Here is a 71,374-nt window from a genome sequence, read left to right on the forward strand (position 1 = left end):
AATTGTTCAAATCTACTCTTCAATTGCCCAAGAGCAATATCGACCACTAAGATAAAATAATATATTCGAAAAGATTCTTCTAGTGATTGATTTTCTCTTCCAGTGTTAGCAATTTCATCAAAATGTCTCTTTCTACAAATTTTAGGTTTTATAGGAAATATAAGCTCAATTTTCATATCAAATGCTATTTTTTTGCATCAACCATAGTAGAAGCAAAACCATTTTCTCTATATTTTTCAAAAAAGGAAACAAGACTAGACAATTATTTTATAGCAACATCAAGACACATATCCTCAGACTGCAATTTTTTGCTAACTAAGTTAATTTTATGCAGAATATCATGCCAAATAACAAGGCTTAATATAAATTCAAAACTTGAAAGTTCACCAGATGCTAAAGTTTCAGCGTCTCTACTTATTTTACCATCTTCATTTATTTCTGCTAATTTGAACAAAGCTTCTCTGATTTGGGAAGCTTGAGATAGTATTGTTTTGACTGCTTCAATATGACTTTCTCATCTTGTAGTTGACAATGATTTTAAAGTTAATCCATCAATATATTCAAGAAAAATATTCCATCTTTTTGTTGAATTAGAGAACACGATGTACGTATACATTGACATGCTCCAAAAAATGATTTTGCTTTAGCACAAGAATTTGTCATGTCACAAACAACTAAGTTAAGAGAATGAGAACCACATGACATGTAAAATGCTCTAGGATTAATGTCAAGCAATCTTCTTTGCACACCTTGATTTTTGCCTTTCATATTAGATCCATTATCATAACCTTGCCCTCTCACTTTATCAATATCAAGTTCTAAAGATTGTAAAACAACTTGCAATTCATTGAAAAGACCTAAACTAGTTGTATCTTCTACATTTATAAATTCTAAAAAGTACTCTTCTATTTTAATTGTTGTATCTGAAACATCTACACATCTTAATATGAGAGTCATTTGTTTTTTGTGACTTGCATCCAATGTATAATCAAGAATTACTGAAAAATATTTTGCCGCTTTTACTTTTTTAATTATTCCATTCTTGACTTTAAAAGCTAGAAGAGATATTAACTCGTTTTGAATTTTATGACTAAGATAATGATAATGAATCTTTTTATCTTGAATGAGTCGAAAATGCTCTTGCATTATTGGATCAAAATATGCAATCATTTCAAGTAGACCTAAAAAATTACCATTACCATCTTCATAAATTTTATCATGTGTACCACGAAATGCCAAATTATGTATAGCAAGACATTTGACAACAACAACTATTCTTAGTATAACATGTTTCCAATGTTTTGTGTCATTTTTAATTTGTTCTTGTATTTCCTTATCAATTGTCAATGTTTTCTTTAATCTCATTTGTAGTTCAACAAAGGCTCTCAGATTAGTGAGGTGTTTAACACTATTTTCATGTTGTTTAAGTTTGTCAAATAAATGTTTCTAATCATTAACGCCTTCTTTTGCTAAATTACTTTTGATGTGCATTACTTTAAACAACTTACAACAAATACAAAATACTTTGTCCAACTCCTTCGAATATACTAACCATTTTCGATCATGAATCTCACCATTTGGTAACATTTGAACATAGTAAGTATGAGAAAAGTGTCGAGATTCTTTATCTAAAAGAAACTTAAGAATATCTTCTCTTTTAGGACCTCTTTCCACAAGTAAATCTCTCATTTTTGTATCAAAGTTATCCCAAACTCTTGGATCAAATATGTTTATATCATATCTAGGTGTCGAACATTGATATTCATTTGTACGCTCATCCTCACAACAATTATCAATATCTTTAGTTTTGCCAATTTTAGTTTCATTCAAATCATTAAGATCTGTATTATCTTCGTTCTCATTTTCTACAAATTTCTCATTCTCATCACTTTCGTTTCTAATAAATTCTTCATATTCATCATTATTATTTCCAATAAAATCTTCGTTTGCATTTGATTCATTACTTAAAATCTGATCTAAATTTTCTGTTGTGTTATATGATTCTTTACTAAAATATTTATTCAATGAACCTCTTAAGCTTTGGGCTATCTCCTTCCCCCCCCCCCTTTTTTTTTTTGTCTTTTTTGATATCCAGATAGTTGTTTCATGATGATAGATAATTATGAACAATAAGCAATAAACAAAGAACAATAAAACCTGATATGGAGAATTTTTCTTTGATTCGAAATCCACTTATATAAGACCTAACACGAATATCCTGCAGGTTTATAAAAAAAAACACAACAATTTAATTGTTTAGAAGTTGGGACCTTATTCATGCAATTAAAGATACAAGCACATTAATTTAACTAGCTAAATGACATGAAAACTTAGTTAATCTACTTATCATTTACTAGCTAAAAGAATCCATCTGAAGAGAATAAAGAACTAGAAGCCAAGGCTTTTTAAAGTAAACCAATAAGAAAGTTCTTGCATCTCACACACACACACACAAATCCATTTGTTGATATCTGTTTATTTTTCTTAATCAGGAGCCTACTAAGTGTGACCAACTACTAGGGACGGATCCAGGAATTAAAACTGAGTTGGGCTAATCGATCCGATCTCGAGTTAGTTGAGTCTACTGTAGAAGAGGTCCAAATTCACTTCGCTTGAGCGCATTACCATCTCGTCGTTTCTTATATTTTACCTAATTTAAAATTTTTATTGAATGCATTTTTTATTATTTATGAATTGTTAAATTAATTTAGTAGTAATGATATTTAATTCGTAGATATTTGATGGAAGGCTAGCCCTTGACGCTAGTTTTAGAGAGTTGTTGCCGATGATGAGGTAGAGGTAGTCAATCTACAAGCGCAACGTGAGGTCATTCTTGAGCATCTTACGTAAGATCTCAATCCATAGATGATCGTCTTCAGCATCGATCTAAGAGTACACCAGGTGGAGGATATATCAATCCAATTGGTGAAGCCACGAGCCAGGGCAACCATGTAGACAACTATACCTACGTGAGCAAGGGCCTAGCTATGGAGGAGTGGTCATGGTTGTCAGCGGTGAAAGAGAAAGGGGATGAGTAAGCAAGGTAGAGGTGGAAGGTGATATTATAGGAGGATGACAACAAGAGGAGTAAGGGTCGCTGTCCATGGTCAGAGCTAGTCGATAGCTGAGGAAATAATAAGTAGAAAATATGATAGCATATTGCAAGTTGTATCTAAATGGATAAGAGAAAAAAAAATAGGGTGGAAGAGACATCTTGATTATGGACGGAAAATGGAAGTATAATATTAGTATGTAAATTTTAAAATTTTGAATTAATAAAAAACAATCTAACACGTTTTTTGCTTTTTTCTTTTTTTTCTTGACTTGTATTTACTTAGGTGATTTTTTTTCTTCCTTTGATTTGATAAGGGGGCAATACTAAGCTGATGGAATGACAGTGATTCTCTCATTGAGGGCCTCACGGACGGTAAGGGGAGCAGCTTCTTGGAATTGGTCTTCCCTTGCTTCTTTTCAATGAAGAAGACGGCCTTTTTGCCTCCCTCCTCAATTGACGGAAAAAGCTCTAATCTTACTATTCACCTCCTCCCTCTTCTCTCTATCAATTATGCCTCTCGCCTTATCATTTTTTTCCTCTGCTTGTGATGTGCCCATAGGGCTGTGATTGCGCCACCATAACAACCACAAGAGCATCCTTCCTCATATTGCTCTTCTTACTAATCTTGAGTGATTGTGAAAGAGGGAGTAAGGAGGTTTGATAAGGGGGGTGTACTGAACAATTTCGATGTAAAATTGCAAATTGAAAAGTAAAAGTTGAAATTTTGATAAAATCTAGATATACAAACCCTAATCGATTGTCTAATCAAACAACAAATTAAAACCCTAATTAACTAGGCGAAGAATCGAGATCTGGTCACGGACCGTGGTTGCCCAAATCGATAAAAATGATTACTGACCGGAGGACTGGAGGAGCAGCCGTTGAGGTTATCGACACTGGTGATATCCTCTCGATGGTAAGGTTAAAGGCACTGGAGACGTTGGGGTCGGTGAGGATGGCAGCCGAGGAGAATCGTCACGAAAGTGAGAGTCGAGAGAGCTAGGGCTTCATCGCTTCGGTCTTCGGAGATGGCTTCGGCAACATGCGACGAGAAACGCGAGGGTGAGAAAGAATAAAAATTTTATTAAAAAATATATATTTATTTATATTTTTTGGCCCTTAGTATTTTTGGGCCTGGACAAGGGCCCTAGTAGCCCTGGCCTAGGGCCGACTCTGAGATTGAGTGACTCTATCAACATAGAAGATAGTTCATCGATGACTTATCTTTTGATGATTTTAAGCATAAGCATCTACAATGCCACTAAAGTTGGGAGAAATATCTTTCCACATGATAATTTACTTAATTTTTTTATTTGTTTTTCTATATAGATAACTATGAGACTGCTTGTGTGGGACGTCTGGAGTCAACCCTTTGTCAAAAGAACATTTACAATACTAATAAAGACACATGGAACTTTGGGTTCTTTAATTTTGACAGGTAACTCTACTTCGTATTACAATGTGTAGATTATTTTATATTTAGGATATAAGTGATACCATTAAATCTCCCCCAATGTCACATTAGGTGTTAGAATATTTTTTCATTTAGAAACAAAAGTGATAATATTAAACTCTTCCTATTATCAAATTGGATGCGATACTATTTTCTTTTGGGTTATAAAACACGTATAAAGAGAGAAAAAAATAAGAGAAAAAAAAATGGAAAAGGAGAAGCAGGACGAGTTGGTGCCACATCCAGCGAAGGAATAGTTTCCCGATGTCCCTTCTGCATCATTAGTCACCCTTCAATTGGAGTTAGTTATTTCATTACTGTTCTTCCTTCCACTCATTTGTCATTCACCTTTAGTTCTATTTCTCGGGAATCATTGTTCCAACTCCTCTAAGTAGGTTGGTTCTCTTTGGTTTATCAAAGTTTTCACAGAAATTGCTCCTAAACCTTTGGTTTCCCTTTTTCTTTCAATCGTGACTCAAAAGATAGAACAGGGTTCTTGAATTTGTTCATGCAGTGATGTTGTTTTGCTATTTGCTAATGTTCTTCCCGTTTCTTTCCCTGACCAACTTGACGCGATGAAACAATCTTAAGCTAACCTAAACCTGGTGATGCTAGCTAGCTAGGAGCCACAGTTATCATCCCCACTGCACTTGTTCCTCATTATCACATACAAATCTTCTGCTCAACCGAAACAGTTTTGCTTGGTTAAGTATCAAGCCAATGATCATTTTTCACTTTATATTCTATACATTTGAGTTGTACCTTTCTTTTAGGATGACAAAGCTAGAGTAGTCCAGACATTGCTGTTTCATTTCAGACAAAGTTTCCTTTGACTTTTAGGGAATCACAAGCACTGATTTTTCTATTCTAGGGAATTTGTATCTTATTGGATGCATGTATTACATATTGGTTCATCAGTATTAGTGTATGATTTTGCTCATGCAGTGACTCCCCTTCAGCTTTTCCATGAGAGTCAAGAATTGTCTTATCATTGGATTTAAGACATCATTAATGTCTTTGTAGCGAAAATGCTGATTTGCTAGCTTTGACACTTGTTGGCAGCCGGAGAGTTGTGCAAATTTCTGCAGGATTCATGATCTTCTTTTCCTTCCTTAGTAATCTATTTAAATTATATAGTTTAAAATCATTTATGTTTTGAATGAATGTGCTAGTTATTGTAGTAGGCATACAAAAGAGATAGACATAAACCACGGGAGGAGAGAAACATGCTTCTAATGTTAATTTGGCTTGAGTAAACATGCCTTTAATGTTGAGTTACCAAATAGTGTCTTCATCCCTGGAGCTGAATGGTTGTTCTTCTTCTTTTCGACAGGTAAATTTGGAGCTGATAAGGCGAGCAGTGGAGCTGCCACGAGGGCAAGGGAAAAAAAAAATTCAAAACGGTTAAGTTGGATTAAAGTCAAGAGAAATCATCATCTTTTCCTGAGTGAGCTGATTGATCTAGTCTTTAGCTAACCAGTCTTCTTGACAAAGTTGAGCATCCGATCCATCAGTCTTTTAAGTCGGGTCTAGTCAGTCAGTCTTCCTGACAGAGCAAAGTACTTGACCCGTCAGTCTTCCAGACCGGGTCAAGTCAACCAGTCTTCCTGGCAAACAGATCATCTGACCCGCCAGTCTTTTAGGCCGGATCTAACCAATTAGTCTTCCTGGTAGAGCAGAGCACCCGACCCGCTGATAACCATGATTTTACTACAATATTTTGATTCATAAATGTATGCTTTTACGATGTTCTCATATGTTAAACTCATATTTACATGACATTTCATGAATTACATTTATTCTTGGACTTAATTACAAACTATCTCATTATCGCGACACTTAATGTTAGTATTCGAATATGATCTTATAGGCATCAAAGGGCAAAGACTTGAGTTTGATCAACCTGGATTGAGCTTGAATATAGACTTAGATGAGGAGATCAAGCTCTGAAGCCATCTGAACCGTTTATCCAAAAATATGTTGAGATCTGAGTCATTTATCATGATTTGATCCATCCAAGCTTAAGGAAGAGTAGATCATTACCATATATCAAGATCTGAAGATTTTGATCTAGATCGGAAATGATCCAACTGTTGATCTAGATCTGGAGAATCTCCACCATCCGTTCAGATTTGAGATGTGTTCAAATGAGAAGCTACAATACTATTTTCGTGGCTTCATATATTTTTACCGTAATCGCGTCAGAACAGAGGAGGTGGGTGTGATCCTGCTCTGGTGATTCCGATCCACCTTCCACCGTCAGCGGTGAACGGAGGTCAAGGTCGCTTCCCTTCCTCCGATCATCATCCACCTATCACTAGATGGCGACGCCACTTCAACCTTTTGATTCATCACTGATCACCAACTTTGTCGTGACTTCATGCGAAGAAGAAGAAGCAGAGAAGAAGAGAAGCAAGCGGATTTGATCTGGTTTCTTCATCTTTTAGCCGATGATCTTCTTCCTTGAAGCTCTGCACCCATCTGAACGATTAGAAGTGTTTGCTTCTAATCCCTTTGATTTCTGCATCGATTTCTAGCTTCAGTTGTGTCATTGGATTAGATCATCTAATTTGATCAATTTTTCATCATCTGTAAGGTCCGAACATCTTCGTCCAATTCTGTGAGTGCTTGGGGTTTCCTCCAGCTCACCTTGCTTCATCACTTCTCCCAAATTTCATTTCTACATTTTTGCTTTTCTAATTTTCAGCTTAGTTTCTGTTTTTTTGCCTATTCGGTTACATAGACTCGAATTGATAGTGTTAGATGAAGTTTATATCTGTTTTTCCTTGTCATCAATTTATCTGAATATTTGCTAATTCCTTGGGTAGAGATCTGAATCTGATGTTTGTGCTTGGTTCTTGAGCTATTTTCTAGTGTTTGTTTATCTGGATTCGAATTTATTGTTTTAGTAATTGATTAAATCTGATTAGATTTTGTTCTTGTTTAGTATTACTAGTTTTTATGGCATTCATCTTCACGGACCTGGATAGATCTCCTTCCATATGAAGAATGGTTGGATTTTATTACACGTTCTTGGTATTAAGAGGAGTTAAGTCTGTTTTGCTCTGGTTTTGTTCTTTTTTTTTATTCTATTATGTTTAGCTCTGTTCAATTCAATATGTATTAGTTAGGTTAGTTTAATTTCATACTTGTCTTGCTATTGCATTCCTGTGGATAATGATTTTTATAGCGTAAGGTGACATTACATTATGGATTCATTATTGATGATTAGTTAAGATTTCCTTCTATTGCATTAGGTTTAGTTTAATTATTTACTTTACTTTTCATTTGTCAGTTTAAGAACTCAACAAAATCCAAAAATTCTATTTTTCATATAAAAAAAATCCAAAAGCAATAACAAATCAATCCTGAGATACATCATTGCAACATTCGTTGGGAGACGACTCGAGTTATCTCTATGCTACATTAGTGCAAAATGAATTTGGTCACTTACTTTTTTTGATACTCATTTCATGAAAAAATTGGGTCTATCACCTAAAAGTCTTCCAGGCTGGGTTGAGCTAGTCAGTCTTCTTTGCAGAATAGAGTATCCGACCAACTAGTCTTCCAGGCTAGGTATAGCCAGCCAGTCTTCCTGGCAGAGCAGAGTGTTGGATCAAGACGCACGTAGGGGGGGGGGGGAGGTGAATCACGTGATTTCCAAAAATTTATTTTTTTTCGATTTTGAAAACAAAGTGCGCAGCTGAAAACTAAGAAAGTGAAATAGAAAAGCAAGCAAAAGAGCACGTGTTCGGTTTACTTGGTTTGAAGCCTTCGGAGACTCCTACTCCAAGACCTAATTCCCACGGATCTATCGTCGGGTAATCCGCTAAATATCTCTTTTGGAAGTGCCAAAAGAAGAGATCGAGTACAATAAAAGAATATGAAATAGTGTAATATGCTACACTTTTCTTTATGCAACAATTAAGTACAGTATTAAAATTTCATTACCCAACACCCTCGAAAATGATTGGATCAGGCTCGGTGTCGGAAGACTCCTCAGCAGTAGTCGGGTGTAGCAGCGTCGTAGCAAAGCGGCAGCAGGAAGCTGGGGCAGTTGGAACTCTAAACGGGCACATAGAAGCTTGTACAAGAGTTGTATCTTGAATGCTACTCAAACAGAGCTTATATAGGCTGTGGAAGGGGCCTTCAACCTCCTCCAAGGTGCATCCACAAGTAAATTTTATCCCCTATCTTCGATGATGATAAAATCTGCAAACTTTGGGTTTTATCCTCTGGAAGGCACCTTTAAAGCTCTTCAAGGTGCCTTCCAGTAAGCTCAAGGCACCTCCAACTGTTGGTTTGACACAACAATCTTTTGGAGGCTATAACTTTTGACTCCGAACTCAAAATCAAGCTCTGTCAATTGTCATATATGCAAAATTCAAAGGTCTACATTTGTCTCTACAATATAGAGTTACAAAAATATATGTATGAACAATTTATATAAATTTATGAGTTAGATCTTGTCTTTTTGATACTAGAATTTAGTCAGGGCCTCAATTTAGGTTTATAAAATGGACCTAAATTAGACCAACGCCTACTATCCCCTCAAATGGGATGAGTCCTCCCTAAGTCATTTTTCAATGACTTACCTCCACTTACCAAATGTCAAGTTACCTTCTTGATGTCCAATCTGACCCACCAGGTCTTCTTGCCAGAATTGTACATTTAGACTTCGTACATCGGGAATCAAACATCTTGACATTCTGCTGGAATGGTACATTTAGACTTTAACCCATCGGGAATTGAACATCCCGACCTCTTGCCAAAATTTCACATCTAGACTTCGTCAATCGAGAATAAAATATCCTGATTGGACTTCTTGCCTGGTGTCTAGTCCTCTTGACCTGTCAAGTTAGTCAATCCTACGCATTCGATACTAAGGTTAGATCAATAACATATCTAACTTTAATACACTTGTCATTCATCAAAACTCAGGTTTGATCATTAGTGCCAAATGCATTAACACATAGCATCCGACCCGCCAGCCTTTCAGGTGTGGTCTAGCCAGCGAGTCTTCCTGGTAGAGCAGGGCACCTGATCCGCAGTCTTCCAGGCCGGGTCTAGTCTGCCGGTCTTCTTGGCAGAGCAGAGCATCTGACCCGCCAGTCTTCCAGACTGGGTCAAGCCAGCTAGTCTTCCTAGCAGAGTAGAGCATTCGATCCGCCAGTCTTCTAGGCTGGGTCGAACTAACCAGTCTTCCTAGTAGAGCAGAGTATTCGACCCGCCAGTCTTCCAAGGCTGGTCTAGCCAACCAATTTTCTTGGCAAAGTACAACATCCAACCTGTCAATCTTCTAGGCAAGGTCAAGCCAGCCAGTCTTCCTGGTAAAGTAAAGTATCCGACATGTTAGTCTTCATGGCTTGGTCGAGCCAACCAGTCTCCCTGGCCGAGTCGAGCCGACTAGTCTTCCTGACCGAACCGACCAGTCTTCCTGACCGAACCGACCAGTCTACCTGGTAGAGTATGGCAGAGCTGATCACTGGGTCCATCAACCCTTTTATCTTATTTATTGATACTTAGATAAGAGTCACATGACCTCTGATATTTTTGTCGGGACAACACCCTTTGACACATAGGCAAAGATATTATGATCCTCTAACATCTTTTGTCTTGGCATGACCTTCCTACAAAAAGCCTTGCCTCGTAGGGCTAGAGGGGAGAGAGGGGAGGGAGGAGACTCTTAACTATATTCACTTATCTTCTGAACTGTTCATCTTCTTTATTCTTGGCATCATCTAACTTGAGCGTTGGAGTGGATGACCGGGGCAACCCGGTCTTCATTCTAACCCCTCCTCCACTCTTTCACTCTACGCAAGCTCTTCCGGTGATGAGGACATCTCACCTACCTCCTCCTGATTTCCAGCTTGAAGTTCTTCCGCCATCAGCATCCCTGCCTTTCATTGGCTCGTCTATTTACTAGGTTCCCTTGGCTCCGTGCTTTCCTCTGGCTCTGCGTCGTCCTCTAGATCCATGCCATTACCTCAAGCTCCACGCCATCACCTCTAGTTCCGTGCCATTTTTGGTCTACTCATGCAGGTCTGGTAGGCTTTGTTGGTGCAATTGACTTAGGTTTGATCAGTATGATCATGATTTTGATGTGTGTGTCAAAGAATTTAAGTTAAGCTTTCATATTGGTTTGATATGTGTGTTTGAGTCATGCAGGACTTGGTGAAACACACATGAGGAGCTTGGTGCGGCCAAGTTTGGGAAGCTCATCCTAAGGCTCGGATCCTTGAGTCGGTGAAGGATAGTAGAAGATATTCGAGGGGCCGCCAAACGAGGAGCAACGGAGTGAAGCTGAGGGAAGTAGACTTCAAGGCAACGCGAAGGGTGCATGGAAAGGAGCCGCGGGCTCGGGTGCATCTGAGGGACGAAGGTTGAGGAAGAGGGCTTCAAAGGCGACTCCGGAAAGGATGAGTGTGTGTGAATGTAATGGACCAGTCGACTGGTACTTGACCAGCTGACTTATCCAATTTCACAGAAGGCACAGAATGCTTTTGTGCTCGTTGGCTACGGGGACCAGTCGACTGGTCCCAGGACTAGTAAGTGGCCGTTAGCAGAATCCCAGATTCTGCGGAGTGCCGTTGGCTGTGTCCAACGGTCACACCAGTCGACTGATGCATGGATCAGTCGACTAGTGTCGGGTTGAGTTGATATGATGATCAACTCTCTCCTCTTATTTAAGGAAAGCTTTGGGGAACGAAGAAGGTTACTCATGCTTGTTGAATAACTCCTAAGTCTTTGCCCAAAGCTTCCAAGTCTTCTCTTCCTCTCCAAACCTAAGTTTCATCTTGTAAAGAGGAAGAGACCTTTGTGAGAGGTTTACTCCACCGAGAAGGAGAAACTTCTAGCCGGAGATTGTCAGGGACTAATCCATCGAGGGGGGGGGGGCTGGGGGGAGGACCTGCCTATTCAATCCTCCTTTTACCCGGCCACCGATCCCCTATAGACTTTACATCCGGTCTTTATGTTCTTCATTACAATACTATTTATTTTCTATCACCAGAAACTGACTTGAGCGTTGGAGGACCGAGATAGTCCTTGGTCTGTTTCTAACAACCTTGTAGGCACCATGGACCGAAGACTTTCGAACACCTTCAGCCCTCTTTTTTTGGGGGTTCAGTGACAGTCAACATAGAAGACATCTCATCACCTTCCTCTCCTTCTAGGTCATGGTAACTCAGTCAACATTCCAACCACACTACCGACCTTCCATCTATCTCAGCTTCCGAACAGGATCAGCAGCAATTCACTTTGTCATGGTATGTATAGGTGTTGTTGGTCTTATCTTACGATTCTCCATTTTCATGGGTTTGTCTGTTTTACAATACTTCAATGAATATACTTGAATAATCAGTTATCATAGTCTTGATACTTGGATGATAAATTATCATATAAATAACCGGTTATGATCCAATCCACACCAAGACAAGATGGACATATGAAAAATCACATCCATCTCTCTCGTCCTCTATTATTATTATTATTACAAGATGTTGCTCAATTAATCTCTAATTTATTTATGGAATAAATTTAAAATATAATTTATGCACTTGATGTTGAAAATATTCATTCTATTTGGAATTCAAGTTCTACTTCATTTTTTGTAAAAACAAAATTGTTGGCTAACATATTGACTGTGTTTCTATTCTCTAGCTCAAATCATTCGTCCGGTTTTATGGCATTTTTCTTAAAGAGACACGACAAAACAGTAAGGAAAGACAGGTTCTCAACAACGGCAGAAGTCGCGCAACGAGATCTCGATCCTTCGAGGGTGATTCGAGAAAAGAAGGGGGCGTTTGGTACGCGCATTTTCCATTTTCATTTCTGGAAAACGCGCGTTTTCTGGAAAATGATGTTTGGTTTGCGTTTTCCGCGCGCGTTTTCTAAAAATTTGGCTATCGTTTTCTAGAAAAACAGAGAATGACAAAAAGTCGTTTTCTGTTTTCTAGAAAACACGCGTTTTCCAGAAAATGAAAATGAAAACGGTGCAAACCAAACGCACCTGAAGAGTTTCATCTTTAATGGCCCGTCTTATACTTAGAACTATTAGATGGATCAATTCATAACAGGATAGACTAACTCATGATGGATCGACTATTTACCTGATTTTTCATTTTGATGGATTAGAAAATCTTCAGTCTGATTCAAAACAGATCACAAATTATACGGATCAATCCACGAGTCTAAAAAAAATACATAAAAAATAAAAAATTCTCCAAAAAAATCAAGGAGATGATATGAACCAATTTTATCATGATGTAGAATGTTTTTATTGTTGAGTTATAGAAACTCATACTAGTTCTTAAAGTTTGAAATCTACTCTTCTGGATTGAGTTCCTAACATGTTTATCAAAAATTTAAACAATATTACGCTTCTATAAAATAAATATTCAATTAGCTTCCACCTCTAATAATCTTTTGTTCGGTCATAAATAGACAAATGTATCATTGAATCAACAAGATGATGGATCATTTAAATATTCCACATATTCCTTTGTTTCAATTTGTAATGTGCCCATGTATCTGCTTGCAAAATCAACCTAGCTTGGCCTAGTCAAGACGTGCAAAAACACCACTATCGATCGAAAATTAGGATTTGAATGAGATTGAGTTATGTGAGAAAAGAGGGTCGAACAATCGTTAGTCAATAAAAAGGAAGGGTAATGACACATAGACAACTCTGGTATGCTATGAATGGGTGACGCTCGCCCAGCAAAACACATGCAAGAATTGCTGACCACATAACAAAACCCCAAACCCCTAAACTCCAACAAAGAGGACGTAATACAATAAAATAGGATGATAATACATGTACACTGACTTAAAACCTAGTGACTACTCCAGTATATCAAAAAACAATATTCCACTTTAGTTTTAAGTATAAGGAATTTTTTTTTCTCAACCCATGAGTCAATCTAAGTCCACCGTGAGTCAACCCGTGCAGATCACGAGCCTAGGTGAGTTGACTCATCTAGACCCACGATTATTAAAATTTTAACCTAATCTATTTAAATTATTTGATGGGATGAATTAATTCAATAGACCTAATCTAAATTGACGGCTTGTTTACCATCCCAACGAGTTCTTTCAATCAGTGTAAGCCCACGTACTGATTATCGTTGTGACACATGAGAACGATGCTTTGTTCTGCAGCCCAACAATTTCTTGGTTATGCTACGGATGTGCCTTAATGGATATTTCTGTTAAAGATTTCCCTTCAATCAACAAGCAATATCTAGTTATTCCTTGAATCAAGAAATAATTATTTTCCATATATTTATTCTTAAAGACAATTTTCAATAAACTTTAAAATCATGTATCACAGCGAGCAAATTAGGCTGGAGTTGAAGTCAATAGGCTAAGTTGATTGGTGAGTTGGGAGGTCAGATGAGTTAAATGAATCAATCAACTTAAATTTAACATGACATTAGATTAAAAAAAGGAGATTATAGTTGAATCTGTATCATACTCATAAGTATGTGGTGTCAATAAACATATCAACATATATATTAAAAAAAATAATGGATCCTTTTCAAATGACTTAAAATCCTAATTTTAATTGCACTATTCTCGGTTAAGAATCAAATGATGTTTGGTTAAATGATAGGAATGACTATGAATATGTATTTAATAGTAAGGTGGAATGAGAATGAGAATAAAACTCATATAGTTATATAGATTTAATTGATTCCCATAAATTTAAAAATTATTCCTAAATTGTCTTTCTCAAATTCATAATCCAAACACTATCTTTTATTATCATTTCATTCCCTCATTTCCAAACCCATCAACCAAAAACGAATTCTTAAACACATTAATTATAGATAGGGGCAGGGGGATGAATTTACTTGGCTAAAGACTTAGAACCAATTTTTCCCCCCTTTATTAAGATCAAAACGAAATATTCCTACTGAATAACTCAGCCATGCGGATGCTCTTTTGCATAAAGAAATCTAACTTTTGCACTTGAAATCTCAAATTTCCATGGTGGCAACTGGCAAATGCAAGCCTGCAATAATGGTGCTTCCAAGTGCACAAAAGCTAACAGTAGCTGAAATGAATGATGCATCATGGAGCCCCGAAATCATGAGCCCTCTCTTAATCAATTGTTTTCAAAATCGAGACCGGGTGACTTCAACCAGTTAATCTAAGAACCAGAAGCCAATCGAGTTGGTCTGATCAGATTTAGGGACCAGCACACTGCCTCCCAGGCTGGTTCAAGTTTAAGAAAACTGATCTTGTTCAAACGACCTACTAAAGCTGTGATTTGCAGACAGGCATCACAATTGTTGCAGGACATGAAGGAAACCGAAGCCATGTCTGTGGACTGACACGGTTGGTAGTACTTGTGTTGCATTTGTCCTAAGGAGCTGATGATTTTACCTGCTTTAGGTTTGCTTTCTTCCATCCAAACAAACGACCGGAGAGACAATTCTACTTCTTTATGTATTTATTTATTTTTTATTCTTTTTCTATGAATTATTTCCTTTCAAAATTGGGGCTCAGACAAAAGCAAATATTCCTCAGGCCAAAATGAACTAGGAAATTGTTATGATCAACACAATTCCAGAATAATCCGTCATCCAATCGACAGTTTTATGCTGTGTTTACTCTTTGGTAAAGGAAAAAAAAAGAATTTAGTACATTCATCACTTGACTCATGGGCATTTTATTTAAATGAGATGTGGAATATTCTGAACCAGTCAGAATGGCCCCTCACCCTGATTAAATGGCGTCCTCACATGCTCTGGAGGATAATGAGGAACAAGATGACAATTGGCACTCGACTGTATTCTCACAACAGACAATTAGGACAAAAGAGGAGCAACAACTTGCTCGTAGTTGAACAAAGCAAGTATTATATGCTTAGGGTGTCTTAATCTCGATTGTTAGATAAATCCAATGAACAGTGATAACTCCAACATTTCAAATGACCTCTTAATGGCGTTTAGTCCGTTTATGAACTAAATGAAGGGGTATTGACACTGGACTGAAGAGTAGTGCTTTGAAGAAAAAATAATCCTTGAGGGGCTATCATACAAGCTAGCATTTGAAGGTTTGAAGGCATCATACCTTCAACTCTCAGGTGGTGGTTATCTACATGCAACAAGCCATTCTGTCTGCCGTGCAGTCCCCTTTTTCCTACAGAATACAAACAAGAAAATTAAAATACTGGGAGCACTCAATGCCCAAGCACAACCAACAACCATTTTATAATAAGATAGTGGAGGTTGATATGACTGATTCGAGCCTTGCTAATACAGTAATACCTTATTTATTTAAAGTTTGCCGTCCCTAGTAATTTTTCTTTGCTGATGAACATGATCAAATTCTGGTGCTGACATGTAAGCATGCTACGGACATTTATCTTTCGAATGTGTGCATTAAACTAATCAAACTGGTGCATTAGTTAATTAATAAACCCTACTTTGGGACATCGACCATAATCACCGATTTCATGCCACAACATAGGGCAATCATGGACTGGAGAAAGGGGTGGGTCAAGTTGGACCATTTGGTTACTGCAGCTGAACTCATGTGCCCCTAGTCAGATTAAATGGAGAGAAAACCACTTCGTGAAGCAATATATTACTACTGTTAATGCAACACAAGCAGAAACAAACTATTGATAACTGTTACCTGAGGCTCACGGCACCAATTTAATTAGCGCCACAGATCAAGATAAGGTTTGTTCAAGTGTGGGCAAGCGACCATCACAGAAAGGTAGTTGCAGCCTTTGCCCTCCATATCCCATTCCATAAGCTGGCTGTAGCGAAGAAACCAACAATGTTATATCACTATCAGTGACAACAGTCTACTTACCTTCTCTTGGTATAACGTGGCCACTCCCACTGACATTCACACTCCCATGGCATGAAGAATCTCACGCCCCCTGCATGCAGGAGATGTTATGATTCCTCTCCTTCATGGCCTGCAACGTATAACACGCGCGCTTACCTGCTCTTATACTATAATGGCCCACTAGTGACATCATGCCACGTGGAAGGTTCTTAAAGGTAGACGGAAGTTTTCATTCTCCCTGTTTGTTTTAAGAAAAAACAGATTGAAATGCAGTATATGTACAAGAGGATATTCTATAATATGGAGTATTGAGCCACTTTTACCTCGTTCTATCTCATTAAATAAGACAACTCAAACAAGGCAGCTGCAGTTGAATGCTCCTTTCTCTATTCCTTTCTTCCCTGCCACGCTTCTCCATTCAATCCTGTGTGCTAAATTACCACTCAACTGCAGGGAAAGGCAATATAGAGAAGGATGGGGAATTGCCAGGCAGTGGATACGACGGCCGTGGTGATCCAGCACCCTGGTGGGAAGGTGGAGAGGCTACTCTGGCCGACGAGCGCTGCCAACGTCATGAAGAGCAACCCGGGCTACCACGTGGCTCTGGTCACCCTCCACATCCAGCCAGATGAGAGGCAGGATGGCAGCGGCATCCGGATTACTAGGGTGAAGCTGCTAAAGCCCAAGGAAATGCTTCTGCTCGGCCAAGTATACCGGCTGATCAGCTCTCGAGGTTCTTATTTCTCGTGCCTTTATTCTTCTGCCGTGCTAATTACCGTTTTCTAGTCTTCCGGGGCGAACTAACGGGCGATCGTATGTGGGGATTTTCTTGGTCAGAAGTCGCCAGAGCTCTGAGCCAAAGGCAGCACGAGAAGCTGAGCAAAAGCCAGACTGAATTGATTAGGAAACATCAACAGCAGAAGCAGAACGGAGATGAAAAACAGGAGCATTCACAAATAAGACATGAGGTATGAGCTACAACTGTTGCTACTTGCTATAAAATTATCCTTGCGTATTTCATGATATACCAACTGCTAGTGTAGAGATTTCCACTGTGACCAAATCAATCAGTAGATTGAAAAAGCAAATAAAAAACAATGAAAAAATTATCCCAGATCTATACATGAAACAGAAAATGGTCAACCAATCATGAAGAACACAACTAATGAACTGCTCAACGCAACCGATGCTAATTTGTCAACAAATCAGCAGTTTGAAGATAACAAAAAAGAAACAAACATGAAATTTGAAATACGAATATAAGTCTCCCTTACTGATGTATAGAATACGTTTAGGTTGAATTTAGGAATAATACTGTCAATTCGTTTTAACACTATTTTGTTTGAATTAAACAGGCAACAAGGCAAGTAAAGGATCTACTAAAGAATACACAGATGACAATGAAAGGCAGACAATGGCGTCCTTCGCTGAAGAGCATTTCAGAAATGCCAAGCTAGTTGAGCAACAGTTTAGAAAACATATAATGAAATCTTGAAAGAATTCACAGATAGATCTCAACCATTAGCTAATCTTGTGTGGCTGGTGTGTTCATGAATAGTTTAATGCATACTATAAAAATTTGAGTTATCGGGTAATGTTGTCAGAGATGACCTGTCTGTGAAGATAGACTTCCAATAACAGTTGATGCATGATTCTTCAGAGTTCAGTAAGGAAAATATATGTAACCATGAACTAGAATTGATAGAGAATGTATTTGCATTTCTAGTGATACTAGAAGTCAAATTTACCTGATTCAGAAATCTTAGTGAATATGAGGTGAATAATCACAAACCAATGGATAGATTGGAAGAATGTAGACTGGGAAATGCAAAAGATGACTGGCTTTTATTCTTTAAGTCAGAATCAAGTTACATTTTACGATTACAGCATTCTTGTTCATTTATCAAGAATGCCTAAAAAAAATATGTAAATGCAACGATCAGTGGGATTGTTGGAAGTTCCATATTTCCCAATCCTGGTCGAGGCAGTTTTGTGCCCACAAGAAAGCCGCCCTTGCTGCGACAGCAGCTCCAGAAAGTTTATTCACCTTTAATCCAAGTAACATGTCAGTGAAAGGTTCTACCAACAGTGTCCCAGGGCCTCCATACTCTGTTTCTAAGAAGTCCTTGAATATCTGGAAAGAGTAAACCAAATAAATGCTGGTAAAAATTTTATCTACAAGTTGATTCTCTACCAATAAACAATTATTTGAAACACACTACCAATAAAATCATATGCTGAATTTTTCTTTGAGCTTCCTCTACCTCTTTTACCTTGCTTTTTATTGGTGCAATTCTTCCAACTATAGAATCTATTGGTTGTCTTTGAACGTAATAATAGCATCTTAGCCTATTTTCTCATATTTTACCATGTATTGTAGCTACATCCAAATGCTTCTCTCCATTTCTTCTTAGTCTAAAAGACTATGATGATCACACAACAATCTAGATGCTTCTTTCATTTTAACCACCCCCTTCTTTATCATATTATGATAGCTAAAACTCTAACTTTCCTTTTCAGTTCAACTCCTCTACCTTTACAAGCTTGCTATATTTTTTTCTCTTATTTTCCATCCAAGTCCGCATAACATCAATTTCATCAAAACTTTATTCCAAGCTTCTTTCTTCATTGTATCTTTAAAAAGTCATAATATTGACAGTAAAATTTAGTCATTTACTTTGTCTAAAAAATAGAAATAAGTTTTTTTTCTTCTTACGTTTTTTAAGTCCTATATCTAAGACCGTTTAGTCAGTGTTTATTAGCTCAACACTTTACAATTATACAAATAGTTCAATTTACCATCCTAGTAAAGAAAATATATATTTATCCGTAATAATTGTCCCTCTTAAAATTTCTGAAATGCTTCTTCTTCTTAAAATTACTAACAATTTTAAAATGATAAGATGTAAAATTCAAAATTTTGCAGCCCACTTGCTTCTTCATCACTTTCCCCAAATTCAAAACCTACATTTATAATTGTGCATTTCCCATAGACTTCCTTTGCGAGTCCACTTAAATCTCCTCCAAATACAAATTATTTCAGTGCATCGTTACTAATTAGCCACTAAGAATCTCTTCTTTTGTTTTGACTATATAACCATGCTTGAGAGACATCAGCACATATGACAATTAGAATCTTATTTTAATCCTAGAATGAAATTTCGCACAATAAATCTATTTCCAATTTCCTTCACTTCGATAACATTTTAATTTTCATAATCTTGACCACGAGGGTATATTCTCCATTTGGAACTGGCCGACAAGGTAAAAATGCATAGTCAGATTACACCTATAATTTCAGCTGACAATCAATTCACCCAATCACAATTCGCTGAGTTCCAGAGTAATGCTATTTGCACTCTTAACAGACATAAGTAATGAAGTTCTAATTTGTTAGGAAAAAACTATCACCTCCGCGCAAATCTTCACGACTTCGTCCACGTCGTCTCTGAAGACCTCTTTGCTCTTCACAAGCTTTTTCCGGAGCTCGTCCTCGAACTTCCGCGTCTCCTATATTACTATTTCTTTTTCAGACCCAAAAAAATGAGAAAGGAACAAGCTATGGAAAAACAATATCAACCACAAAAAGCTTACAATTTTGGCGAATTCAGGGATGGGATCAGGGTAGAGGTAGACGGGCTGCTGCCATGCCGCTCGCCAAGTACTTCCAGCGGATGTACCGATCGCCACATTCATCGAAGGAGAAGGGGTGGAGAGGCCGATCGGCCACTGAGGGAAGCGAGCGAGACGTCGGATCGCGAAGCGAAACCGAGAAGGTTCGGATAATGCGAACGGCAGAAATGACGAAGAAATTGGCCGAAGCCCAACACAACAAAGCCTCGTCATCGAAGCTACTCTCCCAAAATGGACCGCCTCGTTTTAAGTACTCACAAAATCGAGTCGGTGGGTCGGATTAGGAGTGAACCCGGCCCAATCAGACGATATGGGCCGTTGGCCAGGCACAATTTGAATTGATGCTTAAAATATACTTGCAAATTTGGTTTGCCCACCACATGCATGATACAATGCCGAGTACACTTCAAAAGAACACTTTTAGTCTTTTAGATCAGAAAAAAAATACTAGTTTTTGTTACAGATAATGATAATCTTTGTTAATGTCTATTTGTTTATGTGGAAATCTTAATCCAAGCTACTTTACGCAGCCTTCGCCATCATTTGGAACACAAAGTACACATGATCTAATTACTTTCTTCCAAAGCTTCTTTCATCACCAACAATGGGCATGTCTTTGTCACCTATCACTTCTCCAAACTTGCGTTTCCCCACAGCCATCATAGCGTCTTCTTCAACTGCGCACCATCATGCCAGAAATAAAAGGAAAAGCCAAAAGAAAAAAAGGCAGGGGATGACTTTAACTAGTTGACAGGCAAAGAGATAAGGGCTAGTGATGATTATGAACAAGACCTTAACTTCATCCTTCTTAATGCAGGGCAGAGTCATTGCAGATATTTACTTCATGTTCACTTTGGTTATTTAGTGAAAGAACATGTATGGTTGCTTCAGAGCGTTTTGCCGCAATAAAATTAACAACAGCGGGGCATCATTCATCTGCATGACCTGTTAACATTATGCTGACTTTTGGGTTCCATTATTTCAGGACCTACTCCAGCACCATGAACATGAGATTGATAGTTCTTGCAGAGAACAAAAGTTTGAAGCACCCTTTATCAAAACACGGTAACATTTAGGTAAATATTGAGAAAGAAAGGAGGCTAAGGAAGTGTTGAGTGGTAAAGAGCCTTTAGCTTTAGGGCTGGTTCTTATGATTCCTTGCTTTGTGGCCAAAGAGAATTCCAAAAGGCGATGGAAATCTAGGAGATTGTATAAGAAACAAAGTATGGTGAATTTAGGATGGAAAAGGAAGGAAAAACGAAGAATATCATCTCTCTTTTTTTTCAAGAAAAAAGAAAATTTTCTTCTCTTTCACTCATTTGGAAGCATGTCAGGCATGAGGGAATCTGTCCACCACTTTCAATTTTAACAGCTGAAGTTATGATAATTGGAAAGAGAAAGCTCAAAGTGTAGGGCTAGTCAAGTGACACGTCCTAGGTAATAAGATACACGCATTAAACTTGAGCGATTTCTATGTAGCAGTTGAATCACCACCACCATCATCATCCTTGACTAGTTATTGAATTTTTCATCCCATGTATGCATTATTCTTCAACAATCCAACACTTTTCCTCCTCTAAAGACTTTTGCTTGTCCGAGGCAGCTTTACAGCTGCAATATAAGTAAGATTCAGACAAATGACATAAGATCAATTTGATTTTACTTTAGTTTGAATTTTCCCGTCTGATTAGAAAGCAAATCTTCACCTACCTTTTCCCACTCATTCATTCATATAACTCTAGAAGCCTACGAGCTTATTCTATCGATTATACAATTAATAAAACAATAATGATATTGTCTGAATGATGTATGAAAGACAACTGCTACTGTTCCATGTTGCTCGTTCAAGGGAACGGTTCCCCATTGACCAGTGAATCTACAAGTCGTAGGGATGACGCAGGAAGTCATAAAGAGTAATAATGAAAATGGATAATACAAATAGAAGAACAGAAAGAAATCAAGGTACCGTAGAACACAACTCCTAATCTAGATGTTATGTACCGTGAGGATTCAGTAAAGTGTCAAGGTCCCACACTGTTTTCAATTGCGCACAGATATGTTTGTTTTCTTGCAGATGATGTGGATCTCAACACAGTCTTCAAGTTCGTTAACAACGCAGGCAATCAGGTGTAACGCCCGACACCGTAGCATATTTCTTGAGCTGTGTTGGTTGGACGCATTCCGACCAACTCTCATGATTCCTCTGCCTGATCCATCTTCTTTCTCCAAGCATCATGTTACCGTCCCCCACAAAGGTACTGCCACTATAGCAGAATGATTTCATCTGCAATCACAGATTTTATGAGATAATGATTAATATCTAAAAGAGATATGGGCGACGACTCCATGTCCACATTAACCATTTTCCTGTCAAAGGTATAAAGGAAGATTAATGTATACTTTGGTGAAGTTAACAGGTTGGGAGTAGAGATTTTTTGAGTTTGCAGCTGCTTTTTGGTGTCTAACACAGCTGATGGCTGATTGTATGGCTTCTTAGCTTGCATAACAAAGTAGGAAGCAAGAGTGGTCCAGAATTCAGATCACAAAAGCTTTCAGCAGATTTAGGTTCTTCACATGTTTGTCCTTTTTTAGATGTCATAGGCTTACATTTTCGAATATCTAATGCATGCATTGATGTCTAGCTTCAGCCTGAAATTTTTTTACAGCAGTTCTTCACCCAATGCTTTATCTGAGGGCCAAACATATGACTAATTAATGAGCTACTACTGCTACTACTAGATAGCTACTCATTATTGAACTGCTGCTGATTCATTATGTCCTTTATTTTCGCTTGGATAAAAAAGAAATATCAGTTCTTATATTGCAAATTTTAATACATTCTTTGAATGGCCAATGGCTCATTATAAAAAATGAAAGCATTTGCAGTACCTCCAGAAACACAGCCTCAAGATGACTGTCACTTCAGGCTGACAAGCATGTTGGAGGTGAAACACACACGCATCATGCATGAGACTCATACTTCACAATGCTCAAGTAGCAAGACCTAAACAAAACAACAAAAAGAAAGCTCTCATCATGCACATTGTGCTGAGACTGAGGATGAGTCAGAGAGTTTGACCAGGAACAATGGAACAGTGTGAGATCTGGAACGTCATCAGTTACCTTGTTATCCTGCTTGGATATTGATTTTAACTATTTTTACAACAAGAACTGTACGTGAGCTGGCTCTCTTCTTTCCAATAATCAATGCACTCTCTATTTGCAACAGTCCCCACAGTCATCAGAAAGGAATACATATATTTTGCACACTTGCACCACACAAAATAATAGGAGCCAACAAATGGAGCAACTATAATGACTAAAAAGAAAAGAAGAAAAATCCTAGCCTTCCACACTAGAACGGAAACAAACCAAACTCCTGCACAAAATATTACAGAATCTGCCAAACCAATATGATTCTCAACCGTTATACAATACCTTGCTTTCTTATTTCCAGCAGAGTCATTCCACTAGCTACTCAATGGCGATTGTGTTTGTTAAGCTTCCTTCTCTTCGTTGGTTGAGATAAGGAGGAAGATGAGATCCTAGAATCCCTCTTAGATGGACTAGATACCCTGTGCTGTGAAAGAATCATTGGAGACTTTCTTAGCCTTCCTTCGATAACAGTTTGTCGCATAATTCCATAGCAATTGGAGATTCTTTCCTAAAAAGACAAATTTGAAACTCTGAATTGATGCAGCCATCCATTAGTTTATGAATCAAAACTAGTGATCATCAATATCAGTTACCTCAGTCAGTCCAGCGCACCATGATGCTGCAATTGTAGGACTGAAAACGGCTAGATCCCGAGTCCCATCCACTGCACGGATTATGGCAGCCGCAGCGAGGGCCGATGGCCAATGAGTTGTGATGTCAATCTCTGTTGCAACACAGAGTTGAAAACAAAGCACTACATCTGCTAGAATTGGTACGACAAAGACGTTTTTTTTTAATATTACCCGGCATTGCTGCTAATATGATTTGTGTGGCTCTCGAAGCCAAGACTCTTGCTCGCTTACTGGAAGAATATATCTTATAAGCAAAGAAATCAACAAAACTGAAGGGAGTCACAGTCTGAAGCCTCCAATTTAACGCAGAGAGCACAAGAAGTTCCATGCGAAACACAACACGAGGCTCGAAGATGAACTTTGCATCCTCCACCTAAAAAAATTTCAATTTTTTATGAATGCTTGGTAAATATACAATGGTCATGGTAGCATCAACTTCAATCACCTGCAGGTCCGAAAGGGTTGGGACCAGTGTTTCCTCCAGTTTTGCAGCTAGGGAGAGGCAAGCTACTGATAGAAGTTGCAGTGCCCATCCGTTTTGCTGCATTGGGATGCAACAAGCATTAGATTACCCATGGAGCTAAAATATAACAAGCAACGAGAGCCCAAGCAACAGTTTACATTCAACCAATCCTAAAATACTTCTCTCATAATTCAGCAAACTCTGTCACTTTGATCACTACCGCAGGCAGTTAAATGAGTCGACATTAAGATGTATTTACTTCATCATCATCAATAATCCAAATATTTAAGGGGAAAAAAACAGATTGGTGGCCGTTTGATTAGATGAAGATCGATCTACCTGCAAGCGGTGAGAAGCAAGGAAGCGATCCATGTAGGAAACGGCGAGATACGCAGTCAGTGGGCGGAACCGATAACAAGCACGCACCTGAAACCCAACGAGACGCTCGTTAATCTGACTCGGCGCATGTTAATGGGAACACAGAAGACAGTTCTAGGCTGCACAATTGCGCCGGAGATATAACCTTGAGAATCCAGTCGACGGCGTCACGCCGTGCCGCAGGGTCTAGCGATTCGGCCTCGAACAGAACCGAACCGACCTCGGTCGCACCCAACGCCGGCTCCCCCTCTATGGCGACGGACTCGTCGGGGTTGTCACGGTAACTGGTGAACTCGCCTGTGCCCTCCGTGCAGAGAAGGTCGAAGCAGCCTGAGGAGGCCGAGGGAGAGGGCGGCATGGTGGGCGGGAGAGGATGCCGGTTCCTCATCTCTTTTCCATCACCGCGGAGGACCAGAGCCCGGTGGAGACGAGACGGAGAGACTCAAGTACGCGACAGTCACAGTAGAGAGAGCTAGACGGTAAGTATAAGCCACCAAGCAGGAGCTGAGAAGCAATTTACAACGTCTGCTCCCACCAAGAGTGCATTTATATAGTTGCCAAGATAAATTTACCTGAAAATCACGTCAAAGTCTTTTTCTTTGTAACTCGTAGAATATGGTGAAAGTCACTATCGTATCTCACTCAATTGTGTGTGTGTTTGTTTAATTTATATCTCCATTTTCACTCATCTTGTTGTAGACATGTAATTTACCATGGTGCATGTGACGACCAATTGACTGCCACTGGGAGTTCTTGTGGTTTGTGTTTGTTTCTTCCTGTGCAGTATCCATTTACGTTAATATTGTCAGAGACTCGGAATATCCATTTTTTCCGGCAGTTTACCTTCATGCGACGCACTAGTCTCTTACCTCTGCTCGCCTGCACGCAAATAAGAAAAAAAAAAAAAAAGCAAAGGAATTAAGTAAAATAAAAGAGTATTTTCCTCATTTATTTGGAGAAAAGTATCTCTGTTTTATTTGTTTTTAATAATGAAGAAACTCATGCCCAGAGCTCGTTTGTTAATTATATCCATTTGATTCTGTGCAATTAATTACATAAGATAAGACCTCATAATTTCATGCCCAGTGGCAGATATCAGAACAATAATTGGTATGCATCCAAAAAATTCCAAATTAAAAAACAAAGAATGGTCATGAGTGAGCTCCATACATTCTGAAGTGCTCAGCCCAGATTCCATAAGAGAGTGATCCAAGTGAGGCAGGGATCAGTCAGAATGGGTTTCAGACATCACTGAAATAAACAGGATCTGGATTCCATATGAGATGATTTGGGTTTTATACTGCAGCTAACACGTACCTGTTTTTAAATCTCATTCTGACTGGTCTTCATTCAACTTGGGGCCTGCATTCAGGAACACCATTAATTGTTAGCAAAAACACAGATAATGAAGGGGGAAAAAACCTTAAGATAGAGCTAGTTCCATGTATTGTCCGAGACTATCTTGAAAATTTTCATCTGTTGCATGTACTTGCATAGGTTGAGATAAATAACTTCCTTTTACACCATTTATCACACTGTTATTGGAAACAGAATATATTATTAGAAGCAAATTCATTTGATCTGTAACTGGATCCCTGATTAGTCCCACAAACTGCCTTGTTATAAACAAACTGTTACTCTTCTACAAAAAAATAAAAAAAATAAAAAAGGTCTGTCCATAGCCACTTGGCTTGCTTGTTCCTAACAAGATGGTGATACACTTCTATGCAAGTCCCCCTCAGGAAATGTCTAGTCCATACTGAATCATTAGAGAAGTATCTGGTAGTGATCCATTCCACCCATAACTAAAAGCTATTCTTCTTTTCTGCTGTCCCAAACATAACCTGATGAGACAAGCTATATTCCATTGGTTTATGTTTTATAATGATGGAAACATTTCATTTATTCATCCACAATGATTCATGCTGTGATCTGGAGTCCCGTGGGCCTAGAATTCTGCAACTGTACTGCCACAATTGGATGCTTATATATCAGTCACTGTTTAAACATAAATTATCAGTAAATGCTAAAATTGGATCATATGCATTTACATGATTATCCCGTGCCTCACTACCGGGAACTCAACTAATGTCTGGCAATATTCATGTATTAAATGCTGAATTGATCTACTAAATTGGCTCAATGCTAGTTGTCGACAAACCTAACTCACACTGTCCAACACTTGAATCACTAAGTCCCACACAAATTTCCTCTGAGACACTAAACATCATCGTCATGATTTAAAAAAGATTGATTAAAAATACTTGTAAAAAAATTAACTTTTTTCTAATACGAATTTTCTCAAGCACCTCGAATGCCGTCGAGAATAGGAGGAGGTTATATCTACGAGTACCTTAAAGTTTCCTCTGCAGTGAGGGACCGTAAGCAAACTCATCGGCAGCTTTGCCGTCGACCCTCCGCCGGACCACCAATCCTCATCACACATCTGACACTTCTGCGCCGTCCCTCCCTCCATGTAACACGACGTCATTTTGTTTCTTCTGGTCCAACGACAGATGAGCAGAGAGAAGCACAATAGTTTGCGAATTTGGCTTCGGCTCTCTGTTGGCTAGAAAGAAGTAGAGCACCTCCGCATAGGATTGAACGGCGGCACTGAACTGTACCAATTGAGCTATTTGAGAAAAAAAAGATGTATTATGATTGGAGGTGCAGTCTAAGCTGACTCGGCATGGAGCCGTGTGCAGTACAACTCCAGGCCAATGGCCCAATAAGAAATCGACCCGTGCGGAGCCTGACATGGCCCCGTGCACCCCGCCGGCCGGCCTTTATGTGATCTAATCATGATCCATGAATCTAATTTTCATAATTCTCAAATCATTTCTCTTATTTTTAAAATGCTACTCTTTCTGTTAAGTTCGGACGGTAATAAATTTTTAAACAGGTAGAATAAAAATTTAAAAAGTATATTTTTTTATTTAATTCATTATTTTTAATTTATACTATCAAATTCAAAAAGCTACATAAAATATCAAAGAAGAAATGTAGGCAAATATTATATCGGACTGATCTTGCACAGAAGCATGGTTGTGATGCACACTCGTCTCTTCGGGACGGTGCAATGATTAAGATATGGGGTGTTGTCATATGAGATCTTGGGATCGAAACTCAGCGTGACCGAGTATAACCTCCCCATGTCTTGACCATTTACACTAATGGCTAGTAGTCACCCGTGATTTACCTCCTCTATGCTGGCCTAGGGACGGATTGGCGGGGACGCTGAAGACAAGCAAATCGCCTTTTGCCACATGGTTGTGATGCACACTCGTATAGGGTAGTTTACAATTGAAATAATACTTCAGGCCATGATTTTCCACGTACACTAGCTTATACTACAAAATCAATGATACATGAGAACACTAGACAAATTAATTATCCATGAAACAATAACTTGTGTTCTCAAGATAATCCTATTATACATGAAACTAATATCGGCAACAAAACTAGGCGTGATGCTATGAAGGATACGCATAGCATAGCTCAGCACAGCAAATAGATTGTTCCTCACAAAGACGAGGTTTTTGTAGTCCTAGTCACATGCTTTGATATGTAGAGCCTATTTTAAGTTCTTAAACTTGATCAATTAGCATAGAGAACAATATGCATGGTTTATAACATGATCAATAAGAGTATTATTGGACAATCTGTATTTTTTGGTCAATATAATACCATAGAAGGATATCTAGGTGATTAGTGACAACTAGATCTTTCTAAGGCAGGTAACTAGACACGCCATACATCCTTTATATATATATATATTATACCAATTTTTAATTATTTCTCGCGGCGAAGTTGGATGTTTGGTTGGATATTTGCTTCGTATATATATATATATATATATATATATATATATATATATATATATATATATATATATATATATATATATATATATATATTATACCAATTTTTAATTATTTCTCGCGGCGAAGTTGGATGTTTGGTTGAATATTTGCTTCGTGATTGAAGTTGGATGTTGAGTTTTTAAGTAACTCCGATGGAGGTTTCCGGTATTTTAAACTGTGAATAGTAATTATAAATAATAATAATAAATATTAACCAGTGAATTATTGAACAAGAATAAGTTTTTTAAAAAGTAATTGAATTAGGATGATTTTAGGTACTTTGGAAAAATATTTTTCTCATTTTTGGTTTCACCAGATAACTTCACCTATTAAGTGTTGGTTAGAAAAGATGTTAGAAGGGATGAATAGTATTTGCTGAAAATCGTAATTTAAAATAAGTCATGCAACGAAAAAGAAAGAGAATAAAAACACATGCTAACACAGGTAATTTTTTATTTGGTTCGGAGCCTTTGACGACTCCTACTCGAAGGCCCACACTTGATGAGTGCTTTCGTTGGACAATCACTATTAATTCAAAAACGAGTTACAAAATGATTTGAGTAAAAGAACTGAAATTAATTGTTACCGACAAACATAAAGGAAATGTGAAGTCTTTCATTTTTCGAACTTCAGAGCAGCCTTTCGGTATCGTCGGAGCCTTTCGGAGCAGTGCACAAGAATGAAACTTTCAGTAGATGTTGTTCTGAAGTTGATGGTTGAAGGCCTTTATATAGGCTCATTCCAGACGCCTAGAACCCCTCCAAGCACCTGGACCATTACAGACATGGTGATCTCTCGTCGAATCTTGATCCGTCAAGTTTATCCACTTCCGGGTGCCTGAACAGTTGATATGAGTTTGGTCAGTCGTTGCGCTTCAATTCAGCTTCTAGATGACTTTTCTAGTCCGGGTGTCTGGACCAGCTCTGGGCACCCGGACAGCCCGGATGCCTAGCCAGGCTGCTCGGGTGATGTGGTCCGGGCGCTCGGACATTCTTTTCAATCTCTCCTATAAAAAAGAGTTAGCCCAGGCAAAAAAAAAATTATCCTGCAAAATAAAGTTAACTCAACACAATAAGGTAATAGTAGTACTTAGATCCTGTCTCAGTTGATATGAGTTTGGTCAGTCGTTGCGCTTCAATTCAGCTTCTAGATGACTTTTCTAGTCCGGGTGCCTGGACCAGCTCTGGGCACCCGGACAGCCCGGATGCCTAGCCAGGCTGCTCGGGTGATGTGGTCCGGGCGCTCGGACATTCTTTTCAATCTCTCCTGTAAAAAAGAGTTAGCCCAGGCAAAAAAAAAATTATCCTGCAAAATAAAGTTAACTCAACACAATAAGGTAATAGTAGTACTTAGATCCTGTCTCCTCGAGACCACGATCTAGACAAGATCTCAGTTTAGGTTTCCCAAATGGACTTAAGCCGGACCGGCACCTATTGTTCTCTCAACCAGAAATGTGTCCTCACTGGATCTCTCTTCCAGTTGTTTACCTCTTACTTACCAACTACAGTCGCTTGACTTACTTTTAACCCACCGTGTCTTCCAGTCAGTTGTCAGATCCGCAGACTCAACTAAACTTCAACCGGTTGTCAGGTCCCACTGACCCAACTGGACTTCCCGCCAGATATCAAGTTCCGTGGACCTATCTAAACTTCGCACCAACTATCGGGTCTCGCGGACTTAGTTGGATTTTAGTCTAGTGTCAGGTTCTCTAAATCCATTAACTCCTGCACACTTAGTAAAATAATTAGATCATAAATATTCTAATTTTAATCTATTTATTATTTATCAAAATCTAAGTTAAATCATGAGTACAAATTACATAAATTTCAACAAGCCTCAAAAATCTTAAGCCTTAGGTTTTCACATTTACCTAGCAAAGTTAAGACTTATAGCGAGCTACCAATTCTTGCTACCCAACTTAGAGCCAACATAGATTTCACAAATGTGAAAAATCACAGCAATTTCGTTTTCTTTAGATAATTACCTTTCTATAGAAATATATACCTGGATAAAGATTGAGGATTTTTGACATAAGGTGAGAAAACAGGGTTTTTCCTTTGGCCTAGAAAACAAATTAAGCTGCCATTCTTACAAAGTCAAAAATTACAGACTAATTATTGCAAACTGGAATCTAGGAAATTACAACAAAACATGAGAAATTAAAGACTTATAGAAAGCGTACAGACTAGTTATGTTACAAGAACTTAAACACTTACAAACTTATAGCACACATATCCTTCGGATAGCCTTTCTTCTTCTTGCGCTGATGTCCCAGTCTTTTACATACTATAGAGGATCCTTATATAAACGTCTGTCAAGCCTCCAGACTTCAGAAGTTATTAAACTTACATAACCAAAAGATAAGACAGGGTGACTCAGCGTGAGTAGATTGAGAAGACATAAAAAAAATTAGAATATAAGATAAGATAGGTTGACTCAACCCGAGTACATTGAGAAGACAAAGAAAAATCGGAGAATCTTGATTAGTCCTCTGCTAGATTATCAATATTCTTTTCTTCAATGGATCCAAACGCCGGCTAATTTAGAAGCGGTGGTAGACAATGGTGAGTGCTTCTCCCATTCCGCTTTTTGTTTTTGTTTTTTTTAATGGACTAAAGTGACGTGCTTAGTTATAATTGAAAAAGGAAAAAAATGGGATTCCTATTTCCTTTGGTCAGTAACTTTTTTCTATATTGATTTCTCCTAATAGGAGAAAATCTTACGAGTCTATCATATTATCTCATCCCATGTGTCTCCTTAGACAGCTGCTCTCAGTGTCAAAGTTGCTTTTTTAATGGGATTAAAGATATCTAATTAGTATCTTGATCTGATTTATTATATACTGTCTATTCTGAAAACTCATTGTCTTTAATTAAACCTTCAATTTGAAGTATGATCAAGTGTTTTACTGGTTCGATTCTAGTGTTTAACCATTCGAGAGGGATGCTATCAATATGTAAAAGGATATGTGTCATTAATTTTTCCATAGCAATCCTTGTTGTGATTTATAACATTGTTGAAAAATATTCTGGTGTCTGTAAGTGTACAATCCATAGCATATTGAGTAGATCATAATTCACTAAGTTAAGGGAGTAATAATCATATTTTTATACTCTATTGTTTGGAAGTCTTTATAGAGGATATTGACCTTTCGTATAGAGTAAAGGATTTGACAAGGGCATCCAACCAGTAAGGACTGGTCCAAGTAGAACACTCGTACATCTAAGATTATGATGCGCTCGTCATGGAGCAGAGGACCGTTGGGATGACCAGAGCGTTAGTCCGGTCGGACAATAACAAGCTATTATACCCAGTCACCACAAGGAAAAACAGCATAGGCCGACCAAGATGAAAAGTCCCAGCCGATCGTTCACCTTGCTCGGCCGAACAGCGAGATTATTATCGTATCTTTCAATATCCTTTTGGGAAATAATGTCGCTGACACGAGGCATAGTCAACAAGCGGATCGTACGACGGAAGCTTCTACTGTCTTGTCAGGGATATGCATGCCCTATTAAGGTATGGTGTCATAGGCACTTTCCTGACAGGTCCTTTCATAGGACAAATTGGAGAACATGCTCACGTCTCGAGAAGTGTTCACGTCGCCTACCCGGGCACTATATAAAGGGGGGTCCATACACCGACGGAGCTACGCGTTATTCACAATTCACACCTATGTCTACTGTTGCTCCGTCTTTTTCCTCTTTCTGGTGACTAACTTGAGCATCGAAGGGCCAATGTCGGGGGCCCCTTCCTTGGCTTGGTACTGACGTTTCTTGTGTTGCAGAGCAGAGCGGAGTCTATATCCAGTCAACGCAGCAACCATATCCCCAGCCAGCCATCTTCTCGATTTTCAGATAGGATCATATTGGCGTCGTCTTTGGGAAGATAGCCTTCATCCGAAATGCGAAGATAGAAGACGTTGGATAACTCACCACGATGACTTTGACAAAGGAGGAGCTAGATATCTGATACAAGTCTGAGCTGCAAAAAATGGTGGAACAACAACAGCAACAAGCGCTAGCCAAGCGCAAGGTACAGGAGCCCGCAATTTCAGCAGTGAGTCATCAAGCTAGATATGGAGATTGAACGGAGCATGTACCAATTCGGGAATAGAGTAATAAGCCGACCAGCAATACGGAGACATGCCCAATATGATGGTCCCCTTCTATCGAGCATTGTTCCACACTCCATCAGAGGAGCTAGGCCAACGTATAAGGAAGGAGGATCCTCCTCGGACGACGCGCCCATTCGAGATGGGCATAAAGGGAAAGCACCAAGGAATGATGATTCGTTCGAGCAGATTAATCAACAGTTCTCTCAAGGGATCTTAGATGATCCTTTGCCAAGACACTACACCCCATTAACGATCAGAGAGTACAACGGAACGATTGATCCGAATGATCACTTGGCCAAGTTTGATAATGTGGCCACACTTCATCAGTACACTGACGGTGTGAAGTGTCGGGTCTTCCTCACGACCCTCTCCAGATGTGCGCAATGCTGGTCCAGGAGATTACCGAATGGATCAATTCATAGCTTTAAAGACTTCTGAGCGACATTCTTATATCACTTCGCCAGTAGTCGCCGCTACTAGAAGATGAATGTTAATATGCTCTCTTTGAAGTAGGGGCCCAAGGAGGCATTGAGGCCCTACATCAAACGCTTCAACCAGGTGGTCATGGATATTCTATCGATCTCATCTGAAATATTGGTGAACGCATTAGCCCAGGGGCTCACAGAAGGAGAGTTCTTCCGTTCACTCATCTGGAAGCCACCGAAGGACTTCGACCACCTGCTCAGGAGGGCCACAGAATACATAAATGTGGAAGAGACCCAAGTGGTGAGAAGAAAGGAGGCACCTACCGAGCCTGCAACGACGCCTGAGCGGCGACCATCGAGCAACAATCAACCACCTAAGGGGCCCCAAGAAGGAGGAGCACAGCAACACCAGAAGCCCAGAACGCATGTCATGCAACATGTGGCAGTCAATCGCCCAAAAACTGTAAAAGGTAAGTCATTTACGCCATTGTTCTGCTCCTTCTACCAATCGGTGACACACAACACGCATGATTTCTATGACCTGACACCAATTACAAGTAGACCGGCTCCATGGGGATTTCACCGTCAATCACCATCTCCTGATCGACGCCATAGGCACTGATCAACCAGGTGAAGGGATGAAGGAAGAATGATGGTTGAACGACACCATCATCAGCCTCAGTGGAAAAACAACACAAGTCTGGTTCGAGCTTCTGCTGAACGGAACAGACCCTCGGCTCGAGAGGAAGAAAACAAGAGCAATGTCACTCAGGGAGAGATTGGAATAATCACCGGTGGACTGGTCGATGGTGATTCAAACTGAGCGAGGAAGTCGCACGCTCAGTGTCTAGAAATACATGTTGTTGGATGCAACAAGGAGAAGGCCGTGGGGTCCGAAATCAATTTCGGCCCCTGAGACCTGGAGGAAGTGGAGATCCCTCATGACGATGCTTTGATCATCCGAGCGGTAATAGCTAATTATACTATTCACCGAACCTTTGTTGATATAGGAAGCTCAGTGAATATTATATTCAAGAAGGCATTCGACGAACTATAAATTGACCGAAGTGAATTGCAGCTGATGAGGACCCCACTCTACGGGTTCACAGGCAATGAAGTGTTGTCGATTGGCCAGGCTCGGCTGGTCATATCGCTCGGAGAGGAGCCGCTGAAGAGGACAAGGACCACAAACTTTATTGTGGTGGACGCACTACCCACCTACAATGTTATATCAAGTCAACTGACCCTTAACGAGTCTGAAGGTGTGGTGTCCACTTTCTGCCAGAAGATCAGGTTTTCGGTAGACAACAAGGTGGGCGAAGTTAAAGGCGATCAGCAGGCCGCTAGGCGATGCTACCTCGAGATGGCCAAGTCCGAAGCAAGAGCCTCGAGGAAGATTCCATGCATGGAAGTAAACGCCATCAGGGAAGAGCCTCCCTTGTTGGTCTATGAGGAAAAGGAGGAGATCCAAATCCACTTTAGTCGGTTAGAGGCCACCACCTTCATCACCGCTGACCTGATAGAGGAGAAGAAGGCAGAGATGGTCACCTACCTTAGGCAAAATCATGATGTATTTGCCTGGTCGACCCATGAGCTCCCAGGCATCTCCCCAAGTGTAGCTCAACATGAGCTTCACATTCGATCGAACAATCGGCCAGTAAAGCAACGAAAGAGGGACTTCAGTGCGGAGCAGAACCAAATCATCCAGGCGAAGATAGAAAAATTGCTGGAAGCCAGGCACATTCGTGAGATTTAGTTTTTAAGCTGGCTCGCTAAAGTTGTGCTAGTATCCAAACCGGACAACAAATGGGGAGTCTGCATCGACTTTCGCTATCTGAACAAGGATTGCTCGAAGGACTTCTATCCCCTGCCCAGGATAGACCAGATAGTGGACTCCACCGTGGGTTGCAAGCTGATTTACATGCTCGACGCATACTAAGGTTACCATCAAGTGTCGCTCGCCCAAGAGAATCAAGAGAAGGTTAACTTCATCACGACCGATGGGACTTACTGTTACAACGTCATACCGTTCAGATTGAAGAATGTCAATGCCACCTACCAGAAACTGATGAATAAGGTGTTCCGATGGTAGATCAACTACAACATGGAAGTATATGTCGATGACATATTAATGAAATCCCTTTGAGTTGCTAACTTTTGTACAGACATCGAAGGAACTTACTGAATTTTGAGGGCATATGAAATAAAGCTAAACCTGAACAAGTGTCTTTTTGGAGCACAGAGTGGTCGTTTCCTCGGATACATCATCATCGAACGGAGAATCAAGGTGAATTTGAGCAAAGTGAAGGCATTACAAGACATGCCCCGCCCTGCAACTTGAAGGAGGCCCACGACTGACCGGAAGGATTATTGCACTATCAAGATTCATCTCTAAATCGTCCAACCGGAATCCAAATCAAGCTAAATTTGATCCAACTCGACCCTAATTTATGGCTCTTTGAATTTCCTAGAAAACCACATAAAAATATGTAATTAAATTTTATAATTTGTAGAAAATTTACAATTAAGTCTAAAATAGATTCTACTCACAAAATATAATATAACCATAAAATTAAGCATGTGAGAAGGTAAAAATATCAAGAATAAGAGTCAAAATAATCAATAAAAATGCTAGTTATCAACTCCCCCACACTTATTCTTGCTCGTCTTGAGTGATTCAACAAAACAAGAAAGATAACTAAAAATGTATTCCCCTAGCAATTCTCAATTATGCTTAGAAAATAGTGAAAGAAAATTACCTAGGATTGCCCAATTCAAATGACCAAAGGATTCATGGATTCAATTCATATACTAATTAATAAATATGATAATTTCAATCCACAATAGATAAACTGAGGATGATAATAAAATAACCTCACAAGGAAAGTGATGGTGGCTCTCCTCTCATATACATACAATAGTGGAGCTCACTCAAGCTACTCATGGTTCATGCACTACCATATGTTTTCTTTGCTTCTAATCTCAACCACTATATACATAAGAGTGCATAATAAAATAATGAAGGCATTATTTGAAATGTAAGGCAAACATGAATCAGGCAAATGATAGTGTAAGAGAAACAATAAGAAAGATTAAGTAAGGTAATGGTGGAAGACATGGATATATTGGAGTGTTACATAGATGAGTATAAGTAAACAATGCCCAAAAAGATTTCTCATCCAAACTTTCAAGCTAGCTCTCACAACTCCAATAAACATGTGAACAACCTCTACTCTAGCATTTCAATAAAAATCCACTCATGATATACAATAATATCTCAATGTCGCTACAATAAAGATTGTCACTCATAAAAATTCTACCACAAATGAATACAAAATATCACATGTTAAAATTTTTCATAAATCCAATAAACATATAGACAACCTCTACTATAGCTTTTCAATAAAAATACCACTTATGATATACAATAAAATCTCAATGTTGCTACAACAAAGATGGTCTCTTCTAAAAATTATATCACAAAGGAATATAAAATAGCACAACATGTCAAAAGTATTTTTCTATTTTTTTCTTTTGTTTCTTATGTTTTTGATTTTTTTCTCTTGTTTTTGTTTCTGATTTGTTTTTTTTTTCTTTTTCTTTTTTTTTTTTCACTTTTTTTTTCAACATGTTGTGCATCACTATACAACATTATCAATAGCTCAAATAAAAAGATAAATAGCATGGTTTACCTATGGTGATCTAGCATGACTCACCTATGCTTCCCCTAAATTCCATTAAGCTATTTCTCTCTCCTCACACTTAAATTTTTGTCTGTCTCGGACAAAACACTCATCATGTAACATCCAAAAATATCCACATCCCAGGAGAGCAAGAGTGTGAAATAAATGGAAATAAATGAAGAGAGAAAAGAATAATATGATAAATGATACGGATTTTATTCAAGAAACATGTGATAACAAAAGGAATGAATAAAAGAAAGTGAGATAGCCTTCATAAAAATCATGCAATCCTATAATAATATGGTCTCGAAAGAATTAAGCAAGTTCTAGAGTAATATTAACCATGAATGCATCACACATCAATAGGAATAATAGGCTCAAAAATATCCTCACTAGGTATATCAAAAATTATCATCTCAATCTACCAACATGAAATCCATCATCAAGTTGTAATCACATGCAATCCAAGAATTCAATCATGATAATAAATCATCAAATTTGACAATTAAATTTAACTAACTTTCACAATTTCTTAGATGATAAAAAGAATGCATAGGGAATTTATTACGAAAACCGACAAGACAAACTAAAAATGAACAACTAAGTAAAAGCAAATAACGCGAACAAAGCAAAGAAAGTAAAGACATATATATAAGCAGAAAGAAAAAAAAAAGTAAGATGGAACAGACTCCCCTGAATTTCTGGTGGTCGGAGTCGATTCAGTTCCAGAAGCCAATCTGGAAGTGGAATGAATGTAGGTGAAGTGAAGACCACTCCCTCCATCATCGACTCCTCAAAAATTTTCTCCAGTGGCCGAAGACGATTCAGCTGGAGTGTCCACTCCAGAAGTTTCATTATTGCATACAGTGTTAGGGTCTTCTTCATTTGGTAGACTGCATCCTTGTGTGATTGACTACAAATGAAATGTTTGTAGAAATCCTGTGCACTAAAAAGAGGATGCAATTCCTGCACTCATGTAATGTGAGATGGATTATAAACAATACCAATATAAACAGAGCATGAATCAATAGATATATCATATTCAATAGAATTAGAAAGAATTACCTCCATGGAATTTTCTAAGAATTCAGAAGAGACATTAACCTTACCATCTGGATAGGTACCTGGAGGGTCTAAAATAGTGAATGCAACATTATCTTGATCAGGTAAAAGATCTGGCTTTGGATCAGGTACAATCAATGGAAGTAATTCTTGAGTTGCCCCTACACTTCCATCATCACTAAGTACGATAACAGACTCAATTGGCTTAGTTGTCACGGGTGATAGAATAGTCAAAGGAAGTGATTCTTGGGTCTCCCCTACACTTCCATCATTATCAATAACACCTGCAATATCAAGAATATCTGGAACAACAACAATATTAGAATCAACTACAAATCACAATATAAAAAACTAGAAGAGTCATGTAGAGTAGCAGAATCAAAGTCAAGAATATCACGAACTCTACAATCCATCTCCTCAGGAATTGATGCAGTAAGTTGATCTGATAGCAACTGTAATTGTGTCGATGAATGTGTTCTTTCCTGGAATTATGTTTCTTATTGTTGCCACAATTGCTGTGATTGCTCCCTAAAATGCTGCTCATGCTGATGGTGCCGAAAGTAAGGCTGATAATACCGAGGCCACTTAGAAATCCCTTGTTGTGTGTTCCCATACCTGAATCCTGTAAATAAATTATACCTGTCCTACTGATGGATCTGATAAGACTGACGATCAGGCTGATAATACTGGATTCTGGTAGGGAGCACATTGGCAAAGGAATGAACATTTTTAGTAATCATCGGTCTAGTCTCATGCTGCTGATAATTTGTAGTCATAATCTCAATAAGTTCTCTGGTCTGAGTAGATGTCTTGTTAACTAGAGCCCCTCCACTAGCTGATTAACCATACTCCTGTTCATGGGAAGCAATCCCTCGTAGAAGTATATAATCAGTAGTTGATCGCTTATCTGGTGCTGAGGGCAACTAGCAACAAACCTTTTAAATCTATCCCAATATTCTTGAAACGATTCTCCTGTAAATTGTTGAATTCCATAAATACTCCTCCGAATAGCTACAATCCTAGAAGCAGGAAAGAACCTCGCCAGAAATAATTTCTTCATCTCGATCCAATTGGTGATAGAGTTGGGTGGAAGACAATACAACCAATCTTTAATTGAATCTACTACAAAAAATGGAAGTGCTCTAAGTCTAACATCATCTCCTGATATGTCAAATGGGTTCCATGAAAAGCACACCATATCTAGTTCTTACAGATATCTGTTGGGATCTTCACCAGATAATCCATGAAACTTCGGTAATAAATGAACAATTTTTCATAACTCGAAGTTTGTCTCTAAATCAAGATAATGAATGCAGAATGAATCAACTGGCAAATCCGATACCCAAAGCTCTCTGAGAGTCTTTTCAATGTTTTCCAGTTTACTCATCAAATATGAGGTTTTGATCACACTGAAAATTCGGAACTGCTAATGATATAGAAGAAATTTCCTGGTCTTACCTGAAACACTCATACAAATACCATCAAAAGACACAGAAAAATATATAAGATTAAAAGTGTGCATACAAGAGATGAAATAATTAAGCCCCTAACAATATTTTGAATTTTTGCAACCATAAAAAATAGAAACAAGAAAAGAGAGAAAATAGAAAAACAATCCTAAGATCATCAAACACTGCTACTTTTCCTTGGCAATGCACCAATTTGATTATGACCCAATTCTATTGTGAAATGTGCAACAACAATGAAGTACCAAACACCTCCTACACTAATGTAGCATAAAAATGACTGGGGTGGTCTACCAACGAATGTAACAGTAAGTGATAAACTTAGGATCATAAGTTATTTATATTTTTAGGATATTTAATATGAAAATGGGGGTTTTAGATTTTGATTATAAATCTAACAAATGAAAAGTAAAGCAAGTAGGAAACTAATCTAATGCTGGAATGAAATCTAACTAAGTGTCAACAATTAATCTACAATGTATTGTCAATATACACTATGGTTTCACCATCAACACACTTAAACTAAGGAAGGAAATAGCAAAATATTAAATAAAACCTAATCTAATAAATGAAAGACAATCTAAGTAATAAAAGCTAAGTCTATCCTAACTACAATTGTAGAAAATAAAAATAACATGAAGTAAAGCATTAACGAAACTAAGCATGTAACAAAACCTAAAGCATGAAATAAAACCTAAACTAATCTATCCTAATTGCATTCAATCAAAACTAGAACTTAACGAAATTGAAAGAACGAGATAAAACAAGAATTAAACAAACTAAAATACATCAAATTAAATCTAACTAATGGCTAAAGCAATGCATCGAATACGTTGTGTCCGTGAATCTATTTAAGCATAGTAGATGCAATTCAAACATGAAAAGTCAAGTCCAATACAAGCATTCAACCACAATTAATAAACACAAATGAACAAAATTAAACTAAGTGTTCCAACCACAATTCACACATCAACCTCCAATACCAATGACTATTCTCGCCGCCATACAAGGGCCCGACTTCAGAACCCCCAAAACCGGTGGACAGGAGTTCACTGCCAGTTGCTGCTTTCTTCGACAATGATGATGGGATGAACGAATCTTCCACCGAAGAACCCCCTTGGATGGAAGTTGACCGAACTGTGATGGGATGTCGGACCTCTCTCTGCTCTGTCGCCAGAACCCCAAGTGGAAGAACTTTGGAAGGTTGTCGGAAGATGGAGGTCACATCGGAGAACCCCTCCGATGAGGTGGAGTTGGTCGGAACTCATTGCCAAAGCTTGCCGCTTCCTAAGAAAGCTACTGTTATTGCTGTTGGAATCAAGAAGAGGAAATGGTGGGTTGTGATTGGCCGACCAGTGGTAGTAAAGGTAAGGGAACAGCCACCGGCCGGTGGGGAAAAGAAAGGAAGAAGAGAGGCACGGGGATCGCGAGCCTTAGTTGCAGAAACGCGCAGAGAAGGAGAAAATCGCGAACTAGATCAAAGATGAGGGCTCCACTATTCGTCCGTGTGAGTGAAAAGGGGTAAGTTTCTTAATGGGTTTTGAGTTTGGGTAAGGAAAGGGATCTGAATCCAATAAGAGCAAGAAAATTGGGTTATGAAATTGGGCTTCAAAATTGGGCTTTAAGAGTGAGTTTGAATTAGAGCTCTACTTCTTTGGATGAGGATGATCTCTATAGACGATCCAGATCGCTTTAAATCAAGATGGAAGGGTGGATCACTTGATCTGATTGAAGGGGCAGGATCTCGCTGATCTTGATCAAAGGTTCATATTAATTCAGCTTGATCTCCTCCATTTGACTCCAAATCAAGTCAAATTCGATCCAACTCGACCCGAATTCATGGCTCTTTGAATTTCTTATAAAACCACATAAAAATATGAAATCAAATTTTATAATTTATAGAAAATTTATAATTAAGTCCAAAATAGATTCTACTCATAAATATTAATATAATCATAAAATTAAGTATGTGAGAAGGTAAAAATATTAAGAATAAGAGCCAAAATAATCAATAAAATGCTAGTTATCAGGGCTCGGGGTATCTTTCTTGCTCGACCTCCACATACTGCACAATCTAGGACCGTGGTTCTTGATGAGGAGTGAGGACCCACTCGGGGTCCCCTAGGTGGAGGGGCAGGCAATGCTCTGTGCTCATACGCTGGAGTTGCAACTGGTGCGGTGACCTCCTTCCTTCGAGGGGTCTATGCTTCTTTGACATTGATGAATTTGGTCACCCAGTCCAGCAAATGATCAAAATTTCTTAACGGTCTCCTAACCAAGGAGACCAAAAAGTCATTATTAATGAGTCTTTGGGAAAAGGGGTTTACCAGAATGTCGGTAGTGGCTGAAGGGGCATTCATAGCCACTTGATTAAATTTTTTTAATGTAAGTCCTCAATGATTCCTTGGACCCCTGTTTGAGTGAGAAAAGGCTCAGGAGAATCTTTTAGTAGCGTCGACTGGTGGCAAAGTGATAAAGAAAAACCTTGTAAAAATCCTTAAAGCTACCAATGGATTCAGCGGGTAGTCGCTTAAACCACCTTTGTGTCAAGCCGTTGAATGTGGTGAGGAACACCCGACACTTTACTCCATTAGTGAATTGATGAAGAAGGACAATATGCTAAAATTTAAGGAGATGATCCTCAGGGTCAGTTAACCCTGAGTATTCCCCTATCGCCGAAATTTAATAATACTTTGGCAGCTTGCCTTCTAGTACCTTCTGAAAGAACGGGATGCTAATTGCTTTGGAGGACCTGCATCTTGCTGGAGTTTTTCCCTTTCGCCTTTCTCGGATAGGCGCTTCTCCCAAGGATTCGTGGTGGAATCCTTCCTGGCCCAAGTGAAAAAGTGCACGATGGTGAGGAGTCGATGAGTGAGACGCTCGTGCAAGCCTTTCTCCCGAGCTCCTCTCTCCCTCTAGTGGGTTGTTGTTGATGCGACGAGATTAGGTGGTGGCAAGGTGCCACCGATAGCCACTTGTTGTTGCAATAATTTATGCACTCAGACATTAATGAGCAAATCTAGATCTTCTTGTATCAAAATAATGATAGTAAGTCTTCTAGCTTCCTCCATCTATGATTCCCATATTCAAGCGAAAGTTTTCCACATACGATGCCAAATTTAATCCTGTCTAAAAGCTACAGAGATGACGCACTAGGTATGATGGATTAGTGGTTGACTGGTAGAAGACCTTTTACTCCATAGAAAAGCTCCCTTCTGCTCCTGCGCACACGGAGATGAGCCAATAAAACATTAACGCCTGGAAACCAGGGGGAATCCCTAGCGAAGGCCCTTCGACGCTCAAATCAGTACAAATCCTGACGAGTGGATGAAGAGCAATAAGAACGTGCATACGAGAGTAAAGTTGCAGATATTCAGAGAATGTACCTCTACCACGAAGAGGACTCTCCCTTTATATACCATCTCTCAAAAACTTTACAATCATGAGATGACAAAGTGCGTCAGAGTTTGTTAGACAATGCGTAATAATTATTAATGGAATCTTCCTTTTACCCACATGTGTACCTCTTTTGTCGTTTATAACTTCTGTTATTATTGAAGCTGATGAAGAAATATGTTGTTATAAATGATTGGCTGACGGGATACAAGAGGGTCCCTGAAGAAGGTTCCAGGAGAATATTCTCTTACACATGATTGTTATTCTAACAGGCTGTTAAGATGTTATATGCTAAGTATATCTTAGCCGGTCGTTAAGCGCGCCACTCTGCTAGGCTGTTGTCTGCTGAGTATATCTTGGTCGGTTGTTAAGCCAGCTACCTTGTTACGTTATTGTTTGTTGAGTATATCTCAGTCGGTCTTTAAGTTGGTCGCCTTTATATTTGCCTCGGCCTTAAGCTACTCGGTTATATTCTGCGCATATTTGTTTCGATATTAAGCTGCTTGGTTATATTTTGCGTAGCTCTGAGACATTACTTCGGAGAATAATATAATGTCTTGGTTATGTTGGAAGTCCATCTAAGAAATAATATGGTGCTCGCTACTTCCTGAAAATTCCTATGATAACCTATGCCTTGATAGAAATACGTCTGAGAAGTAATGTAAGCCAAGTGTTATAGGCTTGGTCGTCCTTTTATCCGACCAGGCCTATAATGAGTTGTCCTGGGAAATGAAGCTACGTTCTGAGCAGTTCGGTTAATATGTTAAGTTGGGCTGTGTTATGCTCAGCCGACTTTCTATATGGTCGGGGCGTATGAACTTGTCCGACTTCATAACCAGACGGATACACAAACATACTGTTGGTGCAACCTTAGGTCAAGGTTGACCTGGGTGACCCGACTCAAGTTGACCTGACTCGAGGTATATTTTAATGTTTGACAAGAATAGAGAAGTTGTATTTTGATGTTTGACAAGAATAGGAACTTGGGGGATTGTGGGTGCAACCTTTGGTCAAGGTTGACCTGGTTGACCCGACTTGTGTTGACCTGATTCGGGAAAAGTCCAAGTATGGAGACTTGGCACGGAAAAGTCCAAGTAGGGAGCTTGGCACGGGAAAAGTCCAAGTATGGAGACTTGGCACGGAAAAGTCCAAGCAAGGAGCTTGGCACGGGAAAAGTCCAAGCAGGGAGCTTGGCACGGGGAAAAGTCCAAGTATGGAACCTTGGCATGGGAGGTCAGAGAGGGCTCGGTAGCTCGTTCTCTGGACTGGATGGAGTCGGAGAGGGCTCGGTAGCTCGTTCTTCGGATTAGGTCAGAGAGGGCTCGGTAGCTCGTTCTCTGGACTGGATGAAGTCGGAGAGGGCTTGGTAGCTCGTTCTCCGGACTAGGTCAGAGAGGGCTCGGTAGCTCGTTCTCTAGACCGGACGAAGTTGGAGAGGGCTCGGTAGCTCGTTCTCCAGACTAGGTCAGAGAGAGCTCGGTAGCTCGTTCTCTGGACTGGACTAGGTCAGAGAGGGCTCGGTAGCTCGTTCTCTAGATTAGGAAGGCTTTAGGTTTAAGGCTAAGAAATTCGATCGGTCTGCTGACCGATCCAGTGAAACACTAGGTCATCTGATCGATCTGGTGACCAATCAGTAACCAAACAGATTAGGAGAAGGAATGGCCTGATCGGTCCACAGACCGATCAGGGCTCTGGCAACCAACTCTCTGTGAGAGTTGGGATCGGTCTGGGGACCGATCAACCTAGGGCCTGATCGGTCCACAGACCGATCAGGGATCGCAACCAACTCTCACAGAGAGTTGGGATCGGTCTGGGGACCGATCAGCTTAGGGCCTGATCGGTCCCCTGACCGATCAGATCAGTCCTGGACCGATCAGGGTGGAACCCTGATCGGTCCAGGTCTAGCCGTTGAGACACAACGGCTAGATTTCTTCTTTCTTCTTCTTCTTCGCAGGTTCATGTAAGGTTTATATAAATCAAGGGCCTCTACAGGAACTGTTCGGCTTCTTGCTCCTTATTGTTCCTTGCGATCAGAGCTTTGCTCAGCTCTCCATTACTGAAGCTTCGTGTGAGCTTCCCTCGGCTGGACTCCAATTGATCAATTGCTGCTATTGTTGGCATGAAGTTGCTGCTTCATCAACAGTCGACAAGAAGGCAAGCAAACTAGTATTTTTACATTCATATTATTCTTGGCTTCTTGCTGTATTTCTTGTACGCTAATCTTGCTGTTGCAAGAGAGATTGTGGAGAGGTTTCTCCACCCAGAAGGAGTTTTTATTAGCTGGTTATTCGGTGTCTCATCCACCGACGGATTGATAGGATTCGTCCACCTTACGGACACACCGAGGAGTAGGGGTATCATCTCCGAACCTCGTTATATCGTCGTGTTTGAGGTTTGATCTTCTCTATTTTCGTTTCTATCTTTTATTTCCGCTGCGCTAACTAAAATTGTAGGAAGAAACGTGAATTTGGGGTCGGCTATTCACACCCCCCCTCTCTAGCCGCATCCAAAGGTCCTAACAAGTGGTATCAGAGCGAGATCGCTCTTCGTCGGATTAACATCCGGGGGAGCACGAGCTAGAGAATGGATCAACTTGGAGAAGACATCACAATTCCACCCTTCTACGATCGCGACGACTTCGCGTACTGGAAGGTAAGAATGAAGTATTTTCTTATGACTAACTTAGTAAATTGGAATTGTGTACAAGTAGGTTTTATTCCTCCGGTGGATAAAGAAGGAGAACCTCTCGAGAAGAAAAAGTGGACGAAGGAACAAATCCACCAATCCATAATCAACGACGAGGTAACGAAAATCTTTGAATTTTCATTACCTAATGATATCTTGTGTAAGATAGATGGATACAACAATGCCAAGGAGTTGTGGAACAACTTGGCTAAGTTCCATGAGGAGAGCTCCAATTCAAGTCATGAAGAGGAGTCAAGTGAGCCAAGTAGCTCACATCATGGAGGTATGGAATTAGAAGTTGAGGGCTACTCAACATCTAAGGAAGAAGAGGAGGAGAATTCTTCCTCAAGATTGGAGCAAGAAGAAGAAGCCTCTACCTCCGGAAGGGATGAAGGAGAGAGCTTATATCCATTCTCAACCCTAGGTAACTCAAGCAACTTAATTTCAAGTAAATTACATATAATGTGCTTTGAGTGTAGGGAATATGGGCATTACAAAAGTAAATGTCCAAAGAGGATTAGGAAGACTCCACCGGCACCAAAAGTCAAGGAAGCCGGAGTCCCGATACGCAAGGGCAAGGAGCACGTGGTGTGCTTCCAATGCAAGCAAAGGGGATATTATAGGAGTCAATGTCCAAGGGGGAGGCAACCTCACAAGGACAAGAGACCAAGCACATCTATGGGAGGAGCTAAGGCAAACCCTAAGGTATCCTTTAAGGCACATTCTTGCAATTCTAATAAGACACATGCTAGTAGTTTTATTGCAATTGTCAATAATGATAAGCATGATAACCATAGAAACCGATACATGTGCTTAGGTGCCAAACATGTTAGCCTAGATAAGGACAATACTAGAAATGTCAACCCTAGAATTAACTCATCTAAGGTTAAGGAAAACCTAGATAGGAATCCCAAAACAACTAGACATATGCCTAGGAATACCTCAAAGAAAAATGGAAAATTAAAGCTTGAGGTATTAAAGAAGGAAAATCAAGTCTTGAGGTCAAGACTTGACACTTTAGAAAAGACTCTTAAGAATTTGGAGAAGTCAACTCTAGGGTCTAAGGGTCAAAAATCAAAGCCCAAGGACATGAGAGGTTTGGGTCACAAACCTAAGTCTCAAGTGGTCAAGCCTCCTTACCATAATGTTCCATTCGATTATGGAACAAGACCTAGGGCTAAGAAGACCATCACCAAGGTCACAAGGGGAGTCACCCCTAGAGTTGATCTTGATGAGTCCCAAATGGCCAAGGCTTTAAAGCCTAGGAGGGTCATTAGGAGGGTTGCTAGGGAAGTCATCCCTAGTGAATATTTAGTGAACCCAATTAGCTCAAATAGGTATTGGGTTCCTAGGAGCGTGATTCCTTCACGCTAGATGGTTTAGGGTGTGCCAACCTTAATTGGATAGGTAGTTAACCTACTCATGGCAAAAGGTGACATTTTAGGAATTTTCGAGGTGTAATCAAGCCTTAAAAATGAAATTAAAAATTATTCCTATGGTGATTAGGATGTGCCAACCACATTTGAGGAGTTTTCTAGGGTCAATCTAATTGGCACATAGTGATCTAAAAATCTTAGTATATGATTTTAGGTCTATTACACTTAGGAATATAGAATTTATGGCAAAATGATCAAAATTATCAAAAATGGCAACAAAGGCTAGAATTAGGTATTTTTTTTCCTTTATATGTTATTTGTCATACATTGTTTGTCATATGCCATGTCATGACATCATATTTATTTTATTATCATTTGAAATGTCATGATAATGCTTAGGTTAGTTATATGTCATGCCTTATTTAAGTTTCATACTTTATGTCATGACATCATGACATTGACACATATTTCCACTTATGATATTATTTTATGCCATGTCATCATCTCTTGCATTTATGATCAATTAATTTGAGTTAAGGATAGAAACACAATTTGATATGGAGATCAAATTGTTGTTTAGAAAATGCATGAGAACTTAGCTTAAGATGACCTAAACTCATATCTCACATCAAAATTGACTTGGATGTGTTTGATACACCTTAGATGTGTGTGAGATATTAGGATTATGAGTTAGGATCAAGGTGCATAGTTCTTGTACCTAGATGAGCCTAATTCGAATTTGAGGATCATAGGGAAAACTTGTGTACAAGTCATGTACATTTAGCCCTAAGATTGTGGTCCTAAATTGAATGGTTTAAGATCATTTCAAAATTGATTTGAAAAACCTTGATGAAGCTTTTCTAGTGATAGCATTCATCATTGAGCAAGTTGATACAAAGATAGATTAACCTTGAGCTATTTCAAAGTCTTTCGAACTTTGTATCAAGATTAAAAAATGGGAGTTATTTTCATAGAAAACTATTTTTTCATGATAATATATGTTATGAGGAATGTATCCTCAAAATTTTATAATTTTTGAAATTTTCTGTAATTTTTTAGAGGTTTCTGAATTTCAGGAGAAAAATCAGAAATCTTATCAGAGAATCGTGGACCGATCAGAGGAGATCCTGATCGGTCCAGGGATGTCTGGATCGGTCACTGGACCGATCCAGGGAAGTGTGGATCGGTCTGGTGACTGATCCAGTGGAGTCTGATCGGTCTGGTGACCGATCAGAGCGTGCCAAAATGCTGATTTTCGACTGTTGTCTGAAATTTCAGCTGTGGAAGTTGATGTTTTAGATTTCTAAAGGGTTGAAACTCTCCAAGACATTGTTGGTGCAATGGTCAAGGAGGAGTTGACCTTTAGGGGGAGTTTTTACTCGTCGAGATTTCTGAGGATGAGTGATATGAGATTATCACTAAGTTGATTGTTGACTTTAGTATCAAGGGGGAAATTAAGGGTTTCAATGAAAGGTATGGGACTTTCATTAGGAAGAAACTCTTGACCTTGATTCACTCTTTTTGATGTGTGTCAAAAAGGGGGAGAATGTCTAGAGAATGTTCAAGGAAGAACATTGGAGTTTGGGGAGAATGCTCAGAGAATGTTCAAAGAAGAACATTGGAGAACTATTGGAAAACCTAAGTTAGGTTATCGGGTTAACCTAACTTGATTATGATTTTTTTCAAACATCAAAAAGGGGGAGATTGTTGGTGCAACCTTAGGTCAAGGTTGACCTGGGTGACCCGACTCGAGTTGACCTGACTCGAGGTATATTTTGATGTTTGACAAGAATAGAGAAGTTGTATTTTGATGTTTGACAAGAATAGGAACTTGGGGGATTGTGGGTGCAACCTTTGGTCAAGGTTGACCTGGTTGACCCGACTTGTGTTGACCTGATTCGGGAAAAGTCCAAGTATGGAGACTTGGCATGGAAAAGTCCAAGCAGGGAGCTTGGCACGGGAAAAATCCAAGTATGGAGACTTGGCACGGAAAAGTCCAAGCAAGGAGCTTGGCACGGGAAAAGTCCAAGCAGGGAGCTTGGCACGGGGAAAAGTCCAAGTATGGAAGCTTGGCATGGGAGGTCAGAGAGGGCTCGGTAGCTCGTTCTCTGGACTAGATGGAGTCGGAGAGGGCTCGGTAGCTCGTTCTTCGGATTAGGTCAAAGAGGGCTCGGTAGCTCGTTCTCTGGACTGGATGAAGTCGGAGAGGGCTCGGTAGCTCGTTCTCCGGACTAGGTCAGAGAGGGCTCGGTAGCTCGTTCTTTGGACCGGACGAAGTTGGAGAGGGCTCGGTAGCTCGTTCTCCAGACTAGGTCAGAGAGGGCTCGGTAGCTCGTTCTCTGGACCGGACTAGGTTAGAGAGGGCTCGGTAGCTCATTCTCTAGATCAAAAAGGCTTTAGGTTTAAGGCTGAGAAATTGGATCGGTCTGCTGACCGATCCAATGAAACACTGGGTCATCTGATCGATCTGGTGACCGATCAGTAACCAAACAGATTGGGAGAAGAAATGGCCTGATCGGTCCACAGACCGATCAGGGCTCTGGCAACCAACTCTCTGTGAGAGTTGGGATCAGTCTGGGGACCGATCAGCCTAGGGCCTGATCGGTCCACAGACCGATCAGGGATCACAACCAACTCTCACAGAGAGTTGGGATCGGTCTGGGGACCGATTAGCCTAGGGCCTGATCGGTCCCCTGACCGATCAAATCAGTCCTGGACCGATCATGGTGGAGCCTGATCGGTCCAGGTCTAGCCGTTGAGATACAACGGCTAGATTTCTTCTTTCTTCTTCTTCTTCGCAGGTTCATGTAAGGTTTATATAAATCAAGGGCCTCTACAGGAACTGTTCGGCTTCTTGCTCCTTATTGTTCCTTGCGATCAGAGCTTTGCTCAGCTCTCCATTACTGAAGCTTCGTGTGAGCTTCCCTCGGCTGGACTCCAACTGATCAGTTGCTGCTGTTGTTGGCGTGAAGTTGCTGCTTCATCAACAGTCGACAAGAAGGCAAGCAAACTAGTGTTTTTACATTCATATTGTTCTTGGCTTCTTGCTGTATTTCTTGTACGCTAATCTTGCTGTTGCAAGAGAGATTATGGCGAAGTTTCTCCACCCAGAAGGAGTTTTTATTAGCCGGTTCTCCGGGGTCTCATCCACCGACGGATTGATAGGATTCGTCCACCTTACGGACACGCCGAGGAGTAGAAGTATCATCTCCGAACCTCGTTATATCGTCGCGTTTGAGGTTTGATCTTCTCCATTTTCGTTTCTATCTTTTATTTCCGCTGCACTAACTAAAATTGTAGGAAGAAACGTGAATTTGGGGTCGGCTATTCACACCTCCCCTCTCTAGCCGCATCCGAAGGTCCTAACACATACTACCACATGGAAACCCCATAAGGCAATCGACAGTTAAGGTTGCCCGGGCGTGTGCAGGGAGACTTGCATGGAGTAAGGAGTTTATCCTTCCCTGTGACCATACCCTACGGTTGGTGTATTGTGGGGTGAGTTAGTCATTTCGACTGGCCCATAAGGCCGACCGTCCTTAATCTCGGTCGGTTTCAAGAGCTAACCGTCCTTAGGACACTATAGGAGCCGATCCTCCATAAGGCACCACAGTCACCAGAGTCGATCGACTTAGGCGTTCAACTCCTCTCCCAGGCCGATTTGTAATTCGGTCGAGTTGGATTTAAGAACATTAACACTAGGTGATCAATCAAAGCCAGGTGAGGAGATGTTCTCTTTTCGAAGCTTTGACCTCCACATCATTATGACTAGTTGTCATATCATCCTCTGTGTTGGCTCGTCGTAACTTGTACTATTACCCATTTTAAAAAATATTATAAAAATTAAATATGTTGCTAATGGGCCTAGGATAATAATCTAATGGTTAGTCGATAGTTAATATAATATTTGAATCTTAACTACAATTGATTGTTTTTTTTTTCCGTCAAAAGTAAACTTAAAAATGTTGATAATGCAGATGAACCTCCATAAATACTTTTTAAATTTTTCTTCACGATGAAATTTTTTTAGAGAATTGAATATGTCATAGTAGAATTAAAGACATGCTAGCAATTGAAAAAATATTAATTATGTGGAAAAAAAAAATGATTCGTTCGTCCCCAGCACTCTCGTAAATTCGTCTCTAGGTTAACACGGAGGAGGTAAATCACGGATGGCTATTAGTCATTAGTGCAAATGGTCAAAATATGAGGAAGGTTATGTTCGATCATACCGAGTTTCGACTCAAGACCTTATGTGGTAATTAAAAAAAAAATTAATTATAGAAGTTATGGACAGACTTCTTCGAATCTCAGATTACATTATACTTTATAAACTCAGATTATTTATCGGCCATTCATTAGACTCATTTATGGTGGTAAAAAATAATTAGGTTGGTTCCAGTGTTTCCGAATTTATTTTAAGATTAATTTAAAGAAGTAAATTATGAACGGCTATAATCTCTAAAATAGTGTTTAAAATAGTGAGATTCGAATCCTAATGACTGACGGACCTTGCGCGTCGACGCTCGATGACTAGCCAGTCAAAGCTAAATCGAAAGCCGCGGTCCGCGTTGCAAGCTCTCCGCTACCTGCTGATCGTCGTCTCCCCCCGCTGCTGTTGCCGACCTGGCGGAGGCAGCGCCTGAGCAGTTCCTGTGCCCCCTCTCGCGCTCAATAATGGGGGACCCTGTCGTCCTCGCCACCACAGGGTGGACCTTCGAGCGGAGCTGCATCCTTGCCTGCCTCGACCTCGGCATCGTCCCTCCCGAACTCTCCCTCCAACACCCTTCTTCTTCCTCCGTCACTTCGTTGCCCTCTTCGACGCCCGTGCTGATCCCCAACGTCACTCTCAAATCCGCCATCCTCCATTGGAGCGAGGGCCGTGGTCTCCCCCGCCCTCTCCCCATCCCTCCCGACGCCGCCCGCGCCCTAGTCGGCCACCTCATATGCCCCGATTCCCCTTCTTCCACTCTCGGGGTTGCTTCTCGTTCTCCTCCTGGTGAATTGGCTTCCGGTGATCGCGGTGGAAAAGAAAAAGATAAAGTCTTGCGGACGAGCTCGCTCCGTCTCGTTCTGGAGAACAAAAAGGATCAATACTTGAAAGTTTCAGCGTCATCTTCTAGATCACTGATTAAAGAAGACGACGAATTGGGGTTGAAATCGAGTGAAAAATATATCAATTTCAAGGAAAACTCTCCTTTTTTTTCGCTGCCCTCCACCACCAGCTCCTCAACTTATCACACTTCTTCCTCTTCCTTATCCTCTCCCTCCGTGGAGATCGAGAATACAAAATCTGCGATCTTGACTTCCTCAGACATTTTGTCTCCTACTATTTCCGAAATCGATGCTTTCGAAGATGAGGTCCTGGCGAAGTTGACGGAGGACGACATTAAGGAGCAGGAGTTCATAGCTGTTTTCCTCCGCCATGCCACCAGAGAGGATCGCTTCTGCCGGATCAAACTCTGTAGCCGCAGGCTACTCGCTGCCCTCCGCTCCATGGTCCTCTCTCGCTGTGCCGCTGTCCAGATTAACGCCGTCGCCGTCGTCGTGAACCTGTCGCTGGAGCCAGACAATAAAGTTTCAATTGTGCGTTGTGGTGTGGTATTGCCGCTCATAGACGTGCTCAGGCACGGCCGGCCAGAGGCCCAAGAGCACGCCGCCGCCGCCTTCTTCAGTCTTGCTCTTGAGGAAGAGAACAGGGTGATCATTGGCTCCCTAGGCGCCATCCCGCCGCTGCTTGTCCTGTTTGCGTGCCCTTCCAGTGCCGGCCTCCGCGCTCGTCGCGACGCCGGGAAGGCACTCTACTACCTCTCCCTCTCAGATCCTAATCGTCCCAAGATCGCACAAAGCGCCGGTGCTGTGCGTGCGCTTCTCGCCGTTGCGTCGGCGGGTGGAGAGGAGGAGACAGCGACAGCGATTCAAGCCTCGCCACGGAGGCTGGGCCCTGGCCTGCAACGACTGGCGATGAGGGTGATTAGTCACCTGGCGGCCTGCAGTGAGGGGCGCAGCGCGCTGATGGATGCCGAGGCTGTCCCGGCGGTGGTGGCCTTAAAGAGAAGTGACGCGGCGGTGGCAATGGAGGAGCACTGCGTAGCGGCTCTCTTTGGAATGAGCCGGGACCGATACAGGTTTCCACGTTTGGCCAGGGCAGCGGAGGCAGAGCAGTTGCTAATGAGGGTGGCAGAGGGGGGGAGCGACGACGTCCGGAGAAGAATGGCTAGGAAAACGCTTCGGGCGATAAGGAGGGAGGACGATGAGGAGACGGCGCCGGCTCCGACGAAAGGCCCCTCCGCTGAAGATGGCAACAGTTTGGCGAATTCGGATTGGTTGGTGTCGTTTCGGAGCGGTTACACCGCCGCTGGTAATGGATCCAACAAGTCGGCCGCTGCATATAAACAATAAATAGAATATACTTAAATTTACTCAGTCAACACCAAAATAAACTAGTGCAGACCTACTGATCTCATTTTTCTTTATCCTCGTATCTCATTCTCGATCGGATGGATCAAATTAAATCTCAAGATATTATGATATCTTTAAAATATGTACAATATTTTCGTCATGTGTAAAATATCTTTGAAATTTAATCTGATCCGTCCGATCGATAATGAGATACGAAAACATAAAAAATTGAGGACAATAGAGTCAGAGGATCTGAATTGAAAATAAACAAACATACTGAATCAACTAGTATTCAAAAAGTGATGAGATGTTTTCTCATTGACTAACTTAAGTCTCGCAGCACTTTCAAGTTTGAGAATTTACAGAGAAAATGACATTGAGTTTGCATGACCATGAAAGAACAAATTGCGTTTCAGTTTTTTATTGGGAAAAAATTCATGGTGAGTGGAACGTCGAATCTTGAAATGCAAGAAAGCAAGGAAGTTACATCCTCACCAAGCCTGAACATCTACAAGGTCAATTGAAAGGGCACGGATCAGAAAACTCGCTCTTTTTTTTTCTAACATTCACATTTCAGCATATTGCCTCCTCGTACGTAGTATCGAAGTACGATATCAATACTCAGAGATGCTCATCCATCGGAAAAACTATGATCGTGGAACTTGCAATGTTCGGCACAGGGGCATCTTCTAATTTTCTATCAGTTTGTGTACCACAATTTTCGTGCTGCAGCAAAAATAGTTACATGTTTGATGTTGTTTCCTTGATCTCTTCAACAGGGATAGTATGAATGAAAATAAACAGTGTGTCAGGAATATAACTAACTATGGAAAGTAAAGATGTAACGGTGGTGAAAGATATTAAAAGAATATATTTTTACTATTTAAGAATAATAATATAATGTATTAATTCTTAAATACAATGTATATTTATATATATCACATATAAAAGGGAACACGTATATAACACAAGGAAATATATATATAAAAAATTTAAGCATCATATATTCTAAGATATTTTAATAGACTATTTTAAGATGATGAGATGAGCTCGTAGAGACACCAATCTTGAAACAGAGAAGATGAAGTCAAGTATTAGAAAATAGTTTTGTCAAAGCATTAGCTAACTGGTCAGACGAGGAGACATAAGAGATACGGACTTTACCATTCTGAACCAGTTTACGAACAAAATGATAATTCAATGCAATGTAAACAGGGATAGTATGAATGAAAAAAAACAGTGTGTCAGCAATATAACTAACTACGGAAAGTAAAGATGTAACGGTGGTGAAAGATATTAACAGAATGTATTTTTACTATTTAAGAATAATAATACAATGTATTAATGAAAGTCTCACATTGAAAAGATTTGATAAATATCATAGGATTAAAAAAAATACATGATATTTCTATTGACATGAGGTCTTTTGGGGAGAGTCCAAGAGCAAAGTTATGAGGGTCTAGGCCCAAAGTAGATAATATCATGTCATTATGGAGATATGTGAACATCCTTTGGACACAACAAATGGTATCAGAGTCATGGACCAGGTCAGGGTGATCGGATGTTTGCGAGGAGGCTCGGAACAGGTCACAGTGATTGAATGCTCGCGGCGAGGCTCAAGTAAGTCAGAATGACCGGATGCTTGTAGGGAAGACCCCGAAGCAGGTCAGGATGACTAGATGCTTGTGGGGAATCCCCGAGCAAGTCAGGGTGATCGAATGCTCGCGGGGAGGCCCGGAGTAGGTTAAGGTGACTAGGTGCGGATGCTTGCGGGGAGGCAAATAGGTCAGAGTGACCGGATGCTCGCAGGGAGGCCCGAAGCAGGTCAGGATGACCGAATTCTCGCGGGGAGGCCCAGAGTAGGTCAAGGTAACCGGATGTGGATGCTTGCGAGGGGGTCCGGACCATAAGAGTAATTGCGGTCCTTCATTTGAGGGGAGGATTGTTAAGGTTCAATCAAGGTCCCACATTGGAAAGATTTGGTAAAGATCATGGGGTTAAAAGGATGCATGATATCTCCATTGGCATGAGACCTTTTAGGGAGAGACCAAGAGCAAAGACATGAGAGTCTAGGCCCAAAGTGGACAATATAAAAGATAAGGAAATATATATAAAAGATTTATGCATCATATATTCTAACATATTTGAATAGACCCTTTTAAGATGATAAGCTGGTAGAGACACCAATCTTGGAACAGAGAAGATGAAATCGAGCACTAGGAAATGGTTTCATCAAAGCATAAGCTAATTGGTCAGGCGAGGAGACATAAGAGACACCAACTTTACCATTTTGAACCAGTTCACGAACAAAATGATAATAGAGGCCACAGTGTCCACACCCAGTTTATCAAGAAGAGATCGAACCCACTGTAGTTCTACAATAATAGAGATAATGACACGATATTCAGCCTCAATAGATGAGCGAGCAACAGAACCCTACTTTTTGAAGCTCCAAAAAATTAGGTTGGAATCTAGGAACACAATATAAACACTAGTGGGCATGTGATCATCAATATCACCAACCCAATCTGCATCACAATAGGCATGCAAAAAGGGAGAGGAGTGTCGTCAGAGAATCAAATTATAAGAGTGTGTACCATTAAGGTAGCGCAATAGACGCTTGACAACCGCCAGAAGAGAGATAGTTTGTTAATAGCAAAGACAATATCTAGTCGAGTAAAAGAGAGATATTGCAGACTACCAATTGTTTAACGATACAAAGTAGCATCCATAGGAGGGGAGTCGTTAGAAAAGTGCAGAGATGCTGATGTGGCAATAGGCGTTTAAACAAGTTTCGAGTCTGCCATGTTGGTTTTGGTAAAATATCAAGAAGATATTTTTTTTCTAAGAGAGGCAAAGGACCTTAGAAAAGAAACAACTTCAACACTTAAAAAATAAGATAAGGTTCCCAGATCTTTGATAGAGAACTGAACACCCAGCTGATTGATGAATCCTTGAAGGGCGCCAGCATTATTCCCTGTAAAATTAGATTATCGACATAAACAAGTAGATACATAGTGATCCCTTCAGGGCAGAAAATAAATAACTACGTATTAGCAAGAGAGGTCGTGAAGATAATACTGATTAAAAAATGATGAAGTGCAGTGTTCCAGACATGTGGCGCCTGCTTAAGACCATAAATTGCTTTATTCAACTTGCATACATAAGATGAAAAATTAGAGTCAACAAACCCGTGCGACTGAACCATATAAACACAGTCATCCAACTGACCTTAAAGAAATGCATTATTCACATCCATCTGACGAAGAGACCACCCTTTGGAAATAGCAAGAGATAAGAGAAGACGGACAGTAGTGGGCTTTACCACATGACTGAAAGTGCCAGTATAGTCAAAACCTGGATGCTGATGAAATCCCTTAGTAACTAGATGAGCCTTGTAGCGATCAACAGAGCCATTAGACTTTCACTTAAGCCGGAACATCCACTTGCAACCAACGATATTCTGAGAGGTATCAAACGTGACAAGATTCCAAGTTCCATTATAGAGGAAAGCACGCCAGCGGGGATTCTTGAGAGCTACAATATGTGTTGTAGGTTCAGACAGAGTAGTGTCAATGATAGTTGTGAGACCAAAGTGAGGATGAGGCTTGAAGACATTGTTTTTTGAAATGGGTCACCATAGGATGAGTGTTGGAGCTAGAAGCAAGGTTAACTAGAGGAGCAAGTGAGGGTGGAGCTATTGCTACGATTGGCACGATAGGCGGAGGTTCAACAAGGAGAGGTTCAGCAAGTGGAGGCTCAGTAGAGACTGATTGATGAACAACCAGTGGTATGGGACATGAGTTAAAGGAGCAAATAGGTGAAGAATCAGCAGCATGGAAATCCTCCAGAGGCATACTATGCAATGCTCCAAGAAAGGGTCCAACACTAGGACCATCACAGGTGGAGGTTCGGCAGGGAAAGGTTTAGCATGTGGAGGCTCGGTAGAGACTGGTTGGTGAACAACCGGTGTTATGGGACATGGGTTAAAGGAGCAAATATGTGAAGAATCACCGGCATAGGAATCCAACAGAGGCATCTAGGTAGTGCTCTAGGAAAGAGTCCAATACTAGAACCACCATTGGCAAAAGGAAACTCAGACTCAACAAAAATAACATGATGAGAGACAAAGATTTTTCTAGAAGAGAACTCATAGCACAAATAGACACTCTGCATAAAAGAGTAACCAAGGAAGACACAAGGTGAAGATCGATGTGCAAGTTTATGAGAAGCATAGGGACGAAGCCAAAGATAGTAGTCAACAAAAAATGTGAGGTTTGGAGAGATTTGGTAGGGAGGTAAAGAGACACTCAAAGGAAAATTTGTAGGAAAGATTATGTTTGGGTAGTTTATTAATTATATAAGTGGCAGTGGCAAAGACAAAGGGTCAAAACTGAGTAGGAGCATACGCCTGATGATGAAGCGCAAGACCGGTTTCGACAATATGACAGTGACAACGTTTAGAGAAATCATTATGTTCAGGAGTATGAGGAGGAGTAGTTAGGTGAAAGATTCCATGCAAACTAAGAAATTCTTTGCGTGCAAGAAACTCTCCACCATTGTCAATATATAAGGTGAGGATAGGACGATTAAACTATTTCTTGACAAAAGACTTAAAACATCGGAATAAAGAAAGGACATCTGATTTATATTTTAAGGGATATAACCAAATATATTTACTGTGATGATCAACAAATATAACATAATATTTATATCCATCACATGAGAGAACCGGAGAAGTCCAAACATCAGAAAATATTAGATCAAGGAGAAATTGTGAAGAGAGCGATGAGTCATGAAGAAGGGGAGCCTTGGCGCAATGGTAAAGTTGTTGCCATGTGACCAAAATGTCATGGGTTCGAATCCTGCAAACAGCTTCTTACAAAAAGTAGGGTAAGGTTGTGTACAATAGATTCTTCCCTGGAATCCCGCATGGTGGGAGCTTCATGCAACAGGCTGCCCTTTAGCGATGAGTCATGAAAAAGTAATTTATGACTTTTATTGAATTGATAACAATTACAATAAAAATGACGAACTGAAGAAGCAGAGCAAGACAATGACTTAGACATGATTAACTGACGTAAGACTCGAGCAGACGGGTGACCCAGACGACTATGTCAGATAGGGAGAGAAACAATAGAAGAAGAAACCACCAGTGGTGGATAAGGAATGGATGCAGACCAAGAGTAGACACCGCCTTTAAGTAGACCTTGATGGAGAATAACCCCCGTGCAAGGATCCTATTGGTGCGGTTAGCACTAACGGTCTAACTCAGGTTTTGATGAATGACAAATCAGGTAAAGTTAGGTTTGTCATTATCTAATACTCTGAACGAGTGTGCAGGCTAAGTCCAGACAGGTCGACCGGCTGACCGGATGTCTGGCACGAAGTCCAAGCAGGTCGACGGGCTGACCGGACGCTTGCCGAGAAGTCCAGCTAGGTCGACGGGCTGACCGGATAGCTGGCGAGAAGTCAAAGCGGGACGACGGGCAGACCAGACGCCTGGCGAGAAGTCCAAGCGGGTCAACGGGCTGACCGGACGCATGGAGAGAAGTCCAGTGTTGGAACCCCAAGGTGTTTTGATGTGATCAAACAAGCTAAGTTAGGTCCTGCATTTGTTTAACCCTTGTGTCTAAGTGTGCAGGAGCTTAGGAACACAGGAAGTCGAGCGGAAGACGCGGCTAGCGAGAAGGACGGCATGGGAGAGAGCCGACGGGCTCGGTGCATCCGAGGGACAAGGTGACCGCGGAAGAGTACACCGGTGGACGAGAAGAACGTGCGCGGCGTTCGAGGGACGAGAAACCGGAAGGAAGGCTGCTCGAAGAGAAGGTCGGAACTTAGGTTCGGGTGAGCCCTATTCCGGATGGCCGAGATCACCCAAGCTAGCGGAGCCGGAGTTGAAGACCCGGACCGAGACGAGCTGAACCGAAGCAGAGTGACCAGACGAAAAAAGTCAACCAGAGTTGACTTTTGGGGTCCGGGGCGCCCGGAGCTGACCGGGGCGCGCGAAACCCTTCGGGGCGCCCGAACCGAAGTTGTTGACCAGATCGAGTCAAACTCGATCTGAACGTTGGGGGATAAAGTTTTATCCCCCCAGGGCACCCGGAACCTCTTCGGGGCGCCCTGACCAGTGCTATAAATATAGCACTGGTTTGCACATATCATTTAACTCACTTGTAATCAGTTTTCTCTGTGCTTTCAATTATGTTTCTTTTATTTGTGATGTCAACGCTGTAAAGAGGCTACTCCGCCCGAAGGAGATAAACAGATAGTGCGCTTATTTTCCTTCGATTAGCAATCCCCTGATTGCAAACCAAGTAAATATCTTGTGTCTGCTCTTTTCTTTTAGTCTCTTAATTTTATTATTACAAGTGTCTTTTAAATTAGTTAAATATCCGAGAAGGGTTTTTGGTTTAATTTTTGTAGGGCAATTCACCCCTCCCCTCTTGCCGGCCTCCAAAGGGACCTACAAGTGGTATCAGAGCAAGACGCTTCAGGAGGACTAATCGCCGATCGAAGCAACAAGATGGCCGGACCAAGCATCGTTCCACCAAAATTCGAGGGGGACTTCGCAGACTAGAAGCGACGTATGGAGGTATTCCTAAGAACTGATTTCGAAATTCGGTTTATTATGAAATATGGTTTTGTAGCTCCGATGAATCAAGATGGAGAAGAAAAAGGAGAGCCATTGGACAAAGAAGGAGCAAAATGAGTCTGTAGCAAACAGCCGTGTGGAATACCACCTGCTGAGCGTGTTGCTGCCTCAAGAGGTCAACCGCATCGGAAGCTATTCATCTGCCAAAGAACTCTGGAAGAAATTCCTAGAACTCCACGAAGGCACGTCTGAAGCGAAGCTCGCTAGAAGAGACATCCTCCGGAACAAGCTAATGAACATCCGACTGGAAAAAGGTGAGAAGATAGCCAGTCTACACGCAAAGGTAAAAGAACTGATTACTGGTCTCGAGAACCTCGGAGAAACGGTAACAAATCGGGAAACAATACGCTACGCACTCAACGCGTTTCCCAGAACTTCAGAATGGACATCAATCGTCGACGCCTACTACATTTCGAAAGACCTGGAGATAAGTAGTTTGGAAGAACTGTTCTCCACTCTTGAATTGCATGAAACCAGGTGTGCAGGAACAAAGGAATCAAGCCAGATGATTGCGCTAAACGCAACCAAAAGGGATGAACCCGAGTCAGACTCAGAGGATGATCAGGAAGCGTACATGGTAAGAAATTTTAAAAAGTTTTTTAGAGCTAATAAATTTAAAGAAATGCAGAATAAAAAGAATCCTAGAAATAGAAGAAAAGTGCGTTGCTACCAGTGTCAAAAGGACACTTAAAAAAGGATTGCCCAGAACTAAAGAAGGACAAAATGAAGACACCCAAGGAACACAAGAACCTAAAAGCCACTTGGGACGACACTTCATCATCTGAGTCCGAGATTCAAGAATATGCAGGGATAGCACTGATGGCAAGCTACGAAGGACAAAGTACATCAGAACCCAGCATCGATGAAGGGGGAGCGACCTCAGATGGAAGTAGCGAAGCAGGGGGAGATTCAGGCTTCAAGTCTGATATGGTAAGTGAGGTATGCCTCTTACCCCCTGATGAACTTTACTTTGGCATTAAGGCAATGGCTAAATCCATGTATAGATTAGAAAATAAAAATATCAAATTAGAAAATGAAATTTTAGAAACAAAAAGAATTTTGACAAAATCATGTCTTATAGAGGATTTTGATAAATTGAAAATTGAAAATGAAAAACTAAAGGAAGAAATTGAAAGATTGAAAAAATCTAATGGTTCAAATATTTCTACTTTTAGAAATTATAGAGGTTTAAATTGGTATTATAGATTTCATCAAAGTCAAATTAGAAATATATCAAAAAACTATGTACCCAGGAAATACTTGGTTAATCCTGTAGGTAGGAACCTCTATTGGGTTCCGAAAGCATGTTTAATTTAAAATTAAAATTAGACTTAGCATTTTCAACAAGAAAATTAAACAACTAATTTCATTATGAGGCTTTGTCTAAGGAAGTGGTTGTTGCTCCAATAACCAAGAAGGCCTAGTGCCTCGCCACGACCTGGAAGCCAAGTATCGAAATGAAAAGTTTAATTGACTAACTGAAAAAGCATTAATTTAAATTACTTAATGCTTTAAAAGAGTTATTCAATTTGTGTTAGAAAATATTTAAAAAAATTTTAACTTGACTTAGAATTTTTTTTTTATTGTTACCTTAGAAATTTTTATGAAAATTGACTTAGAATTTTTTTATGAAAGTTATCTTAGAATTTTTTATAAAAATTACCTTAAGATTTTTTTTTAAAAAAAAAATTACTAAGAATTTTACTTAAATTTTTCTGAAAAATGTTTTACTTAAATTTTTTTTCGAAAGAAAAATTCTGAAGAGTGACTTTACTTAGACATTTTAATTTTTTTTTTAAATTTACCTTAGACTTATTTATAACCCCAATTTTTATGTGATCAAAGGGGGAGAAGTATGTTAAGTCTAGGGGGTGGTAATATAATTTTTCAATTGAAAAATATTTGGATTTATTTGAATATAAATTGTTTTTATTGCATATGTTTACCCTAACTTAACTTGGGTTGCTCACATCAAAAAGGGGAGATTGTTGGACCCCCAAGGTGTTTTGATGTGATCAAACAAGCTAAGTTAGGTCCTGCGTTTGTTTAACCCTTGTGTCTAAGTGTGTAGGAGCTTAGGAACACAGGAAGTCGAGCGGAAGACGCGACTAGCGAGAAGGACGGCACGGGAGAGAGCCGACAGGCTCGGTGCGTCCGAGGGTTGAGGTGACCGCGGAAGAGTACACCGGTGGATGAGAAGAACGTGCGTGGCGTTCGAGGGACGAGAAACCGGGAAGGAAGGCTACTCGAGGAGAAGGCCGGAACTTGGGTTCGGGTGAGCCCTATTCCGGATGGCCGAGATCACCCAAGCTAGCAGAGCCGGAGTTGAAGACCCGGATCGAGACGAGTTGAACTTAAGTAGAGCGACCGGACGGAAAAAGTCAACCAGAGTTGACTTTTGGGGGCCGGGGTGCCCGGAGCTGACCGGGGCGCCCGGACCGAAGTTGTTGACCAAATCGAGTCAAACTCGATCTGAACGTTGGGTGATAAAGTTTTATCTCCCCAGGGCGCCCGGAACCCCTTCGGGGCGCCCCGACCAGTGCTATAAATATAGCATTGGTTTGCACAGATCATTTAACTCACTTGTAATCAGTTTTCTCTGTGCTTTCAATTCTGTTTCTTTTATTTGTGCTGTCAATGCTGTAAAGAAGCTACTCCGCCCGAAGGAGATAAACAGATAGTGCGCTTATTTTCCTTGGATTAGCAATCCCCTGATTGCAAACCAAGTAAATCTCTTGTGTCTGCTCTTTTCTTTTAGTCTCTTAGTTTTATTATTACAAGTGTCTTTTAAATTAGTTCAATATCTGAGAAGGGTTTTTGGTTTAATTTTTGTAGGGCAATTCACCCCTCCCCTCTTGCCGGCCTCCAAAGGGACCTACATCCAGAAGGGTCGAAGGGTTGACCGGACGTCTGGCAGGTGAGTAAAGGTAAGTCACTGGAAGGGAGTGACTGTGAGGATGCGTTCCCGGGAAGGGAACATTAGGCGTCGATCCGTCTTAGACTCATTTCGGATATCTAAGTCGAGATTGTGACTAGATTCCGGTCTCGGAAAGACGGAATCTAAGTCATACTTCTTTTTGTTAAACTATGAACTGAACTAACACTCTGTTTTGCAGGTTATAATTTATATATTTGCCTCGGACTAAGCTTGTTTTGCAAGAAAGGTGCTCCCTGGAAAAAGGTGTATCCCTTCTGGGTGCCCGGGAGGCGATTTTTATCCAAACACGTTGTCGCCACGTGGAGCTCACTGGTTGGACCTGCCACGTCCCACCAAGGGGCCCGGAAGGGATCTGGGGCGCCTCGAGCTTCATATAAAAGAAGGGGCAGGGGTGGAGCTTCAACAACAACTCCGAATTGACGATCTGCTCTTCTGTGCTCCTGCGACACCGCAAAGCTCCGACAACGCGCTCTTTTCTTTTTAATTTCTTCCTCTGTCGGTACTGCTTTATTTTTTCATTAGCAACTGTACTTTCAATTGTAAAATGATTATTCGAATTGCTAGTGAATTTCCCAACGAAAGCACCCTCGTGTGCGGGCCTTGGAGTAGGAGTCGTCAAAGGCTCCGAACCAAGTAAAATTGGTTCCTGTGTTAGCGTTGTTTCAATTTCGTCTTTTCCGCTGCGCTTATTCTTGTCGAAATTTTTATAATTGCTATTCACCCCCCTCTAGCGAAACTTCACGATCCAACAAGTGGTATCAGAGCGGATACCGCTCTGAATTAGTGCAACCACCAATCGAGCAAGGGGGGTTCTTTTTAAAAGAAAAATAGATATTGTTTGTCTTTAAAATAAAACCTTACGTCTTTCGTTTTTTCCCTCCAAAACTATTTTTGAAGTTTTGATTTCGATTATGTGCTAATATTGAGAAAACCCTCTCAGGACTCGGAACTGAACAAAAATGTAAGTAAAATTATTTGTAGTGTTTTACCTAGCAATGTTTTATACAGACTAGAAAAGTTCAAGAATGCGTGTGAGCTTTGAACCCAGTTGATCAAGCTTCACGAGAAGCTGTTGGAGTCAAACGATCAAGTTAAAATCGAATCCGAACTCGAGTCAGATCCAACGGAGAAGCCTGCTGAATTAGGGGTTGCGCTCAAGGTTAATAATAATTACCAAAACACCCTTGCTAGTAGTAGTTTAAAATATGTGCATGTTAATTTGGATATGTCTGAAAGTATATATGTGAAAATAGTGTACATAACAATACTTGCAAAAATACCCCTAGGATATTTTCTGATAAAACAAACATAACTAATTCAGAAAATACATAAAAATACCCCTAGGATATTTTCTTATAAAACAAATATAATTAATTTAGAAAATACAGAAAACCTAAAAATAATTAATAAATCTAAAAATTCGAATTTAAATCTAAACAAATTTGAAAATTCAAACAAAAAAGATGACAAAGTCAATATTAATCTAGATAAAATTAATAAATTATTTAATCTAGATAATATTAATCTAGAAAATCTTATCCAAACTCGAGATAATCTAATTAACAAAAAATTAAATATTAAAGATAAAACTTATCTAATAAATTTCACTAATTATATCAACTTAAAAGATAAAGAAAATATAAGGATAAACTCAAACACTCTGATAAAATCAAAAATAAACTTAACAAATTTAAAATTAAATGTTAAAGATAGCATATTAAACAAAGATAATCTGAAAATTTAAAATTAACAGTTAATAAAAGATTAAAAGATAAACCTTTAAAAGAAATATAATTTAATTAATTCAAATTTAAAAATTAATAAAAACCCACTCATTAACGATAATCCATTAAATAAAAACAACTCAATTAACTTAATAAAATTAAAATGGAAATAAAACTCAAATAATAAATACACTCTCTTAAAGAAGGATAATTTGACCAATTTAATTAATTCAAAATTAAAATTTTAAATCTAAATTACAAATTAAACATTAAATCTTAACTAAAACTAAAAAATTTAAAAGGAAAATCAATCATTTAGGGGGAGGCTCTAGAATAACTGACACCTCCAAAAATAATCTACCTGGTAGGGTAACCAAAGTCAACCTACCCGACAGGGTAACCAAACATAAACCTACCCGGAATGGTAATTAGGACTAGAATAAAGGATAAGGTTTAACTTAATCAATGATACTGGTGAAGTTTTGGATGATAGTACGTTAGGGAAGCTTAGTTTATGCATGTCTAGGAAGATATGGCTTCGACCTGGTGCATTTGGCTAAGTGGAACTAGCCGAAGCTACCCCTTACGGATCATAACCAGTTAGACCAAGGTTTTGTATTAAGTTCAGTGGATAGGACTATTTGGAAAACCTCGAAGACATGGTTACTCTAATGATGTCCAGGTGACTCACCATAGCCCAGAAGTTTATTCAAAGAATGCCTATTTGTTGAGCTCAAAGCTAAACCTTAATCTAACACAAAGTTAAACCAAACTCTATAATTAAATCAAATTCATCTCACAAAAATATAGAATTCTCTAATTGAAAATTTAGATCAGGTGAGATGATTAAGGATCAAAATTAAATTTTGAATTAAAATTAAATTTAAGATTAAAATTAAAATTTAAAATTTAAAATTAAATATAAATTAAAATTAAAATTAAATCCTGAAATTTAAAAATTTATTTTAAAATCAACTTTAAAATTTTATTTTAAATATAAAAATTTATTTCAAAATTAACTTTAAAAATTTATTTTAAATTAACTTTAAAAATTATTTTAACATAAATATTACATTAAGTTAAAAATTCTTTTAAAAACATTAAAAAATGATTCTAAAAATTCTTTTAAAAACAATAAAAAAATCATTTTAAAAATTCTTTTAAAAACTTTTAAAAATCATTTTAAAAATTCTTTTAAAAACTTTTAAAAATCATTTTAATAAAAATTATTTTAAAAACTTTTTAAAATCATTTTAAATATTCTTTTAAAAATTATTTTAAAAACTTTTTAAAATCATTTTAAATATTCTTTTAAAAATTATTTTAAAAACTTTTAAAAATCATTTTAAAAATTCTTTTAAAAATTATTTTAAAAAATTTAAAAAATCATTAAAAAAATTCTTTTAAAAACTTTTAAAAAATCATTTTAAAAATTCTTTGAAAATTATTTTAAAAACTTTTAAAAATTATTTTAAAAACTTTTAGAAATCATTTAAAAATACTTTTAAAAATTCTTTTAAAAACTTTTAAAAATCATTTTAAAAATTCTTTTAAAAATTATTTAAAAACTTTTAAAACTCATTTTAAAAAATTCTTTAAAAATTATTTTAAAAAATTTTTAAAATCATTTAAAAAATTCTTTTAAACTTTTAAAATCATTATAAAAATTCTTTTAAAAATTCTGTTGAAAATTATTTTAAAAACCGTAAAATCATTTTAAAAATAAAAATTTTATTTTAAAAACATTTAAAAATCATTTTAAAAAAGCTTTTAAAAATTATTTTTAAAATTGTTTAAAAAATAAAAATTTTATTTTCAAAACATTTAAAAATCATTTTAAAAATTATTATATATTCTTTTAAAAATTATTTAAAAACCCTATTAAAAATCATTGTAAAATTTATTTAGAAATTATAAAAAAAAACTCTTTTAAAAATTATTTAAAAACCATTTTAAAAATCATTTTAAAAATTATTTTAAAATTCTTTAAAAAAACTTATTTAAAAACTCTTTTAAAGTAATTTTTTTTAAAAAAAATTTCTTTTAATTATTATTTTTCACTTTAATAAAATTTTGTTAACCAAAAAAATATATATATATTTTAACTTTAAAAATTATTATTTTGACTTTAAACTTATTTTTAACCTTACACATTATGTTAACCTTAAAATTATTTTTAAACTTAATTTAACTTAACTGAAAATTAAATCCTAAATTAAAACTTAATATTGAAATTACAATTAATATTTAGAAACTTATCTTAAACTTAAAATTAAATTTAAACTTAAATTAACCACTAATATTAATTTAAATCTAAAATCAAAACTGAATTAAACATATGTTATTTGCCATTAAACATATTATGAAAATCATTTTGAAATCCTTTTAAACACTGCTTTAGAAATCCCTTAAAAATAATAATAATAAAAAAAAAAATTAAAACTTAGACACCTAACTTAAAAACTTAAATTCCATTAACTTAAACTTTAAACTTAATTATGTAATTAATAAGTAGAACTTAATTATTTAAGTCTAACTTTATTTGAGAACTAAAATTGACTTGAATTAAATCTTACTTAACTGTGTTTAATAATTTCAACTTCATGCTAACTTCAAACTAAATTAGTCCTACTTAAAAGGAAGTTAATAAAAAAAGAAATTAACTAACATTTTCGTTGACCAACTCAATCAATTAATACGAAATTTAAATTATTTTGCTAAGTATTAAATCAAGTAAAAATTAATCAATAAATAATTGATAATGGTTAACTGTTACTGAATTAATAAAATTTAATCCTATTTAACCTTAAACTGAAGCTTAAGCACCTGAATCTAAAATTAATTATTGATTAATCAAACTCAAATAAACAATTATACTAAGGATAAAGAGATAATTATGTAAATAATATAAGTGTTACTATATCCCCTAGAACACTCAAGTAGAAAAATATGTTAAGGCTTTGAAATTTAACACACTCAAACCTTAGCACTATATTAAGGGGGAGTAATAAAATAAGGAGGATTAATAAATTAAAGGAGTATCAAATTCATGGGGAGGTTTATTTTTTTTTTAAATTATCTCCTTAAGTGTTGTTTTTTTTTAAAAAAAATCTCTTTAGAAAATTCTACCTCAATTTATTAAAAAAAATTACTTTGAAAATCTTATATTAAATATTCTCAGCAAATATTTTTCATAATGCCAGGTTTAGGGGGGGATTGAATCAACTCATTTTCACATTTAACACCAAAATTATTTTCTCCACCTTAAACATAATATCTTTTCTAAAATTTTCTTTCAGTTTTCAGATTGAATTTCGGTTTTCAAATTTAAATTTTTACAAACTTAATCAGTATTGAAAAGAAGATTTTTTCAAACTTAGCTTTGAAATCCTTAATCTTGAAAACTTATGTTTCAAATTTTTAAAATTTTTTTAAAACTAGCTTTTATAAAACTAAATTCTTCAATTAGATTTTATAAACTAAGATTTTGAATCTATTGCAAACTTAGTTCTAATCAGTTTTGAAAAGTAAATATCTTTTAAAATTCAGCTTTGAAATCTTTGATTTTTCAAGTTTGAAAAGTGTTTCAAAATTAAAACTTGTGTTTGGAAATTTTCTTGATAAATCTAGTTTTGAAAACTTAGCCTTAAAATTTTGATTTTGAAAACTTATGTTTGAAAAATACTTCAAAATTGAAACGTACTTTGAAAAATTTAAAACTTGATCCTAAAATTTGAAACTTATATACTTATATTGGAAAATTAGCTTTTCAAATTTCTGATTCTCTTTGAGTTTGCAAAGTCATTTTTGAAAATTAAATTAATTTTGCAAAAATGATCTTTAAAAATTAGCTACTTTTTCAAAACTTAGCTATTTTCTAAAAGCTAAAGCTAATGTTTTAAACAAGTCTTCAAAAATTTAAACTCCCCCAAGCTAACTTGACATCATTTCTTACATTTTAACTTTGACTGTATTCTATATTTTTGAGTGTTTGACTTATGTCCTTGTTTGATGAATGTCAAAGGGGGAGGGATAGGTGGTTAAGTTAGAGAAATAAAATGTCAAATTTAAAACCTAACTTAAACCTTAAAAATCATGCTTGTTTGTTTACTTGCATATTTTTTTTCACTAACTTAGCCAGGTTGTCATTCCATCAAAAAAGGGGAGATTGTTGATGCGGTTAGCACTAACGGTCTAACTCAGGTTTTGATGAATGACAAATCAGGTTAAGTTAGATTTGTCATTATCTAACACTCTGAACGAGTGTGCAGGCTAAATCCAAACAGGTCGACGGGCTGACCGGATGTCTGGCACGAAGTCCAAGCGGGTCGACGGGCTGACCGGACGCTTGGCGAGAAGTCCAGCTAGGTCGACGGGCTGACTGGATAGCTGGCGAGAAGTCCAAGCGGGTCGACGGGCTGACCGGACGCCTGGCGAGAAGTCCAAGCGGGTCGACGGGCTGACCGGACGCTTGGCAAGAAGTCCAGACGGGTCGAAGGGCTGACCAGACGTCTGGCAGGTGAGTAAAGGTAAGTCACTGGAAGGGAGTGACTGTGAGGACGCGTTCCCAGGAAGAGAACATTAGGCGTCGATCCGGCTTAGACCCATTTCGGATATCTAAGTCGAGATCGTGACTAGATTCCGTTTTCGGAAAGACGGAATCTAAGTCATACTTCTTTTTGTTAAACTATGAACTGAACTAACACTCTGTTTTGCAGGTTATAATTTATATATTTACCTCGGACTAACCTTGTTTTGCAGGAAAGATGCTCCCTGAAAAAAGGTGGTCCGAGCGCCCCGAGGTCCGGGCGCCCGGGAGGCGATTTTTATCCAAACACGTCGTCGCCACGTGGAGCTCACTAGTTGGACCTGTCACGTCCCACCAGGGCGCCCGGAAGGGATCCGGGGCGCCCCGAGCTTCATATAACTCCGAATTGACGATCTGCTTTTCTGTGCTCCTGCGACGCCGCAAAGCTCCGACAACGCGCTCTTTTCTTTTTGATTTCTTCCTCAGTCGGTACTGCTTTATTTTTTCATTAGCAACTGTACTTTCAATTGTAAAACGATTATTCGAATTGCTAGTGAATTGCCCAACGAAAGCACCCTCGTGTGCGGGCCTTGGAGTAGGAGTCGCCAAAGGCTCCGAACCAAGTAAAATTGGTTCCTGTGTTAGCGTTGTTTCAATTTCATCTTTTCCGCTGCGCTTACTCTTAAATTTTTATCATCTCTATCCCCCCCCCCCCCCCCCCTCTCCCTCTAGCGAAACTTCACGATCCAACAGATCCTTGACCCAAAAATTAGAGGAAGAGAAAATAACAATGGCATCATTAGTTTTACAGAATTGGGAGACGGACAAAAGGTTCTTGTTAATTGATGGAATACAAAGGGCATTGGAACACTTTAAAGAAGAAGGGGTAGAGGGTGGTAAGAGACAACCTGTGTATGTAATGGGAAGTCTAACACCATCATCGACAACAACACTATCAAATCCAACATACGGAGCATGCAGAAAGAGATTGGAGAGGTCAGAAGTCACATGATGGGTGATGCCAGAGTCAATGATCCAATCAGATGAAGAGGGTGATGTCATAGTGTAGGCAGTGACCGACGAGGCAAATGGTCCATAAACAACATGAGACGAGCCAATGGGAGGCACAGGGATAGGAGTGAGCTGATACAAAAAATTAGGGCAGCATTGAGCAGAATGATATTGACAACTACATAATTGACAATGTCCAAGATATGGGCGTGAGACACGCTGTCCCTACGCTGGAGAGGGTGGCTGCTGCTGCGGTTGGGAGGACCACGGACTAATGGGATGAGCACTGTTGGGTGGATGAGCCGCGGTAGGTGGATAAGTCGGTCGACGTGAGGATGCAGCAGATCGAGAAACAGGGTGAGCAGTTGTTGGAAGAGTGTTTGTGTATCCCAATGAGTGGCAAGATGAGCTTCATAATTGAGGAGCTTCTCATGGAGTTCCTCAAACGAGATTGCAGTGTCCCGGGCTTGAATGACATCTGCGAGTTCCTTATAGTCATCATCAAGACTATGAAGGACTTTGATGGTGAGATCTTCAATGTCAAGAGGGGCATTCATGAGCGCCAGTTCATCAGCCTTGGATTTGATAAACTGTATAAATTCAGTGATAGATCGAGAGTCTTTGATCGAATTGTGAAGTTATGTAATACGACCAAGGAAGGGCATGCCATAAGTGAGAGCAAGAGTGTTCCAAGCATCACGAGATGTGCAAGCAGCAACAATGAACGAAATGAAGGATAGAGAAAGAGATCTAATAATATCATTCAGTATGAGTTGATTTTGATAGATCCAAACATGATATGCAAGATTAAGAGTCTAAGCACCGTTGAGAGTATGTAGTTTGTCCGGATAGGGGTGAGAACCATAAACAAAGACAAGCAGATCATGACCAGTGAGGAGGGTCGTGAACTGTAGACACTATGAAAGATAGTTGGATGAAGCCAAATTCAAGGGCACATGAGCAGAAACATTGAAGGAGATCGAGACGGTCGCAGGTGCATCCATAGGAGCGACTGCTTGAGAGAGAGGGTAGGCGGCAGTGACAGTGACGCGATGACAGCTAGGCATGGCTAGGATTAGGGTTTATGACGTAGGCTTGAGGCTCTGATACCATGTGAAAGGTATTGAGAGAATATATTTTCACTATTTAAGAATAATGATACAAGGTGTATTTATATACATCATAAAGAGATAAAGATAAAAAGGAAACATATACAAAAGATAAGGAAGCATACAAAAGATTTATGCACCATATATTCAAATGTAGATCCGCTACATTAACGGTCCCCCTAGTGCCGACCCTACGCATATGGAGGGAGGTACATGCAGGTACACAGACGTCAAGTGTATGGTGGGGTAAACCTACGTCATTAATTTCTGAGAATCGATCCCTGGTCATTATGCCAGAGATGTCATGTGCCCACTGTATGTGCTACGTCCTGGGAGCATGTACCATATATTTT

General features: G+C 39.2%; 4 protein-coding genes across 17 annotated transcripts; 2 read left to right on the top strand and 2 right to left on the bottom strand.

Annotated features, from left to right (window-relative positions):
• Positions 1-15,081: 15,081 nt before the first annotated feature.
• LOC122032016 (protein PLASTID REDOX INSENSITIVE 2, chloroplastic-like) lies at positions 15,082-20,171 on the bottom strand. Of its 5 annotated transcripts, XR_006125924.1 has the most exons (7): positions 19,914-20,055; positions 19,731-19,843; positions 16,643-17,194; positions 16,476-16,557; positions 16,158-16,410; positions 15,591-15,659; positions 15,082-15,264 (listed from the first exon to the last, which is right to left on the bottom strand). XR_006125924.1 is itself a non-coding variant. In XM_042591259.1 (3 exons), exons 1-3 carry the CDS (start codon positions 20,163-20,165, stop codon positions 17,153-17,155), a joined length of 393 nt encoding a protein of 130 aa, XP_042447193.1. In that variant the 5' UTR covers positions 20,166-20,171; the 3' UTR covers positions 17,047-17,152. The 5 variants fall into 5 exon arrangements, 1 of the variants encoding a protein (XP_042447193.1); XR_006125921.1 differs by lacking the exon at positions 15,082-15,264 and having other exon boundaries at positions 15,360-15,659; positions 19,731-19,829; positions 19,914-20,148; XR_006125923.1 differs by lacking the exon at positions 15,082-15,264 and having other exon boundaries at positions 15,360-15,659; positions 19,731-19,837.
• On the top strand, positions 16,794-17,985 carry LOC122032015. Of its 2 annotated transcripts, none has more exons than XM_042591257.1 (3): positions 16,794-17,052; positions 17,157-17,287; positions 17,675-17,985. In XM_042591257.1, exons 1-3 carry the CDS (start codon positions 16,794-16,796, stop codon positions 17,774-17,776), a joined length of 492 nt encoding a protein of 163 aa, XP_042447191.1. In that variant the 3' UTR covers positions 17,777-17,985. The 2 variants fall into 2 exon arrangements, with proteins under 2 accessions (XP_042447191.1, XP_042447192.1); XM_042591258.1 differs by having other exon boundaries at positions 17,160-17,287.
• A 1,611-nt stretch (positions 20,172-21,782) lies between the features above and the next one.
• LOC122031820 (cyclin-D1-1-like) lies at positions 21,783-31,144 on the bottom strand. Of its 9 annotated transcripts, XM_042590987.1 has the most exons (13): positions 30,661-30,853; positions 26,935-27,199; positions 25,899-25,943; positions 25,752-25,832; positions 25,425-25,460; positions 25,294-25,357; positions 24,727-25,153; positions 24,543-24,629; positions 24,186-24,281; positions 23,912-24,113; positions 23,702-23,832; positions 22,842-23,616; positions 21,783-22,236 (listed from the first exon to the last, which is right to left on the bottom strand). In XM_042590987.1, the coding sequence occupies exons 7-12, from the start codon at positions 24,967-24,969 to the stop codon at positions 23,431-23,433; spliced, it is 945 nt and encodes a 314-aa protein (XP_042446921.1). In that variant the 5' UTR covers positions 24,970-25,153; positions 25,294-25,357; positions 25,425-25,460; positions 25,752-25,832; positions 25,899-25,943; positions 26,935-27,199; positions 30,661-30,853; the 3' UTR covers positions 21,783-22,236; positions 22,842-23,430. The 9 variants fall into 9 exon arrangements, 8 of the variants coding, with proteins under 8 accessions (XP_042446921.1, XP_042446920.1, XP_042446918.1 ...); XM_042590986.1 differs by lacking the exon at positions 25,752-25,832 and having other exon boundaries at positions 25,451-25,460; XM_042590984.1 differs by lacking the exon at positions 25,752-25,832.
• A 20,003-nt stretch (positions 31,145-51,147) lies between these two features.
• On the top strand, positions 51,148-53,212 carry LOC122030928 (U-box domain-containing protein 38-like). Its single transcript, XM_042589965.1, has one exon. The coding sequence runs from the start codon at positions 51,332-51,334 to the stop codon at positions 53,054-53,056; it is 1,725 nt and encodes a 574-aa protein (XP_042445899.1). The 5' UTR covers positions 51,148-51,331; the 3' UTR covers positions 53,057-53,212.
• The last annotated feature ends 18,162 nt before the right edge of the window (positions 53,213-71,374 follow it).

This window comes from Zingiber officinale, chromosome 11A, assembly GCF_018446385.1.
Source record: "Zingiber officinale cultivar Zhangliang chromosome 11A, Zo_v1.1, whole genome shotgun sequence".
NCBI lineage: Eukaryota > Viridiplantae > Streptophyta > Magnoliopsida > Zingiberales > Zingiberaceae > Zingiber > Zingiber officinale.

What these genes read in the sequence shown, in the direction of transcription:
- LOC122032015 (XM_042591257.1), top strand. Translation starts at nt 16,794, where the DNA reads ATGGGGAATTGCCAGGCAGTGGATACGACGGCCGTGGTGATCCAGCAC. An exon ending in CCGGCTGATCAGCTCTCGAG is followed by an intron (nt 17,053 to 17,156) that starts GTTCTTATTTCT and finishes TTTCTTGGTCAG; the next exon opens with AAGTCGCCAGAGCTCTGAGC. An exon ending in ATTCACAAATAAGACATGAG is followed by an intron (nt 17,288 to 17,674) that starts GTATGAGCTACA and finishes TGAATTAAACAG; the next exon opens with GCAACAAGGCAAGTAAAGGA.
- LOC122032016 (XM_042591259.1), bottom strand. Translation starts at nt 20,165, where the DNA reads ATGACGAGGCTTTGTTGTGTTGGGCTTCGGCCAATTTCTTCGTCATTT. An exon ending in TCCCTGAATTCGCCAAAATT is followed by an intron (nt 19,830 to 19,913) that starts GTAAGCTTTTTG and finishes ATAGTAATATAG; the next exon opens with GAGACGCGGAAGTTCGAGGA. An exon ending in TCGTGAAGATTTGCGCGGAG is followed by an intron (nt 17,195 to 19,730) that starts GTGATAGTTTTT and finishes GCTTTTGCTCAG; the next exon opens with CTTCTCGTGCTGCCTTTGGC.
- LOC122031820 (XM_042590988.1), bottom strand. Translation starts at nt 24,969, where the DNA reads ATGAGGAACCGGCATCCTCTCCCGCCCACCATGCCGCCCTCTCCCTCG. An exon ending in CATATTAGCAGCAATGCCGG is followed by an intron (nt 23,833 to 23,911) that starts GTAATATTAAAA and finishes GTGTTGCAACAG; the next exon opens with AGATTGACATCACAACTCAT. An exon ending in GGTGCGCTGGACTGACTGAG is followed by an intron (nt 23,617 to 23,701) that starts GTAACTGATATT and finishes TTGTCTTTTTAG; the next exon opens with GAAAGAATCTCCAATTGCTA.
- LOC122030928 (XM_042589965.1), top strand. Translation starts at nt 51,332, where the DNA reads ATGGGGGACCCTGTCGTCCTCGCCACCACAGGGTGGACCTTCGAGCGG.